The 72,089-nt window shown below is 30.9% G+C and overlaps 1 pseudogene across 1 annotated transcript; it reads right to left on the reverse strand.

Moving 5' to 3' along the window:
- Positions 1-2,454: 2,454 nt before the first annotated feature.
- On the reverse strand, positions 2,455-26,269 carry LOC148273502 (uncharacterized; annotated as a pseudogene). The gene is made up of 2 exons (XR_015824563.1): positions 26,172-26,269; positions 2,455-3,389 (listed from the first exon to the last, which is right to left on the reverse strand). The product of XR_015824563.1 is annotated as an uncharacterized LOC148273502 (transcript).
- Between the last annotated feature and the right edge of the window lie 45,820 nt (positions 26,270-72,089).

Consider the following 72,089-nt stretch of genomic DNA (forward strand, 5'->3'; position numbering starts at 1 on the left):
AAATTTAAACTTTATTTTTCAACCTATAAATATACAAACCTTCGCTGTTTTTTTTACTATTTAAATTGCATTTACCTGTTCTAACTTCTACTTAGCCTCGTTCACCCTACACTGAATATAAAAAGCTTTTTTGAATTTTCGTGATTATAATCGAAAATAGTTACATTGTGATACATTCACAATAAATAATGTCATTGGGCGCTTTTAAGCGTTTTATATAATTCTATATATTTTTTTATAAATACAAATTTTACTCAGCAAAGCTTATAGAGTAATTCAATTATTGAATTATCGACGATTATTCTTATTTCTTAAATTTTGCCAAATTTACTCAATGTTTTACGAAAAAAACATTTCAAAGAAATTTCTACTTGATTTCACCTAATACTATTTGAATAAACAAGGCGTAGAAGTCAGATAAACAACTGAGTCTCAGAGGTATTATTCATCTACAAAAATACTGATTTCGTACATTCAAATAAATTTAATGAGTATTGTTTTTAAGATTAAACTTATTTTGTATGATTTTATAATAACATTGACTTATAAAGTAGCAATACACAATTTACAACACAAAGACATACAAACCTATTAAAGACAATAAACAATTTTATTTGAAGAACTTTACAGTATATCCATTGTAGCGTTATCGATAATACCAGATTTACTAGGATATAATACTTTTTTCATTAAGCTACGTATAATTGAATAAAGTAATGCGGGTCGACGATGTCTTGCGGTAAAGAAAACAAAGTGGTTTTTATTGCTTTGAGGAAAATTTCAACATATTTTGATTGGTTTTTGTTTCTAAGCTTAATGAAGTAATAAGATTATTCCTCTTTGTACATAGATCATTTAGACTTTTTTGTTATGACTTTTTTATTGCAAACAAATACTATTTTCATTACAATGCCTAATACCGTTATTATAACTTAATTAACCGTATCATTCTTATATTCTTTAAGTCTAACATATTTCATTTTCAAATGGGCATGGTTTTTCTTAGTAAGCGTTTACTTTTTACCCGATTTATTTTTCAAATTAATTTAATTTTAATTTACGCGTATTCAAATATTTTCAATGACCTAAATTTTACCAACAATACAAACTTGCCAGTAACTCTGACAAAAAGTATTTTATTTCATTATTCATATCGCTACATTACGTTGTCCAACGTGTGGACACAAAGCAGATTGTATTTACAAACAATATTATATTTTAAATATTATATGGCACAAGAATTCTCTGTCGACTGTTATATGAAATTCTACAACCAATTTGAAATTCAGACCCCACTGTAATTTATTTTTTTGTGTTTTAATTAGATTAATATTTTGACTTCTACACACATTTAACATAATAATTCCGAGGCTTTTTTCAATTTTATTGTCAAATTCAAAATGACGCCTTACAAATAACGTAATACATATATTGGTACTGTACAGAAACAACTTTACGAAAATAAATAAAACACATTAGTACATGGGCTTGGAGAGTTCAATAATAAATAACAAAAACACAGATTGTAATCATGTGGTCAATTAACTAATACCTAGCGGAATTGATTGAGAGACGACGAACAATAATTTCGATTAAATTAACCTTACAATTAATATTTTTTAACGTTTTTACTTAAATTGATTGTGATTTTATATGTTTTTACAGGTTATGAAATATTGCGAAAAAATATTTGACAAAAACGTTATTTGATTTTGCTTTGCGCAAAATCATAGTGATTTTTTTGAAATTAGCAAATCACGAAATAATTCATTGACCGAATACGCAGAAAACATTGGAAACAATAATATTTGAACTTCATGTCATTTTCTCAGCACCATTCGCTGAGCGAAAGATTGGAAAATGGTTTAAGAGTTTCGGCGTTTTCTTTGTCACCTGCATTATTAAAACAATTCTTAATATTATGTGAAAGGTTATTCGATTGTATTGCGCAGTGTCATAATTCAAATTTAATAAAAACACTTTCATATATAAATATCTCGAAATGCAACTGAAAAAGAGACTGTTAGAATTATCAAAACACTGAGCAGCTTTTAACTACGTAATGACTACTAACTAATATTCGAATGTATCGTTTAGGATTTCTCTATTAAGAAGAGTAACGGACTACTTTTCAACAAAATACTAAATTAATAATTCATTACATTTATATTTCGCTATATACATATATTATTTACAAACCGCAAATATGCATCGAGGCATTTTTACATTCAAATCCCTTATGAGCACCTACTCATTCGTAAACACCAATTTCAATTTGTAATTAGACACTAAATATGACCGTAAATTCCTTAAATATTAAAATTTCACTAATAGGCAGCAACAGAAGTATTGCCAAGCAAATGTTTATGCTACTATAACGATAGTCAGTCATTTTCGGAAACCAAATATCTTCCGTTCGTTGTTAATCCAGGTCGTTCGTTAATTACAGTGCGTCGAACCTCCAAAGTTTATGGAAGCCTGGATTGGGGATCCTCTGACCCAGGGAACTGGCGATGGATATCACGGCTCAGTACGCTTGAATATGCTGCATCCCGAAAAAGGAGAATAATAAAAAGACATAGAGTACAGAATAGATTTACGCATCGTCGTTCTCGGCCGTCTCCTGCCGGCCGAAGCGGTCCGAAAAAACTCCCGTGAGAAACCTGAACTCGTCGTCAGCTCCCAGAAGGTGACGTCCTCCACTGGCGTACTGCTCACCGTGTCTTCCGGAGTGCTCGTCCATGTCTCGTCGTCGTTCTCCCACGAGGTGGTCGCCGGCGACGTGGTGTCGACGAGTGCCACATCCTCTAACGCTCGCCCGACTTTCCTTCTCTTCTTCACTGGTTTAACTTTCTTCTTCTTCGCGTTTGACTCCCCTTCAGATTGCTTGTTGTGGAATTTCTTAATTTTCGACGGCCGTTTATGCCTCGCGTGTCCCGGCGTTCCCGCGCTTATATTTCTAATGACGATTTGCTCTTTGACGCAACCTTCGCCTTCGCATTTCTTCTGCGGATGTTGCTGTCCTTTCTTTTGGACTTTCGGTGCATTTCGCAACCGTCGGAAGGTTTTTCTCCTTCCTTGCATCTTCGCTTCTTCTTTTTGTTGCGACACGCGTGTCGGGGGGGGTGATGTGTGCTCGTGGAAATGGTGGCCTTCTTGGAACACGCGCTCTGGAGGGTTCTGTGCACGGGCCTGGTGAGGGTCCTCACGTACCCGGAGAGCTTCCCCAGCGGTCTCTTGGCCGGGAGTTGCACCTTGCGCGGCCTGCCTCTCGCATCCAGGGCCAGGTACATTGTCCGCCGGGTTCCGGAATGCCGCGTCGAAGAATAGGTGTTGTAATGATGCTGTTCTAACATCTCGTTGAAAACGCATTCGTCCGTAAACTCCTTCTGTAACAAGAGAAATGAGGAATTAGTTCTAGTTGACATTTATTTATTACTTTTACATTACGACTGTCAAGATTTCCGCTACTAATATTCCTATGTGCAATATTTTATCACATATTTTTACTACGGAGATAGTCAGAAAGAAAGACAGTTCATAGATTTGTAGATTGACATTTAGTGCGAGCTTCTTGAACTGTTTTAATAAATTTCTTTGAGCATTCTGTCAGTTATCGTTATCAGATTCCTATACCATGACATATAGTCATTTCATATAGAAAACCATATTTTGCTTTTTTTATTTACCAAAAATACACTATTTATTTAGGTGAACAATAAATAGAATTAATTATATTTATGAGTTACATATTGATTAGATAAAGAAATCTAAACGATCCTAAAAAACAATTATCTAAATGTGTGAAGGCGGCATTTGATAAAAAGTTTTTATTGCATTTTAATAGCACTGTAATAATCGAAACGTTTATTTTATCTACGACAAAGTTCAGCTTTTTATCTCCTAACAGAAGAGGAAGGAGTGTCAGGAATGCAAGTAATTTCTTAACAGAACTGGTTCATTTAAAAACTTTCATTCATCTAATTCAATGCATTCTTTTTCCCTGGCATTGTTGGGTCTTTTCCGCTAGTCTGCTTGAAATATTTTTTTGTCAAATCTTTGGTATTTTGTCAGTCTAGACATTGAGACAGCAGAAATAATGGTTGAATCAACAGACTAAGCATTAAGAAAAAAATCAAACGAGTATAATATTTTAATTTAAATTAAGACGATAATACTTTTCATTATTTTATTTCCTTCTTGGTTTCAAAAATACACGTAAACTAAAGCTATACACAAAATATTTCAATTAAAAATATATATGCACATATTTTTTTAGTTTATCCATTAACAAACATTATTATATAATATTACAACTAAATACATTTTTTATATAAATTTTATACATATATTTATATTAAAATTTCATATGTACATAATGGCGTCTTACAATAATGTGTTTATTTTTTGTTTTACTAGAAAATATTTTCAGTATAAAATATAAATTACATAAAAATATACGGTGTTTTTAATCAGTGCTACACAAAAAAGAATTACGAATATCATTTTTGACTTCTCTCTTAAATATGTTGTATTCCTGACTGCATTTTTTATTCCCTTTGTTCATTTCATTAAAGAAAAATATTCCTCTGTAAGTATAATGATGTGTTGTAATTGTTTTAAGTTTTGGAATTAAGATGTTACCAATTATTGTTTTACGTTGCATACATACGATTTGTGACGTAGAAACACTTCTATGTTCGTCATCTGACTGGATATATATGATTAGTCTGTACTTACATTAGGTAATATATAAAAAATATTATCATTCAAAGTATATTAAAACAATTTATTTTCCACTCCTCACGTCGTATTTAGGAAAAACAAACTCCAAAAAACTTTTTCTCAATATAATTTTTTTTAAGTGTATTCTTTATTACATTAATTATTTACCTTTTATTTCAGAAAATATGTATGTAGGTATTAAAAAATAAATAGTTTTAAAGTGAAAATCCCTTGTAATTTATGACAGAAATAAAAGACGTAAATGCAAAAAGGATTTCAGTATCTCTTTTTATTATTTTTACGGGTAGGTATAGTCAGAAAAAAATGCATGAAAGAGCTTATTTTTAATCGTTATCTTTGCTTGTTTTCTTATTTTTATTTATATAGTTGTAATATTAGTTTAACAATTTATTTTATATGGAAATTATCATTAAATCAAACTTAAAACTTTTCAATTATTGTAACTGGTTGCGCGAGTGGTTGATGGAATTGAGTGGTTTGTGGCTGAATGGCCCGCCGATGGATGAAGGTCCACCTATCCTACCCATTCTGTGATCTCCCAATTTTCAATGTTTGTTATTCTCCTCGTTTCTATGGCCATGGGTAGCTACGGTTGCTATGGGAACAATTGTTCATATCCATAGCAACCAACATCAACAATAACATATTTTTTCTCTTTTTGATAAATTTCTGCCAACTTCCATATGCATCAAAGTTTATCTGCCCGCATCTGTTCGTCCCATAATCATCTGCCCGCATCTGAACATTTTTACATCATCTGACCGCCGCTCCGCCACATTCATCATTATATTTTGCAAATAACTTTAGTGAAAGTGCCGTGTTCATCAAAAAAGGGAAAAAAACTACCCCAGAAGCCAGGACTTATAGATATATCGGTATTCGGATTCGGATATCGATATTCGGATGATAGAGATATCATCCGAATTCCTGTCCCTGATTCCCTTTACTGTCTTCTTAAAGGTAGGATTTTTGTCTACTAAAGTTTGTTTAGCCGCATACAGTTCGATTCCGCATTTTTCATCTCCGCGCAACGCCGCTCTTTTTTCCCCGCAAATTTAACACAGATCAATCGATTCAGTCAAATAATATCCACACAAAATTATAATCGCCACCCCAGTAACAATATAATAAGAATCCAATTTTTTCGGGAATAACTCTCTTATCGCTTGCCAGCGAGTAGAAGACATAATATAATATGGCAAAAAGTTATAAAAAATACATTCCATTTGACTTTTTTTTTTTGCAATTAAAATTGTGTTTTTGTATTCAGGAAAAGCGCATTTAGCAACTAAGGGTTTATGAATGCGAAGAATTTGCGTTTGCCAAGACAAATATTCCACGAAGAAAATACATGTGTTCCCTTTGAGCTATTTGTCAAAGAACATGAAGAATCTTGAGTCTGCAAAGTGGGCGGGCCATAGGGCGGCGCCCAACGTCAGCACATAAATTAACCGCCCAAGTGAGACTTTAAACTTTTTTCACAAGGTTAAAAAGACAAAATTTGTATTTGGTGTGTAATTGACCTATGTAAGATGCTGCCGTGGTGAAGATGCAAGTATCCTTATAATTTATAGTTATACGTATCTATTGATGTAATTTCTTAAGAATAATTTTCGTGACATCGTTTTTGAACTTTGAAAATATTTATTTTAGTAGTTACACTCTAAGATAAAAAAAATACCGTTATCTTAGATATTAAAAATAAGAAATATAGTAGTCAAAACTTAGAGAAATACGCAACTGGCTAATAGAGTTACCCATACGGACGAAAACCATTCAATAAACCATGAAGTCTACCATTTAAAGCAATACAACGGGCCATGGGTATTCAGGTCGAGAATTGAAAGTGCAAACCGAAACCATCCGTCGCGTTTTTAAAGTTTAACTTAAACCCAAACCCAAACCAAAAATTTAGAACGCTTTTGTTCAATGCAATAGAGTTCAAGCAGGATAGCAATTTATTACTATGAGAGTTGAGTTATTTTCAAAACGAGGAAGGCCGAGAAAGACATGGCACGATCAAGTCCATCAAATACTTGAAGATGGACATGTCAAAAGTAGGAATAATCGGCCTGCGTGCAAAAGGAGATGTATGAATGTAGAGGAAGCGAGGTCTGTATGCCAATATAGAGTTTAGCAAATTACAACAGGGGTGGAGAATACCTTAAATAAGGGAATATGGAAGTCAAGGCATTTACAGGGCTTATGACCTGTCATTGGCTGGTTTAAGTGGCCACTTTACACACTGTGTAACATTCACCATTTTGCCTGTGTTTGAACATCCATATTTCTTCTATCCTTCCATTTGTTGATTTTAGTGAAGTTAAAGAGCTAAAACCTTTATTGTTGTGAAGAGATTCATCTGACTGAATTATTTCACATACTAGGCAACGCCTGAAAACAATTTTTCAATTTTTAAACTTCTTCTTGGACTAGTTGGTTTCATTACAATATTTGAGTTTGTCCAAATGTTCATCGACAAAAAGACTGGATTTCACCCCCTCGGGGGTCATTAAGATTAACAAATTACAACAGGGATGGAGAATACCTTAATTAAGGGAATATGGAAGTCAAGGCATTTACAGGGCTTATGACCTGTCATTGGCTGGTTTAAGTGGCCACTTTACACACTGTGTAACATTCAATATTTTGCCTATGTTTGAACATCCATATTTCTTCAATCCTTCCATTCGTTGATTTTATGTGAAATGTGTTATTTTGGGTGAAATCCAGACTTTTGTCTATGAACATTTGGACAAACTCCAATATAGAGTGATATGGCGTTCAATCCTTTCTGCCTACCCCTACGGGGAAACGGCGTGATGGTTGTAGTTATTTACTGAAGAGGGAATAGTATTGCCGAAACTAGTTGGTTGTCAAATTATAAAAATATAAGTAGTACATAAAAACAAACTGATTTTATTTTTATAAATGACTTTTTATTATTTTAAATATGTTTATTAAAATTACTTGTTGTTTTTAAAAAAAATTAGTATTATTTTATAGAATCAATCATTATCTCCATCATTTTAATAATATTAATGTACTTAGTAGTTCTAGATTACTTTTCATTTATTTTTTTTACCATTTTTACTATTCATATTTTTTATTCTAAATTGTTTAAACTTCGATATCAATATTAACATGTTTTTTTCTTAGTTTTATTTAGAGGTACAATTTTTTAAATGCTACATTTTACTTGTACCGCTGTCAATCAACTCTGTTTGAAAAGGCACAAACTGCAGTTTATTTGAATAAAATAAAATAAAATAATTTAAATAAACGAGTATTTGTATATATGGAATAATCCTTAAAACAATTTCCCGTAAAATAAAGAAGGAATAGTATAAATGAATGTAAATACTAATTTATTGGACCAGAAAACATTTTTGAAAAGGTAGTATGGAAGTCTAGGCATTTTTTATTTTTATTTTTTTTTATTTATTTATACTTTTACATTGTTTGTATTCTTTTTTTATACAGAATAATGTTCCCTCACTGGGGTGTCCCAAGCCGAGGGAAACATTTTACAAAATGTGAAACATGCCTAAGATTAGCTAATTAACAAAGTTAACATAATAAAAACAATAAAAAACGTAATTAATCCAATTAACCTAATTATCATTAACATAATAAACAATAAAAAACTAAAATAATCATAAAAAACATAACCAATTTATATAGACCAATAGAACAAGTTTCATTACCAGTACACACATTTTACCTATTTGGCTTGAACCACTCATCGATCCGTGCGAAACCCACCTCCACTATCCATTTCATAGTAGTAATTTTATATTGTGAGAACTTACCAAATGTCCTTATGGATAATGAAAGTAGATTGTACACTTTAACCGAGTAGTAGGCCAATTTACAGGGCTTATGACCTGTCATCGGCTGGTTTAAGTGGCCACTTAACACACTGTGTCAAATTACTAATTTTGCCCATGTTTAAGCATCCACAATTCCTCAACTTTTCCATATGTCCATCTGTTGACTTTTGTGAAGTAAAAAAGCTGGAACCTTTATCATATGGGTGAGATTCATGCGGCTGAACTAATTCACCCACTAGGCAACGCCTGAAAACATTCTTTCATTTTCACCACAAATGGCAAGAAGGCCTAAATAAAAATTTGATATTATACAGATCCACCAGGTTTGAGAAAAAACACATTTAATAATAGTTATCTTAACGGAAATCGAACCCGAAACGCTTCGTACGTGAAGCAAGCGTCTTAGCTTTGAGGTTGTCTGTATGTTTTATTTGTATACTATGCATGGATTTGAAAATCAATATTGCAAAAACACATTTACTGTGTAATACTTCGAGCCTTTATGCTGAAAATCCTCTGACTCTGTCAAACCAAATCATCGAAAAGGTTGAGAGTTTCAAATAGCTGGGAGAATATGTTACAGAAAATGGCAGCTTTGAAAAATAACTGGGAGTGCGGCTAGGATTAGCGGGTGCCACATTCAACAGTATAAAATTAGGAAAACCTAATGCCGCCTATATAACGCCTGCATAACACCTTTTCTCCTTTACGGATGCGAATCGTGGCGCCTTACTAGAGCCCAAAAACAGGGAATTTCGGAGTTTTAAGAATAGAAGTCTCATAAGAATCTCGGGTGTGCGGTGGTTTGATTTTGTGAGGAATAAAGTAATAAGAGAACAGACGCAGCAAACTCTAATGACAACTGTCATCAAGCGGAGGCTATACGGTTGGATAGGCCATATATTACGGATGCCTCTTGAGAACCTTAACCACGCTTGCTTACTTTACAAGGCATCAGGTTCTCGACGTCCTGGACGTCCACTGTTGACGGTTCGTCGGCAATTCATGTCGATGATTATAGGATGAGAACCTTGGGAGGACGAGGAGTTGGCAGCCGATAGAGATGCATGGAAGCTCTTTGTAGATACCTTATGCTCCAACTAGGGAGCGGACATGGAATGATGATGATGACTGTTTATTTACCAAAAAAATGTGCTTTATTTCTACCGACTGAAATTTATTTTCGATCAGTAACCATAGATAATATATTTTTTAATTATTTAACAGGTAAAACTTCTGGATTATTGCCTAGTTATATTTTACAATTAACACTTTTTTTTATAGTTAAGCATTTGAAATCGTAAGTTCAAGATTAGATTTCCTAAAAAGATTGTTGTTAAAAGATTGACTGTCGGGTACTTATAGTTTTCGAAGCCTTTAATTGAAGTTCATATATAATCAAAGGTAACGCTTTAATACCAACTGCATTTATCAAGAGTTATCCCGTTTGATGATAATCTCCCTTACAGTGATCAGAAATAAAACAATATTTTAAAATATCTGATCTTAACCCAACATTCTTGGATATTATCCAGACATGATTCCCAAAACACTGTCACCTCCAAAAACAATATTTTACAGGCGAACACCTCTTCCTCTCATTTCACGAGGAATATGTAATATATATATCCATTTTACATACATATGAGGGTAGACATATTGCCTTACGGCAATTTTTATTACAATATATATACCTACATAAAGAAAATAAGTAATAGGTATATGGACATATTCTAAGCATATAAATATAGAATCTTATAATTTTATTATAAAATTGAACAATATGCATGTTTGTACGTATTTACACTTTTTTTATAGAAATAAAAATTTACTGACAATCTAAACTTTACTATGATCAGAGGATTGGGAAGGGGAAGGAAAAAAGGCGGAGAAAGAAAAAACTCAAATATTCCGATGGACTTTGAGACGCTTTTAAAATCAACCTCTGTTTCGATTTTTGAATCGGGTTGTGGTCCCGTGACTATTGTCTCGGACTCACGGATCAAAGATTCGTGATTCGAATCCTACTCTACCCCAACTTGATTACCATTTCCTAATAGTGAGTTATTTACAACTCATTGAAAATGGCCCTCAAAATTGAATATTTGGGTAAATCGTAAGAACGTAAATATTTATTTTTTCTTAAAAAATTTAAATAAAATTTATTTATTTTATAGATACTATTAATCAAAAAAATGCTAACAGAGTTTGATTTTCAAAGCGTATTCCTTATACATTAAGAGGAAGAAGTGTTATCCTGTAAAATACTTTATTGTCGGTTACGATGTTTTGGCAATCATGGGTCATTATGTATTTTTCAGAAGCTCCCTAATTCTAGCACAGACATACTTCAAGTTTTTGGCCTAATTCAGACGTGTGTACAAATCCATACGACACGTTAAATTTTATTGTATTAAAAAAACTTTTTCCTATCTGCATTCCAGCGCATATCGTGATTACTCCATACGTAAAGGTAAGGCAATCAGTCTTACGCTTCAAGTCTAGTCCAAGGACTATGAAATAATAATTAATGATCGTCATTATCATACTTATCCGCATCCGCATCATTTAGCTTTTGTTCTTTACTTTTTAGCATAAACACTTTAAATTAATAAAATAAATAAAACAACTTTGTTTTTAACCACAAATAAAAAAATAAAAAAATGTGGTTAAAAACAAAGTTGTTTTATTTATTTTAACAATATTTTCAGTTTGTCCAAATTTTTGTAGATAAGGACTGGATTCAACTCCCTGGGGAGCTGTTTATATTAACATATTACAACAGAGATGAAGAACATTTAAGAGAAGGTAATATAGAAGTCTAGGCATATGGTGAATGTTACACAGTGTGTAAAGTGGCCACTATAACCATTCATTGACAGGGCATAAGCCCTGTAGATGCCTAGACTTCTTTATTACCTTCTCTTAAATGTTTTTCATCTCTGTTGTAATATGTTATTTATTTTATTATAATGAATAACCACAAAGTTAGTGCTTCAAATATAAAATTTATATTAAAATAAAATTATTTACTCTGTTCAACATTAATTTTTTGTAAAATTATTAAGTCGGTATAATTCCACTCTTTCGTGCACTTTGTATCTGCAAGACGATTAGTAATCTAGCTTCAATATGTAAATGTTATCAACTATCAAATACCCCTGTTTTAATCTAACTCTTATTTTAAAAAAATATTTTTTTATTTTTATTTTATTATCGTTCAAACACTAAACATAATTTTCCAATTAAATCTTAATGTAAATGGGGGCTAAATTTCTTACCATATATGCGCTTTGTAGCTGCTAGACGTGCTGTAAACTAGCTCCTATCTGTTATAATTGAAATAGATTGTTTTTAGAAAAGAAGAACAAGAATCCCAATCGTCCATGCGCTCTGTAGCTGCAAGACGTGCTAGGATATTTACTAACTGTACAGCGCCCTTGAAGTAATTTTCACAAAAATAGCGCTTTATAAATTATTCAATAATAACGATAAAATTAATAATACGTCGGTAAAAAGAGAACTGTATTTTAAAATAAAATGCTCCGTATTTCGATCATCTATTACAGGAAATTTTGTCGGCCTCGTAGTGTAATGGTCAGCGCATTTGCCTACCATGCAAGATATCTCGGATACGATTCCCGACATGGTTGAAATAAAATACTATTTGAAAGGGTGTTTTTACTCTAGAATATTTCATAGTCCGTAGACTGGTACCTGAGCGTAAGACTATTCATTTTACCTTCATGTAACAAAAAATGATCAAGATACGCTGCGATTGGTATACCAATGCAGTTCCCTATATACCATTAGGTGCGGGAAGGGAATGATGATGATGATTACAGGAAATCACGTTGATCAGTCTTACGCTTCAGGTACCAGTCAATGAAATATTATAGCGAAAAACCGCCTTTAACAAATAAAAAGAGCAATAAGTCCGCCTTGTAGTCAAACAGTCTGGACGTTTGCCTACCTTCAAGAGGTCTCAGGTTCGATTCCCGACATTGCTGACATTCCCTGGACTGAGACCTGACGTGTAAGACTGATCATATTACCTTTATGTAATAAAGATGATCCAGAGACACTGCGATTAGTGTATCAAAGCAGTGCCCTATGCACCATTAAGTGCGGAAAGAGTATAATGATAATGGCGAAAAACCTTTTCACCGTGAGTTATTTTGCCGTGTCGTGTCGTGTGGATCTGTAGCGATCGTCTGATGTAGGCCTTACGAGAGGTGAATCAAATATTATCATCGTATTAGATTTATTGCAGACGGGTGTAGTTCTAAGAGATTCTTATAATTTAGTGTTTGGATTATTAATGGGCCATATAAAGATCTCAACGACAAGACGAAGCACCAAAGCGACAGGAAAAAAATATATCCTTATGTACATTTAATATTATTATGTGTTTTTTAAGCTTCCTTCATAAAACTGTCACTTCCCGACCAATTAGTAAAAACAAGCTTTTTAAAATGGTGTCAAGACTACATAACGTACAAAATTAATTTTAAAAAATACGCATAAGTCAAAGATGACGGCATTTGAAAAGAGAGGGGAGTTACAATATCATATTACTCCTATCCACACTCGATGGTGCATAGGGAACTACATTCGAACTTCAAAAGTAGCGTACCTCGATCTTTTGCCGAAAAGAAAACACTCGACCAGTGTTGTGCTTCTATTTTACAATAAGAGGTGGCAAAGAAACGGTTATTTTTCTGAAACAGTTTCATTAAAAAAAAACTGTTACTCTACAAAAAAAGTAGTCAGAATTATATCTTTACCCTAGAGGATAAAACACGGGAGTCCATTTTTTGCTGTTTTTAAGTTAAAAATATAGGAAATTATCGCAATAAGCTATTTTATACGCGAATAAACCACCGAAGTCCACTTTCTTTATAAAAATGCGTTTTATAATTGAAAAAAATCTTTGTTTTATTTGTTTTAGTGCAAAAAACATGGATATTCTCAGATACGCAATTTTAATATGTTCTGTTACTATTAAAATAATCCTTATTTCACATTGAAAGTTCTTTTTGTATTGAAATTTTATCATATGGTTTATCAGTAATGATATTTTGGAAATCGCACAGTCATATAATCTTGTTTCGTTTAACGTGACTCCCGTGGTTTATCCTTTAAGATACATGTATTAATTATTAACAAATTAAACAGCCTTATTAAACTGTTCCTAAAAATAACAGTTAATGGATAAAACACGGACACAATACGAGAATATCAGAGAAATATCATACACAACCTTCTAAAACGAGAAAAGGACAGTTGAGACTAATAAACCAGGGACTGAAATTATACAATAAACTAACAGACAAAACTAAACAAAAGACTCAGACAAAAATTTCAAAAGATGTAAAAAATATTTTGATCAGTAACAGAGTATGAACAAAAAATGAATGTAATAATCCGTAAGGGTTAATAAATAAATTTTCAAATAAAAAAATAATAAAAATAAAAAGAATATTTGTCAATTGATTACATTTCCATTTACACCTTTTGTAAGTTTGTTGCACGAATTAAGTGGGATTTTTATTTGATTTTTATTTGACGAGCTTATCACCGACTATAGCTTTTATTCGTTAAATTGATTTATGGTGGTCATGAATCATGGGCCACCCAATACACTCCAGTTAGGGCCGAAGGGTCATAACAACAGATAACGACGAATCAATCTATTTTATTACTAGGACAATTATGGTACCCACTAATAGAAAAAACTTTAAAAACATCAACGATTGCTTATATCAGAAATTTAAGAAAGGACTCATTTAAAAGGAAGTGCATATTTTGTCCCAACCCAAGACAGGACTTTGCTCCCATGGAGTTGGGACTAATGTCTAATAATATCAAATATAATAATAACACATATAGTGATATAATATAATACAATATCCCGAAAGGAACACTCCCACAATACCAAATGTCAAACTAGAGGATGGGTCATGGGGTCTACCACAAATTCTGAATTTGAAGAAATTTCTGGTTTCTGGGCCCCAAAATATTCAATATGTTACCCAAACATTGCAAAACCATGACCCGGATTCAATTTAATAAATTTGTAAAAAAATGGTTACTGGGTTTAGGTCAAGGAAAATCGTTAATTTACTCAAAAACATTTTAAATAATAAATGGTATAAATTAATATTGTATAACTGTATAATTAAATAACTAGCATCATAGTTTATTTTGCATAAAAATGTCTGCCTTAAAACAGGTTGTACCTAGTTAGGCAGACTAGACATGATACAGAGAAATATATTACCTATCTTTGTATGCAGTAGATAAAGTAATTGTTATTTTGTTAATAAACTCTGATTATTATTATGATCTATTACATTAATATATATTTTTCTGGTGTTTTAACAAAAAATATTATTATTATTAATACTGCATAAAAATAGGTAGGTACAGATGAGTTTGAAAAATTATAAGAATTTTAGCCAAAAAAAATATGCTGAGAATAGGTATTACTTAAGTGTAGGTAGGCAAAATAGAAAAAATCTGAGTGATTTTTACAGCATTCAACATTTCCTCGAACATTCGAAAAAGCTATTTTGATTTTATAACCGTTAGAATGTTTCATCTAAAAACTGACCATGGAAAACGAAACATACCAATTTCTCCACACTCGTTACCGAGCCGGTGTAGTCTGACAATTGGAGAATTTAATCAATAATTATGTCCATATGAAATGTTTTACTTACTTAAAAAACCATCCAGGTGCGAGGTTCAATAACAATCTATACCATAATTTTATAAAAACATTGATAAATTATGCTTACTTATGCGAGTATATTATTTTATTGAGGCATCTGGCATGTTACATATTTTTAATAAACAGATAAGATAAAAAACGAATGATTCGATGATTTTGCAGTTTAATAAAATTAGGTTACCCGCACCCTCTCATAAATCCACAAATTAAATGTGATGCTTTTTTACTATGTTTGTGATTGCTTTTATACTTAGAAAAATGTTATTTTTAAACATTATTTCAAATTAAACATATTATGTAGGTACAGCTAAAATATTATATATCATTATTTTAATCTGCATCTAATGGTACGCAAGGCCATTATTACACCAAATGCAGCGTATCTCCGATCATTTGTTACAGGAAAGTAAGGTGATCAGTCTTACGCTTCAGGCTCCAGGTGCCATTTCCGAAACAATAGAATTAACCGAGATCGGTTTTAAGTCCGCCCTGCCAGAAGTCGAACCTTGTACCTCAAGCGTGGCAGGTAAATATGCCATCATTTTGAGGCAGACTTATCTCAACAAGAGGATTTTCCACAAAAAAGCGCATTTTTTATAATTAATTGTTATTTTTGGTAATGTTAAATATGTTCCTTTAAATATGTTTATTTTATTTAAATATATTTTTTTTTAATTGGTCAACTATATAATGAAAATCCCTCTTCTCAACTCTATTTCCTCATCCCTTAACCTTCTTACGAGGTCTTTTTTTTCTCATGTCTTATATAATATATTATTTTTCTCTTTACTGTGTAAGATGTTCTCTCACTATATTTGTGAAAAACTTTAACTGGATGTATGTACTATTTTTTATATTTTGTATTCTTATATAACAACTGTTGTTTTTCTTTAATAAATAAAAAAAAAAAAAAAAAACGTGTTCAGGATTAGAAACAAAAATCCTCTGAGAGTATTATCTTAATTTTTTAACCCTTTCATGAAACCTGGACGGATCCTACTTTGTTTATTTGATGGGCAGTTAACAACGTGTTATTATGAAAGTAAGTTATGTATCCAAGTATATATAATAATTTTCAGGCGTTGTTGAACGGTGCCGGTAGCCAACGAAGGTGCATTTTTTATATGAAGATGTAAGTCATTTCAAGCCTGGAACCTTGATCAGTAAGAGAATTATGTGGTATGTCAAGAAATGGAAAGTGTTCTTGATGGACCATGATCGGCTTGCGGTTCCGTGGCTAGTTTAATGGACTTACGGACCAAAGTTCCGAGGTTCACGGCCCGCTCTTCCACAATTTGATTATCATTCTCCAATAGTGAGTTGAAAATGGCAACTTATTTATAAATATTTAGGTTAATCATAAAAACTTAAATACTTCTTTTAAATTTGTTTTTTTATTTTTATTATTAGATAAACTAAATTCTCTGCAAGATATTTTGGTACGTAAGGGCTGTGAATAATGTTATAAAGAAGCGAGAGAGAATTAAGTTTATAAGTTTGCTTATTTAAACGTAGCCTCTGTAATTCGGTTGAATTTTTAGAGATTAAATAGAAAGCTATTGATTTGGTTGAGTTCGGTATTGGGGTCAGGATAACAAATAGCATAGCACAGAGAACACAAACTGATAGATTGAAACCGGATTTTTTTTAAAATTATTAATTTTAATTATTTTCCAATATCTCTTGCCTTAGGGATGGTTAAATTGACTTTCAAATCTATAAAATAAATACAATCACTGTTTTGGTATAATCTGAATAGGGTTGTGGTCCCGTGGCAAGTTTTGCGGACTCACTGACTAGAGATCCAAGGTTCGAACCCCACTCTACTCCAACTTTATTTCCAGTTTCTAATAATAAGTTATTTACAACTCGTTGAAAATGGCCACCAAAATTGAAATATTTGCATAAATTATATAAACGCTAATATTATTTACTTAATATTTTTCATTAATAGTTTTTTTTAAATAAATATGCAAACGCCCTGTAAGCGTAAGTAAATGATATAATTAATTTTTGTAATGTGTATTAGATTTTAAATTTTAATATTAAAACCGACAACTATATTTTATTATTTTTACAATGTGACAAAATTAACTTCAATATTTTGACCCTTATTTAAGTTTCGTTTTTTTAATCATTTTTTTATCTCTTACTTGACAAAGGAAGCGAAACGAGAATCCTGTTCGATCCAGAACGATATTTCAATAATAATCTGTAAATAAATAAAGATTTACGGCGCTGATAAATCTTTAATTGAAGGGTTTATGGTGACGTTGTTATTATAAAATTAAAAAGATGAAAATTCCCCCCGGTTAGTGGAGCCAGATTTTATAATGTCTTTATGTTCCTAAAGTTTCTGGGTGTCATTTTGATTTTTTCTCATTGCATAGACAAATGATGGGCCTAATAAATTGGGTAATATGTTGTTAGATAAGGCCTCATCGACTCTACATCAGCACCCTTTCTATTGAGAAGGGTTGTTCCCTCAGGTAGAATCAAACATTGTCAACGAATTTTATTTTAAAAATAAAAATAAATTAACTCATAGTCATAAAATAATCAAAAAGAGATGCCGTTTTTTTTACAACAGGCACAATGAACTGACAAAATATTTACCATATTTTTATTCCCGTAAAATTGCTGAATGGTGCAGAGCTAATTCCACCATATTTAAAAACAAGACATTTATTCATTAACAATAAAACGTGATTATAACAACAATAAAAATATTAAAAAATGCTTATTTTCATATCATATTTAAAGACACATTTATTTAAGAAAATTTAAAATTAAAGTAATTCAGAGAAAAGAACAAAAATTAAGTTTACGTACAACAAATTAAGACGAAAAAAAGAGCCCAGCCGTGGTTCCGTGGTCAGTGTCGCGGACTCAGGATCATAGGTCCGAGGCTTGAACCCCGTTTTACCACAATTTAGTTATCATTTTCTAATAGCGAGTTGTATCATAAGAACGCAAATATTTATTTATTTATAAAAAATAAGAAACAGAATAATACATAATACACAAAACGAACATATATAATAAATATTAAGTGCCAGCACTTTATGGAGGGTGGTCGAAAATTTAACAGCTTTGACCGATGGCTCAGGAGGGAGAACTGGGCCATCCTCGTACGGTTGCGAGGTTTACAAAATATTTTTTTAAAAAATTAACAGGTAAATTACACGACTTCAATGTAACGTAAATCCTTATAACGTAATACTATATTTACATTTTTGTAGAAATCGGTAGACATTTGAAAACAAATGAAGAACCTTTTAAAACGGAATTTACAAATCTAGGCATTAGCTAGTTTGAGTGAAATCTTTCTTCCATCTATTAGTTTTCGTGTAATAATATTGTAATTTATTATAGAAATAAAAGACGAGTGATACTTTGATCTACAAATTCGGAAAAAGCAGTGACCGGTAATAATAAATTACAATGAATTTGGATTAAAAAATTTTACTTCACTAAAAAGTCTCAAATTGACTAACCAAATTTTACAATTTATACAGTTGACCCACGTTGATTCACTTTAGATTATTTACGGTAACGCATGAATATATTCTTTTCGATAATTTATGTGATTAAATTTTTGACTATCTATTATATAGTTAAGGGTTGGGAATACACCAGAAATGTCTTAACAAATAGCTACAAGGGGCCAAAAGATAAGATTTGGACTTTTTATCGCTTCTTTTGGAAGCTAAAACGTAACAGGGGTGTTTTCATAATTAGATGAAAAGAAACATTTGATAACATCGATTCACACTTAAGTTTTTAGGAAAGGCAAAACCCTTGTTCTAAGAAAATAGAAAATATAACAATTTGGAATATATTAGGCAAGCAGTCAGAGTGACAGTTTATTATTTAAAAGTATACTTTTCGCATATTTTTTTATTAAAATATGTACTCACTTATGATACTGACGTTTCAAGCAAGAAGGCAGTAACAAATATTTAAAAAGTTTTGAGGAAATTATGGTTTAATGTATTTGGTATTTTTCTACCATATATTTATCATTACAGTTTTATTTTTATTTTAGATTTATGTATTTATTAGAGTAAGTAGTTGAGAAGCATTACAATTATTTATCATATTGCAATAAAAAAATACATTTTTTAATTTTTGCTAGATACTTCCTTTTTGCTTGAAACAGCAGTCAGTATACATGCGAGTACATCAGAATTCCATGGTTTTCTTATCGTGCAGGGATTTTTTTTTTTTTTTTTGAAAATTTATTTACTAACCCTTGCGGATTATTACATTCATTTAACAAAAATAACAAACAAATTTTTATTCATACTCTGTTATTGATAATAATATTTTTTACATTTTTAGAAACGTTTGTTTGAGTCTTTTATTTCAAATTTAACTTCTTCAAAATTACATCAGTGGTTAATTTAAGGATAAATTTTAATGAATATTAAACTTATATGATAATTTAAAGAGTTAAGTTATATTTAATTGCTTAGTTTGTTTAAAGAGTTCTCTTGTTGCTGTTAGATAGAGAAGGTAGTAATTTTAATATTTTATTTTAGTGTCTTTGTAGCCTGTTTATGTCATTTTGATTTCCTGTTCCCTATAGTAGTTGCATATAACATATTTTAGTTTTTACCTAGGCTTCATACATTAGAATTTTTTCCGTTTTAGGAACAAAATTTTTAAAAACAAAACGTTGATTATGTTTCTTTTTCGATCAAATTAAATGCACAGTGGTTATTTTTTTTACACATAAATTTTAGTAACAACCGTTACAAAAATATACAGAAAAATATTTGTAATGTCGAATAATCCAGATTATTTTTTTTTTAAAGTAATTTTACTTAGGTTAGGAATTCGTTAAAACTTAATTAATTTAAATGGTGAAAACTATTAAATTAAATCATAAAAGCTTTTCAGTATTTTAAAAACTCCGTTTGATAATTGTGATAGTTGGCACGCATATACAAAAAGGATATACAAATATAATCATATTTGCTCTGAAAACCTGCTAAACAAAAATGCTACAATTTATCAGAAAAACTTACAGCTATGACTAAAATAAAAAACACTAAATAATTGTATTTTTTTATTTGTTTAATACGAGTTTTGTTCCGTTTTATGTATTAAGCCTTAAATAAGTATCAAGCAAGAGCAGTTTTTTCCCAATAAATATAATTTCTACCTGGACCGTAATAAAAATTCCAAAACGTTTTAACTTCGGAATTATTTTACTAAGGAAAAACCATTTAATTTCATTTGAGATATTTATCAAGCCTTGTCATTTAAAATATTTCAACCATTATTTTAATAGGACCAATTTTCGAAATAGAATCGGCATTCACTTTTTAACACTTCATGATAAATAATCATACAGTAAAACTAAAACAATATTTACCAAAAATGTAAATGACTTTTTATTTCGGATATAATTTTGTTTCATTCAGAGCTTATTATATTCATTTTGATTATTTTATTTAAATTGTTGTAATAAATATTTTGTTAATATTTTATATCTACTTGTAAGTACATAACGGGTATATTGAAAGATTTGTTTGTTTGTTTTTGGCACCACAAAGGGCCAGGAGGCATTGGTGAATTACAGCACAGAACACCCAGGCATGAGAAAAATCACATTTAATTTTTATTTTCTCATCGGGAATCGACCCCGGAACCTTTCGAGCTCTATCCTATGGTAGTGTTGCAGTTTTATTAGTCCCAAAATATGGCGCCATGATCACGAAAACATCGTAAGCGACAAAATTTTTTTTACGGGAGAACACTTCTTCCTCTTGATTACTGAGGAATACTAAAACTCTGTTTGGACTATTTTTTAAGATGAATTTTTATTTATTTATATATCTTTATTTTTTAAACCACAGCAGACCAGGAAGCCCCATTACCGGCACCGGACCACCAGCCCATGCACCGGACACCCAAGCTTGAGAAAAATCACATTTAGTTTTTGTGTTCTCATCGGGAATCGAACCCGGAACCTTCTGTGTCTGAGTCACGTGTCTTAGCTAATGGCTAATGTATAATGGTATAATATACCACGGAGGCCGTTTGATTTTATTGATATCAATAAAATAAATATTCGGAACCAAAGTGTGTATATTTCTTAGTAATTAAGAGGAAACGAGGTCTCATATTTCTTCATACAAACTGTTTTCTCCCTGGATTATGGCACAAGAGGACTAAAGCAAAGTTTTTTTTACACACTATATATATTTACCATTAGCGTCTCTATTTTGGTTTGCTTTTTAGATAAATTGTTTCTTATTGGAGCTAGAATCACCCAAAAACTTATACAAGCGCCCAGTTTTATCTGCCGCTTTCCAAATACGATAAAATAATAAAATAAAACAAATGCGATAAAAAAAATTTTGAAAATCGAAAAAAAAATGACATAAAAAATTTCATTTTCAATCTTTTTCTAAAAAAAAAAGAATTGGTTCAGTTTTAAGGTGCGAAAAATGAAACAGCGAAACCGCGATTTCGTCGATTTTAGTCGGGTAAAATCAAGCCGACGCCGATGTGCAGTTGCCTTTTTTATACAAAGGAAGGGGAGGTATCTGCTTGAGAGTATAAAAAAAACTATGTACAAGTACCTATTCATAAAATTTTTCTATCATCGCTTTTCCTCTTAACACGCTTCGGGCGGGAAAGATATTGCGCCTGCGGACCGCTGGCGACGGGCGAAAATCAAGGTCCCGCGCAAATTTCTTTAATTTGTTTGAAATCACTATATCTTCGAAAATAATTAAAATATTTCCATAAAAAAATTTACATACTAACTCGGCACATCTAAGCTATAAAATTACAAACCAAAAGCAAATATTATTTGTAATTCAACGTCTTTATAGTTGATTTTTTTAAAGTAAAACTCGATTTCTATTTTATAACATTGCATATTTTGTATAAAAAAAAGAAAATTTGCATTGCTATTTGATAATTATGTACATATAGTTAAGACATTAACAAAGAAATTGGTGGATAATATTCATATAAAAACATTGGATAAATCCTTCTTTTTTGCCTTTGGAATAATATTTCTACCCTTCCCGCCGCTAAGCATCAATCGACTGAACGGGTAGAAATACCTTTCCCGCCCGAAGTGTGTTAAAAAAAAAAAAACTTTACCTTAAAATAATCCTATTAGTTACAATGTGTTGGCGATCGTGGATATATTATATCGTCGTGAACGTAGAATAACGATGGATGTGCGAAAAATGCGACATTGACTTTATTTTCAAATCCTAAAATATCTTTAAAAGGTTTTATAAAGGCTTTATAATATTTCAGGTTTGAAAAAAACTTTGTATATATACGTAACCCAAGTATCAAAGGATAAGCTTTTGTACTTATAGAATTGTGACTAGAGAATACAGTGCCAGGATCCCAGTGGTTTTCATGCCCAGAAAAACCCGGAATTGTATATGGCTAACCTCGGGATTTTCGGGATTGTCACAAACAGGTCTTGTTTGCATTTAGTTATGCCTTGTCAATTACCTTTATTACGACAAGAAAAACAATCAAATTAACCTCATGGTGATGAACCAAGGCAACATACCCCCCAACTCCAATTGTCACTTAAGGAAAAGTTACAACTAAAAATTGATAAAAGTAAGGAATCCCAAGATCCTCCTGAAGTACGAAATGAATCAGGTTTGGTGAATAGCATTAGACGTGAAATTGATTTATTTATTAATATACACAGCACGTAGTGCCTTTTACTTTACAAAAAATATATATTCTGTAGAAATAAACACTTCAATATAGTAGATAGAAGAGGAAAAAAAAAGCGTAAAAAATTTATATGTACATATTATATCACAATGGTTTCATTCAATGAACACGCTAACACATTGTGTGAAAAAATAAAGTCATTATAAAGAATAAAATAAATAAATTAAAAAACATTAATAGGAATATTAAAATTAAAAACTACGAAAAATGTTTTCCACAAATAAATATATTTTTTTAAAGTTAGTTTTAATAAAAAAGACAGGTAGATGAACCTATTTAAAAAAGAAAGAGTTTATGGATATCTCTTAGAATCAGTCTTGGGAGAATCAAAGAAATATGGATATTCAAACAAAGGCAAAATGAATGTTACACAGTGTGTAAAGTAGCCACTTAAACCACACAATGACAGGTCATAGGCCCTGTAAATGCCTAGACTTCCATATTCCCTTCTTGAAGGTATTCTCCATCCCTGTTGTAATTTGTTAATATTTAAATGTCGGTTGTCTATTTCTCCAACCAGTGTAAAACCTGAGCGGCTTTTCTAGGTGCTGCTTATGGTAGCAATAAACTATTTTTTTTAGTTCACTGTGCAGAAATTGCCAAATTATGTTATTTTTTTAGTGTTTTACTAGTAAGTTACTACTATACGAGTATTACCTATAAAAAATAATTTTCAAAAAATTACATGAGTTTATTTTATTTGAGTCCAATTTAAACTACATCGTCGTATCCCGGGATGATCCCAGGAGATATGCATATTTTTCTATAAAAAATGAAAAATGCTCGGAATTGTCTAATTGTGACATAGCGTCAAAAAAAAATTAACCTCTGCGCTGTCATGAAAAATTTAAAAAATCACATGCGTCGTTGTTCATGATCATGACGATATATACGTAAGTTTATAACTAAATGAGATCATCTATCGCCATATTGAAATAATTAAAGGAGGAATACTCAATCTATTAAATTTATAACTTTCAATAATTCGAACTGTATATTTTATTGACTGAAACCTGAGATTTAGCAGCGGAAATTTGAAACGTTTGATGTTTTATTATGCTAAACGAAAGCAAATACTTTTAGGAATCCTTTGTTGAAAATAATATCTATGGATATTTAATCAACAATGACTCATACGATTTTGTGTTATTCTTGTTAAAATACCCTTGAATAGTCCGCAATATGATGACAAGTTACATTTTCTTATTTAATTTTGTTTAAAGAGTATTTATATATCACGTTAACCTTGCGTCAATCGAACCCGGCACCTCAAATATGGTACGTAAATGCGCAAAGCAGCAGATCACGGAGCAGATTTTTCAACTGATCTGAGGTTCTGGTTTTATTATTATCTGCTCAGACCAGGAATTCGTTCAGTAAAATTAATGTAAAACAAACTTCCTTTCTAAGGTAGAAACATAATTAACTTTGTATAGTTAAACATATTCTACATAATTTTATTTTTATTTTGTAGAACAAATTTAATAAATAAATAAAAAGGCACGATGCTTAATTTTTCAATGTAATATTTCCAAGTCTCTAGACTACATCCGAAACTCAGGACTGATCGTCGATCATAGGGCAACTACGATTTTATGCCAATATACATTTTCAGCGCATGCACAAAACCATTCATACCTAACATTGCATTTGACCCATGTTATCAAACGTGTAACTAGTTATCTTCATCCAAACACTAGCAAAATGGTTTATCATGACTTTGTACAGTCTTCTCTGTCTTATGGAATAATTGGATGGGCAGGAGCCTATAATAATCATATTACGCATTTAGAAACCGTACAGAAACTATTTATTAAAATTAAACTTCATAAAAATTAAAAATTTTCCTCTAACCAATTATTTCAGGAAGCTGAACTTTTAAAGCTACGAAAAATCTACTGGCAGTAGTGTCTAAAACATGTTTTTACGCGCCAACATTTATTTCCTAAAAAAATTCATAGATTTAGTTTGCTTGAAATCCCTTATTGTGAATCCAGATTAAGGAATTTCCAGACGGGTACATTAAGCTCCAAAACGGTTCAATGCATTTTGTGAGGACAATCTGATTAATTAGGTATTTAAATTTGTTTCGATTTATTCATCTGTTAAAACTATAGATAAAAAAATCAGATTTAAAGGGCTCCTTTTTTTAATGAATAGCATATACTTTGTTATTATTCTCTCATTTCTATTGAAAAAAAAATTTTGTTCTCATATTTGCATTTATTTTTTATTTTTTAATATCTATGGTATTCTTCCAGTAGCCTTTATTGAAATTTAAAATAAAATGTGTACCCTCACACAGGCCATGGCTAAGTGGGATTTTTTTGTATTTATGTATTAGCGTATTTTGTATTTGTAACTTATGCATACGTATTGTAAAATGCAAATAAAAATTGTAGCAAATTAAAAAAAACTACTTTTGTTTTTAAAATCAAATTTAACCAATTTATTTGAATACATTTTTTTTACAACAGTAAAATGTTACTCGGTGTCTAGACTCGGGTAAAAACCCTGAAAAAGATAATCTTGCAGAGATAGATTCGCTTCCTTGTGTAGTTGTTGGCCCATTCACTTACCATAATTAAGGCCCCGGGTTTGATTCCTCGGAAAGTTGACATAAAACATTAATTGAAAATATGGTTTCACACTGCAATATTTCATTGTTCCTGGACTGACTCTTGAAGCGTGGGCCTGGGCTGATCACGTTTCCTCCGTGTAACATAATGATCAATAAACGCTGCATTTGGTATACCAAATCAGCGCCCTATGTACCACAGGTCGCTGATAAGGACATGATATAAGGTTACAGCAGGCTCTCACATAAGCATAAAATGAGTCCTGCTCTAGGGTTCCTGTATTCAAATCCCATAGAACACTGTAAATTTTCAACAAACTTTTCAAGAGCAAGTACGAGTACATACTATATCATAAAGATATACTATTTATGATTATAGTAGTTTCTCTTTCTTTCTCTTACTAATTTTATTTATTGTGTTGCCTTTGTGTAATAGATACTATACTGCATTTTGTGAACCAGTGTAGAGCCTTATGCACCATTGCGTGCGTGTAAGGGTATAATGATAACAATAATTATAATAAGGATTATTTATCGTACATACAGAGCTGTAAGGAAGTCCACAGGCGTCCATGCAGAGGTAGAGACAAGTTGCAACTCCTTGAAATTTTATCTGCCCCAGATTGACTGCGGTTCTTTGGAGGATTGCTGAAAATAAAAAACAAAATAGATTATTTAAATATTCTATAAGAAGATATTTAAAAAAAAACACGCAAATGTTTATAAATACACAAAGTTAGTTATAAAAAATTCCTGTAAACATTACGAATCATTTTCATGAAGCATAAAAATTGTTTTTTGCTAAATGGTTATTGTTAACAATGAATAAAATAAAACTGTAAAATAATGTTTTTCACATAAGAATTTTCAATCGAAACTATTTTTCAGTCGAAAAAAACAACCTCAAACCTCCCTTCTTTAGACTGAAGAAGTTTTTACTTCTGTGAACATGGTGGTCACTTTTGCGGCATCGTATTTTAGGAAAAAAAATTGTTTGTAATTAACTGATTATATCGCACCTGAGCGTTTACATTAAGTCCAAAATTGTCAGTTTTAAGGTAAGTTTGCAAAAATATTTCTAAAAAACAATTAACGGCATAATTCGTTAAAATATTTATGCAGCCATAAAAGCAAAAATATAAATGTTTAACTATAATTTACTCAAATTCAAGAAATGTTAGTGGCACAATGATCAGAATGTCATTGTAATTTCTAAAGATATTCAAAGCTATATTGAGAATTGACGAAATTTTAAGTTGTCCCTTCGTTTTAGCAAATCAATTTTAGTGTGTTACTCATCTCTTGTGTAAAAATAAGTTTTTTTTTATTGTGACATATTTCCATGATGCGATGTATTCTACATATTTTATGCTACAAAATACATTCTGAAACCTTTAGAATAAAATTTGATAGTGGATTCAATTAAATAAAATAATTTTCAAACAAAATATTTATTTATTTTACAGAAAAATTAAAGAATGTAACAAAAAAATGCTAAATAATAATAAGTTATAAAAATATATAAAAAAGCAAAAAACATTTTTTAACATGGAGCCAAGTCTATAATTATAATTTTGTTACCATTGTTTATAACAACTATGATAGTAAGTCCACAATTAATGGTTTGATCATCAACATTTATGTATATTTTTAAACTTTGGTTCGATTATTTGGAAGAAATTTCTTTATAATAGTTAAGTACTTAATACCTGCAAAATTTAAAAGACACAAATATATATATTTTTTCCTTTCTAAAGGAATTCAATTCAATTCAATTCAATTAATTTATTTTAAATATAACATATACATTGCAAAAATATTTTCAATACGTACATATTATAAAAAAGAAAAAAAAATACACGAAAGAGACTCATGTCAAAGTAGTAGAAGAATCCTGCTCCGGAAAACCCCTTCGGATACATGGAACAGATCAATATCCAGAGCGATGTTGTTCAGCATAGCGGTAGCCCTTCCAACAGGCATAACCATAGGCAGGTTGGTCCTGAATATCGGAATATGAAACAATCTATGCTGACGCTGTCTTAGGTAATTATCAGGAACATACAAACCAATGCTCATCATAATTTCAGAATTATCGATCATACCGCACAACAATCGATAAAAATGTGTAGTCAAATACACATTCCTTCTAGTCTCTAATCTGTTGTAGCCAACAAGCAAACCCTGGAGAAACTCGGTCGGGTAGAGCCAAGGATAATACCCGCACTCTCTCATGTAGAGATACCTCAGAAACTTCTTTTGAATTTTCTCTATCACAAGAGAGTACTTCAGTTCATGTGGCCCCCAAATCATCGAGCCACCCTCGAGTCTACTTCGCACCAAGGAGTCGTAAAGAGTTCTCAGTACGCGGGTATTTTCGAAAACCCTGGCAGTACGCAGAACAAATCCTAACATCTTCAATGCATTACCACTAATTGTCTCTATGTGTTCATGAAATGTCAGAGTGCTTACAAATCTAACGCCCAGATCCTTAACATTCGATGTTCGTATCAGATTCTGGTCATTCATATATTCTGGAATAATCCGCTAAGCCTCTATGTTGAGGCTTTTCAGCAGGTGGGATAAGGGGATATGGAAGGAGGTTATGAAAAATACACCAAAACACCCAGACCAATTCAGAAAAAAATATTTCTAGGATTTTTTCTTGTAACTGGCGGGAATCGAACCCGCGACGCCAGTTTCACAGACAGCCGTCTAACCAACTGCGCCACGACGCCTGTTTAAATATAAATACTACTTACATATGTACCTAATTTAAATTGAAAATTTATCGATGTTTCATGATAATTTGTTTTCGATTTGTGAGTACAAATAAAAATATAAACTTTACACCTCTGGTTTCAAATTTATGTTCAAGATTTCTATCGTGACATCGCGTTTGAAGATAAAAGCGGTATCTCAAAATCTATCGTTTAATCAATTAACATTTGAATCGAAATAGTCCTTGAGTTACATAATGACAAAATAAACTAAAAATAAACGTGTCTACAACAAAAAGAGTTATAATTTACGAAAACACGAATTAAAACATCATGATTGTAATCAATAAAGATAGATGTGCGTCCATTCGCAATGCAGTATCCTTGACTATAGAACTCGGGAATTTTCGCGTATTTTTATTTAATATTGACAGTAAAACTAATAAAACGATGACATGTTTTAGTTGTTTAAGTATAATGAACAGTAAAACATTTCAATTCACTCAATACATTCAAAATGTTGTTCGTTGCTATAAGTTATCTAGAATATAATTCTCCGTTTTGGTCTTCATTTTATAAGTCTCGCCAATATAAATGATAAAAAGTTCAGCATAAATTCTTAAGATTTATTAACTTCAAACTACCGATTCCGCTCGAATAAATCAATTATAAATTATCAGTGTGAAAATTGAATTTGAAAACAAAAAAAGAACAATCAGTAAAGATAACATTGAATAGATAAAATTAAATATTTATTTACCGTAATATTCAATACTATCTGGCTGTCGCTAGAATCGTAAGACTAATTGCCTTAGCCTTCATATAACAAATGATCGATACACGTTGCGATTGAAGTACCAATGCAGTTTCTTATGCACCGTTAGCTGAATAAAGGTCCATATCCGAAATTCTCTCCCTTTCCTAACACCACTTGGATAAAGATAGCCAGGAAAAATATGCACTTTTGAAATATAAAACTTGTATATTCTAAGCTTATTCAATGACACTGAAACTCCCATTTAAAAAGCTGCGTATGGGAATAATGGCGATGAATTTAAGATAACATATTTGTCAATCAAGGATATGTTTTCATAATAGATTTTATTGCAAGCTTGGAAGTTGATCTTACAAATCAAATTGAGACATTAATAGGTTTGATCGATAACAGATTGTGATTTATATGATAGATGTATTTAGTACGATGATTATAACATGGACGATATATTTATTGGTACAGGGGATTAAATCATTACATGAAAACATTTACTAACAACTCGTAGTGGAATGGCATGGCGGAGCGATTAAGGCTTCGGGCATGCACGCAACCATTTTGTTAACAGACTGCAGGCATTGTGCACGCCATTTTGATACTCTTGCTAAATACATTCTTATTGATATTTACGATTGACAAGACATAACTCAGTCACGGGAATATAATTTATGCATCTTTGAGGCTATATACTAAATGAGCCTGAATTGAAATTATTTGAATTACCTACTAGTAAATACGAGTATATGTACTTTTTTCTAAATAACGACTTAAATATGGAAAAAAGTTATGATCAATTAAAATTGACTCTCAAACCACTTCTTATTGTTTTTTGCTTAATGACATATTACGGACCGGTAAAATATAAAGTGAACATATGTTTTTAAAAAGAGTAGGTTTTTGATATGAAATAATGTAAATTTTACTTATAATTTTATTTGCTTGTTTTTTCGGAGATAATTTAGGTACAAGCGTATTTAATAAATGTAAGAATGTCAACATGCTTGTAAACCAGTAAATTTACGATGTTTTGGCGAAAAACTTTCTCAAAAATCATATTCCCAGAAGAAAACCGCAAATACCCACCACAAGTCCTTCAAAAATACTTCAGCGGTTGCGTTTTTAAGGCAAATTTCTTTCGTTCTGACTATTTATCTTCTAAATGCACCACAGATGTCAGAAAAATCTCAACAAATGGCATGAAAATATGACTCTCCTTTGGAGGTGTTAACGTGTCATGTCTTAAAAATCTTTTAAGACTTTTCGAGTTGAATTCATTCATTCATTCTGATAATATGAGATCTTACGATCACAAATAGAATGTTGAATTTCAGTTTTTCTTTAAAATATCTACGTTTGCAAATCAGTTTATAATACACGTTGAAAATAGATAGTTTGACACCCAAAATAGTCCAGATTTAAAAACAAAAACTTTTTTCATCAATTAACCTAAAAAAAAGCGATGGTACCTATAGTTCTATGCTGAAAACTGGCTGCAACTTAGAAAAAGCCTTTATTAATTATGATATCGTTATTCTATCGTAGTTTTTAAGTACGTAACAATACGCGGTAAGACAAAACTAACTCTTAGAAAATATGGACCATAGCAAAGGAGTACGAAATAGTAAACCCAAAAAATTTCAATTATAATAAGTTAATAAGGTTTAATAAACAATACATTCAATTATAAAATTTACGTTTATTCACTATACCTTGGCATTAGCTTGGTAAAAGCATTATCTCCATAACACGAATGTGCTAGGCTTAATATTATTCGTATGTAATAAGGTTCAGTTAAATATATTTTTATCTATTTTTTTCTGTAATTTAAACTAAAATTGAATAATCTGCACATATGATATAATTATTAGTGACACAGAGAGCCATGAAAAGGAGAATGCTCGGTATTTCGTTGAGAGACAGAAAAACCAATACATGGATTAGAGCGAGAACAAAGATCACCGATGTGGTCCATAGGGCTGCCAACCAGAAATGGAGCTGGGCTGGTATTATAGCCAGAATCACAGACTCTAGATGGTCCAAAAAAGTCCTGGAATGGCGACCCAGAACGGGTAGAAGAAGTGTCGGCAGGCCTCAGACAAGGTGGTCTGATGACATTAGACGAGTTGCAGGAAGTGGTTGGATGCGGTTGGCTCAGGATAGGAAAATATGGAGACTAAAGGGGGAGGCCTATGTTCAACATTGGACAAAAGACGGCTGATGATGATGATGATGATGATGATGATGATATAATAAAAAACGGTCAAGTTCTACGCAAAGACGTAATGAGCAGTTGGAGGTCCAATTTAATTTAAGTACTGTGTTTTAAGGGCGTCAAAGTTCCTGAACAGTGTACATTTTTCGCAAAATCCTGACTCGGGGCGGAAGCTGGTTTTACAAGATGATATTTTAACCATTAACAATAAAATTACCCACCTTTCAAAACAAAACATTAGTCAATTTAAGTGTTTTGGTATTGCGTGTAATTTGGCTTACAGAATTAAAAAGCAGCATTAAAAATCAATTTTACATGATCATTGAATAAAAAATCAAAGCACAACAAAATAATGAAACAAAATAAAAAAAAGCATTAGCTAGGGTCAGGTAGGGTAAAAATGAGACAGTGAAAAAAGTCGGGTAAATAAAAGACAGCATTATTGCTAATACAAAATTACTTCAAAACAATACTAGTTATATTTACATATTATATAGTAAGTACTACCATTGTGGAAATGTTCATTTTATTACCATAAATACATTTTTTTTAAATGTAAAAGTATACCCAACTATCCTCACAAAATCTTTTAAACTTAGCGAACAAACTTTTGTTATATTGCGAACGCCTAACGCCGCCTGTCGCTGCTTGCAGTGTCGATCCACGCTAACAGACTTTCTGTCTCCCCACACAAACATAAATCGGTGTTGCTTTAAGCTTAGACTTGAAAGAGCGTGTTTTTTTTTGTGTGGGGTAAAATTGAGACGCCGTGCGGAGTAATTACAAGACAGTGTGTGGGTAAAAACGAGACTACAAGGACCAATCTCAACTCCTAAATGCCACAAAAGTGCATTAAAAAACTTAAACAATATTCTGAAAATGACCTTTGTACAGCCATGCGACTCGTCAGAACTAGAGAAATGTCACTTCGTAAAGTAGCTGAACGATTTAAAATTGATAAAACACTCTTAGGTAGGCGATTTTCTGGTAAATATCTGTCTTAACAAGGAAGAAAAACTATATTGAACGGCAAACAAGAAGCAGACCTTTCATAAAAAAATAAGATAATGGCCAAATAGGGATTTGCATTGACAGCAAAAGAAATTAAATGTACAGTTCAAACATACAATTTTATACAAGAAAATAATTACACTTTTCGATTTTTTGTTACTCGTGTGTTACCTGTGATACTTTCTGCTGTCTTGTATTTTGTATTCAAAATAACCAATAAGTTGGTAAGGTGATTTAATTAATTTATTTTTTAAATATTTGCTTTTTGCATTTTAAAAAGAAATCAAATACTTAATATTGATAAAAGCTATAAGGTTTTCTCATATTCACCTCTATAACCTTGACCTCTTTAAGAGTGAATTGTTTCTTTTTAACTATGGTAGAATTTACAATCATAGTCATGTGGTTCTGAGAATTAAAAATTGTTAATTGTCTTTTTGAGCCTGAAGAAAATAATCAAACTACATAATTTAATCGATCATTTGAGAAACCCCATTAGTCAATCAGGCTTAATGTTTCAGAAAAAACTGTTTTAAATAATATTTTGAATGAAATGTTTATATATTACTTAAATAAAACAGTAGCCTCCGTCGTATTTTTTTATTATTTACCTGCATTTTTAAATCAAACATTGATTTCTTAACGGAAAGTTGTGCGGTTTAAGTCAAAGTCTTATTCGCCAAATATCTGACTTGTGATGTTTCTCAAATGACCGATTCAAAATTAAGGAAGTTCCAGGAAGGACTGTAATAATTAGTTAAGGGTTGTCAGCCGCCAGACTCGATAAATCTTAATAATATATACTATATTTAATTTTTTTATTAAAAAATAAATATTTGCGTTCTTATGATTTTCCTAAATATTTCATTATGAGGGCCATTTTCAATAAGTTATAAATTATTCACCAGAAGAAAATAGGAATCAAGTTGGGGTAGAGTGGTATTCGAACCACGGACCTTTGAGCTGAGTGTCCGAGACACTAGCCACGGAACCACAACCCGAATATAGGCACTGTATAAAACGGGCGGGCGCCTTGACCTAGTTGGTTGGAAGGCCAACTGTGAAACTGGCGTCGCGGGTTCGATTCTGCCAGCTGCCAGAAAAAAACACAAGAAAAGCTTTTCCTCAGTTCTTCTGGGTGTTGTGGCGTACTTCTTATAACTAGAATAGAAGCTTTGCGGATAATTCCGTTATGGCTTTAAAAAAATCGGTTAAGACGTTTAAAATTGTAATTTTTGTTAAATGAAAGTTTGATAAGTTTATCGTTTATCTTTAAAATCTGAGCAAATGAATCAGGATGTTCTACATAGTTGTTAGACAGTAAATAATATGCTTTTTTCCTTGAAACCGGAAATTCATTTTTATGTCGTGATAAACAATTATATCACATGCAAAGGTAAATTTATCGACAGATTACTTGTGAACTTTTGACCTGTTATAAAACTTCGTGAATGCTTTGAATTTGATAATCATCTCGATAAAAATATTTTAAAAGAGATTTAATTTATTATCTACTCAAAACGTCAGTAAAAAATAGTCTGAATGCAACGAAATGGCATCTATAAAAAAGGTGCGATAGCGTAGAAATGTTTTCTTTACTACACGACAAATGTATATATTTTTGTATTTAACCAATTCTTTTTTACTGTCTTGCAGAGATATTTTCAACTTCACATAACTTACGGAAAAATCGATAAAATAAAAAACACATAAAATTGGAAACGCATAAAAAAGAAATTAATAATATGGGAACTGATAAAACGCCTCTGTAGCTTTAAGTTCAATAATTTGAAATAACTACATACATATATAATGTACATATATACTCACTAAACACAAATTTATTGCTTTTCTTTGAAGTTAAAAATATTCAATGAGTTTTACCAACTGTATTGCGTAAGATTGCTTTAAATATACGCTTTTATATATATTTTTCTTTATTTATTTAAAGTAAAGTTTGGTGTAAAATCAAAAAGTATCTTCGTTACTTTCAATGAAAAAATACTACATCATTAAACTATTTGGAATAACTTGAAATGTGTTAGAATACACTTACTAATAAATATTGAGAAGACACTTTAAAATTCCAACATTTTATTATTATTTTATTAGGAATAACTCTTCCTTTGAAGAGTGTTAAAATGATTTCATTATATATATAATACATTTTTTATTGAATCAAATTGACGTAGAATTAAAAGCGTATACATGTATATGTATTTCGGGGAAAGATTCTTCGTGTATTTCAAATAAAGTTTTTTGTTTTGCTTTCAAATAGCCAAGTAGAATAATCTTGATGGCATTGGGTTTTACTAATTAATGCTTATTTTTAACATTATATGAATCATTGTTCGTTTTCAGTTGCCTGAGAGTAGCCATTGAATGGAAAGCACTCGTCGAGGGTTATGGTTCTTTTATACATACAAAATTGTATTCCTCATCTACCCGGACACGGACAAAAAAAAAACATTGTGGAATAAAAGTACACAAAACGTTTTAAAAAATTACCTATTTGTGTACCCGAAGGTCATTTTTAGATACGTAAATAAAAATGTTACATGCGGCCTCGTGGTGCAGAGCGTTTACCTACCAAACAAGAGGTCTCGGACTCGATTCCCGACATGGTTGATATTAAATAATTATTAAAAAGGGTGTTTTCACACCAGAATATTTAATAGTCCCTGGACTGGAACCTGAAGCGTAAGACTGATCATCTTATCTTCATGTAACAAATAAAAAGATCGAGATACGCTGCAATTGGTGTACTAATTCAGTGCCCTATGTACCATTAGGTGCGGAAAGGGCGTGATGATGATTTATTTGAAAAACGGTGTTTTAACGGTAAAATATTTCATAATCCCTGTACTGGCACCTGAAGCGTAAGACTGAGATCATCTTTCCTTAATGTAACAAAAAATATCAAGGTAAGCTGCGTTTGGTGTTGCGATGCAGTGCCCTATACACCATTAGGTGCGGAAATGGTATGAAGAAGAAGAAATAACATTTAAAAATATGTTTAATGTTTGATAAATTAACGTAATGTGCACAGGCATAGCATAAAAAATTACAAACAGAAAAATCAATTATTTGAAATAACAATAAAACAAGCCAGTGACTGGTCAAAAGTCCTACACATAAATATTCATTTTTGTAGAAACTATATATGTCCAATCCTGGAACATATTTCCAAATTAAACCAAAATATAGGTATACGAGTATTTTTGTAAAATCTACAGGAACCCTAAATAATTATCACTATATTCCATTTCCTTCCTATTTCTTGCCAAAAATATTTCACAAAACGACCTTTAGAGGAATTTTAATTATCGTATTTATAATATCCGTTAAGTTCTTCCTGGTACCGGAAATGGCTATTTAAAGCCCGGAAAATAGCGAGTATTAACCCTTCAAACAGCGAACGCTCAATCCCACCAAAAGCTTCCGTTTTCATTTAAATTTCGATTGAAGCTCATTCTAGAATGTTCCCACGCATTGGCTTGAAATGAATGCAGAAAAGTATCGTGTAATATAGTAGTGTATACGAAATAAAGAATTTAACAGTTAATAAACTTAGTATTAAGTTTATTTTGAGCTCGTGATATAATATTATTATAGGTACTTGTAAAGTAGGTAGAGCCAATACTACTAGATAACTACTCACCACTGTTAAGCTCCGTAAGATTTCATATTTTGGCCATGTGTTGAGAGGTGATAAATATGCCAAACTTCAGCTCGTCATGAAGGGGAAGATCGAGGAACGTAGAGGGGTCGGGAGAAAACAGCTTTCCTGGCTTTGAAACATCCGAGCATGGACCAGGATTAGAATTGTGGAGGAGCTGTTTCGTACTGCTCAGGATAGGGAAGCTTTCTCCCAAGTGATCGTCAACGTTGAATCGATCCGACATGACACGTGAAGAAGAAGATAGGTACTTACAAATGCTTGTATGCATCCAAATTTAATTGATCTAAACAGTTGATATAAAAATGTTCATATAAAGCATTTTAGCTGTTTTTAATAACATTTTATTTATTTAAATCTTCAAACACAAAAAATAAGTACTTTGGCGGACTTATCTATATTTTCAACTGAACCAAAAAACAGACAGGTCAAAAAAAGAGTCGGTCAAAAATGTGTACTAAAAAACAAAATATAAATCAAAAGATACACACACGAAAAAACTTGTTTAATTAAATGTCAGCTGTTTTTTAATACGGAAATAAGTCTTATACATATATACTTAAATGAAAGTACATTATGTTTTATACATATGAAAGCATACAAAATATGAAATCAGGCAATTAGTTTAAAAGGAGAGAGAAACAGGAACCAAGAAAGGAAAGGAAAATATATATATATTTTTTTAAACATTAAATTGAAGGGAGGTTACTGTTCTAAGGATATGTATTCAGTAACGTTTCGTTTTTGTTGATGTTAGCTTCTAGTAACATGTGTCTTAATTTTTTTTTGTGCATCTACTATGGTAAAGGTGTGAAGTAGGATTTGCATATTAGAGTCATTTGTGTCCTGACGACGAAACGGCCACGAGACGAAACCAGTAGACATTGAAAATCGGAAAGTGGTTGTATTTAAATTTAACTTACATTTATTGAAAATTTCGTCAGCAAAATAAATGCTTTTAATATTAATAAGATAATAAATATTTTACCAACAAATGCCTCAGTATATCATATGACAAATAAATCTTCAATTGATTGCCAGGTTGAAAGGCCAATTACTAAATCTAAAGAGATAAATCGGTTTAAATTATCGCGCACCCAAACTTCCTTTTCGAGTTAAATATCTGCATTGGAAGTCTAGACTGTATTTCAACCGAGATTGATATACTTATATTGAAACGGAGAGGGAGAACGTTTCTGAAATTGAAATACGGAATTCTAAGCATGTATTTATTTATGTATTTAAACATAATAATCATAATAATATTTGGCTGATTGATGTAGCACCATTTTTGTGAAAAATCAAACCAAGGCGCTTTACAATTGTACCTATACTTAAACTTACATTCTAACTAAACTAAAGTGACATATTATATTTTCTGATTTAAAATTGAGGGTATGATAATTTAAAGAAGTGGGATTTTAGTTTGGATCTGAACTGACTAGGACTGTCGATGATTCGTAAGTTTGAAGGCAATTGGTTCCAGGCAGAGGGGCCGGCAACGGCAAAATCGCGATCTCCAAATCTAGTGTTTGGGGAGCGTCGGATTTCGACAAGTTTTCATCTTTCTGAATCAAATGCTGATCTAAGAGAACATTTTCTTTGACACCTGTTTTCCTTAATACTAAGGTCCGATAGGTATTTTGGAGCTATTTCATGAAGGGATTTGAATACTGTCAAGCAAAGCTTGTATTTTATTATCTCTGGGCTTTTTAACCAGTGCAAATCTCGAAGATGTTGTGCGATGTGAGAAAAAAATTTTTACTCCCGTAATAAGCCTTGCTGCTGCATTGTTCATATTACATACATTTTTTGGACACTTTGCGCAGCTAACGAGGGTACATACTCCGTTCCAAGCTATGCAATTACAGACTTAGGGGATAGTTTTATAGGATAATGTGTTGCTGCGGTGGTTGGTGGGCGATTCAGTGATTGTGATGTAAATGATTTTTAATGAATCCTTATCAACAAATTTTCTGGTTCTCTCCGAATTTTTTTTGTAATTGTTTTTTCGTGTGTATAGTTTAGAAATATTAATGATATACAATTTAATGATAATCAGATTTAAGTTAAAAATCGGGTTGTGTCCCCGTGGCTAGTGTCTCGGACTCGCGGATCAAAGGTCCGTGGTTCAAATCCCACTCTACCCCAACTCGATTCCCATTTTCTAACAGTGAGTTATTTACAACTTGTTGAAAATGCCCCCCAAAATTTTTTTTTGGTAAATCATAAGAACGCAAATATTTATTTTTCAATTAAAAATAGTAAAAATTAATTAAGTTATAATTGTAACATTCATATATTATGATGTTTGCCCTATTTTAATTTAAACATTTTTTAATAGTTAATTTCATCATCATCGTTCCTTCTTTTTGCACTCAGTGGTGCATTGAGCACTGTATTTTTAATCCAAATGCAGTCTTTTCCGATCATCTGCTACATGAAGGCAAGGTGATCAGGCGCACGTTCAGGTGCCAGCCCAGAACAGTAAAATATTTAAGTTTAAGCAACTTTTTAAACGTCCTTTTTTTACGTCTATATTGCCAAGAATCAAACCGATGTCTTCAAAAATGTTAGACAAATGTGCCAACCACTACACAACGAGGCGGAATATCTTTTCTCTATTTCTTAATTCAGGATTTTTATCTGAGAGCAGCCATCGAGTAGAAAACACTCTTCTTGGGTTTTGGTTCTATTTCACATACAAAATGATATTCCTAATCCGCGAGGATGCAGAAAATTATTTGGTTACATTTAGGCAAAACGTTTATTCCTTAGACTTCGGTACCAGTCCTGAGATTTGAGTAAGCTTTTAGTTAAACCTTAAAAAAAAAAATGCCACTGATGAAGTTCAATGTTACAGGAAATTAATAAAAAAAGCTTTTCTTATACGCAGTAAAACATTGAGCATTTGATCGCTCGGCGAAGTTTCTCGAAAATAAAGGAAAAAATCAATAAAAACACATTTTAATAAAATTAAACTACCCCAAAGCCTTACATGTTCTAGTGACTTGTGTGTTTTCATGTTTTTGGCTTTATTTATTAACATTTTTACATTTTGGCACATTTTTTATAATATATATCATGTATATTTATTGGAACAAAAAATCCCACCTTGGCGTAACGTGTATGGGTATACTTAATCTAGAAAATATTATGAAATCAATTGTATGAACGTTAAATAGAGACCATTTTTTACGGATGATTTATTTCTTAAGCTAAAAAAAAATATTTCTCGCGAATCAATTAACATACGTATTTGATTAATATCAAAATTGAATTTGTAATTTTAACTCTCTCTTAATTGTTAATCAAAACACGTGCCATTATTATTATCATTATGTGTATCAATTCCATCAGTTAGTTTGAATTCATTTAAGAATATAATCGAATGCTTTTTCTGATATGTTTATTAATTCAAATGTTAATTAAGAGTTGTTAATTTAATTCTGAGAAGAACATTTTAATTCCTGCCTCCTGGAATCTCCATAATTACCTAATTTGAAGTTTTTAAAAATAAATCTTCGGTTAAATAAACATGTGTAATTTGTATGCTGAAATGAATAAATTGAAATAATTTATCACGTCTTAAATATGATATTGTAAATTTTTCGTTATCACGCAATACACTTCATCGGTAAGGTTAAGCTTTTGGCCAAATAACTGGTCATTTATTCTACTTTCTGAAGTATTTATTTATAATACCTATATTAATTAATATGTTTTAAAAAACGTATGCGATAAAGTCTTTATTATTATTTTTTAATTATTTAAATACTTAAATACTTGTTTGGACTAATTACTTATGATATAAATATTTCAGCCGAAATGTAAAAATTCGCAAGAAACACAAATAAAACTTTTTAAAGGGAATAGTTATGAAAGTCAAGGCATTTATTTTGTCAGGTAAATATTTGAAATATTTGTTTTTCCCCAAGGGATTATTTATCATCACCAAACTTGATGCTAAATGATGGTGAACTGCATTGGTAAAATTAAACGTGAACAAATGTTTGAGAAGTCAACAGAGTTGTCTTCAATGATCTATAAATTAAAATCGAATTTTCTATCTAATAATATATGTATTAGTTTGAAATTTTTAAGTATTTACATGAAAAGCCAGTTATATATAATAAATAAATTTTTTTTGTTGTTTTTTTTGTTCAGTTATATTTATTTTATAAACAATTGAGCAAAACCTAAATTAACTTCCTATTTTATTACTGGTCCTAGTCTAAACAATTGTTATCGGTGTATCGGCGACTTTCAGATAAATCAAATCCCTAAAACGTGAATTTCCATTATAACGCGTAATAATATAAAGTGAGCTGTTTAATTTGTTATAAATTATTCCCCAGTGTAGAGCCTCTTTTGAATAATAAATTCACCACCTTGAGGTGACATGTCAATATTAACATAGTATTTATATTAATTCGAAGATGCAAACGTGACACGTTAAAAATGCAATCAGGTGTGATCATCGCTTTCACCCGAATTTTGAATAGTAATATGGGTTTCTTGTTTTAATGTGTGTTATAAATAATAAAAATCTCATTAAAACAACATTACCATAGAACGAGGTACACATACAAGGTACATATAAAAATTAAAAATCAAGTCAAAAGTACCTACCCTTTTTTAAAAATTTATTTACCAGCTTTTATTTATTAGTAGATGATGCCGTGTTTCTTGCTAGCAGCAAAGAAGACCTTCAATTCTTGGTAACAAAAGTCTACAATGTATGCAAGAAAAGCGATTAGCTTATGAATGTTGATAAATCGAAAGTGATGGTTTTTGAAAGGTATGAAAATAGAACTAAATGTGAGATCAGCGTGAATGGAGATATTCTGAATGAGGTAAAAAAAATTGTGTACCTGGGAAGTATGTTTACTAGGGACGGAAAGGCCGAAAAAGATATTGAAAGGAGGGTGGGAACAGGGTAAACGGTGCACTAAAATCTACTTTGGCAAACAAATGTTTATTGCAGGAGGCTAAACTAGCAGCTCACAACGGAGTTCTTTTGCCAACTCTAACGTATGGGAGCGAAGTATGGAATTGTAAAAATGATGATGAAAGTAGGTTAAATGCTGTCGAAATGCGATCCCTCTGGCAAATGTGTGGTAAAACGATGTATGATAGGTGCACAAATGTCGAGATCCGTAAAGTGTGTAAGGCTGAGACATTCATTATTGACAGAATCAAGAAAGGGGTGCTGCGTTGGTTTGGACATGTAGAGCGAATGGACAGCGAAAGAACGGCTAAAAGGATCTTCGATGCAAACGTTGATGGATGCAGAAAACGAGGAAGACCGAGAAAGACATGGCACGATCAAGTCCATCAAATACTTGAAGATGGACATGTCAAAAGTAGGAATAATCGGCGTTCGTGCATGAGAAGATGTATGAATGTAGAGGAAGCGAGGTTTGTATGCCAAGATAGAGTGTTATGACGTTCTATCCTCTCTGCCTACCCCTACGGGGAAACAGCGTGATGGTTTGTTTGTTGGTGTATTGAGGTACTAAATTAAAGAGGTAAAAAAATAACATTTTTAAAAGGAATCACATTGTTCGAATTATCGTATTTTTCCCCGAAATGTACTTTTATCATCCCCTTATCTGCACCCAAAGTTACTTTATATTGTATTGCATCACCAAAGGCAGCGTATCTCTAATGTTTTTTGCATTCATTTATTTATTTATTAATAATGTATTTATTTACATTTTTGTGCATGTGCATAAAGGAAGAGTCGTGTATTGAGTTGGGGCGAATAATGTGCTATTACAGCAAAACATAATTAAAAAATAAATACAAGGAAATTAATAATGCTCTGACAATACCCTTCTCTAACATACTGCAGGGTGAATCTACTCATTTTATTGGTTACAAATGCTGAACAAGCCGCCACTTTTCTGTTAAAAATATAAAAAATATATTTTCTGCTAGTTTTTGTTTTTTATCGACATTAAAACAGTATAAACCTTTTCATAATTTCTCTACTGTTTTGCGAAAATAAAATATGTTTTACATTGTCTACATTTGTTGTAACACAGAGGAAAAACATTTTTGAGAATAGAATATGGAAGTCTAGATATTTACAGGACTTATTACCTGTTATTGGCTGGTTAAAGTAGCTGCTTTACACACTGTGTAACATGCACCATTCTTCCTATGTTTAATAATAATAATAATAATGTTTGGATAATTTATATAGTGCCATTTTTGTGAAAATCACAATTTCCTCAACTCTTCCGTCTGTTGACTTTTGTGAAGTAAAATAATTAAAACCGTTATTGACGTGGGTGACATACATCTGGCTAAATTACTTAATCTTAGGCAACGCTCATAAACACTTTTTAAATTTACTTAATATCCACTTCTTATACCATTTAGTTTAATCAACAAACATTTTCTTTATTTGTTTTTACTTGTGGTCAAATTGGCTCGGCAGTTGTTTCTAAAATAAAAACTTTAATTATAAATTTGCACGAGTTTATATTTTAATCAGAAGCGGAAATAAAAGTTTACCTGCTAAGATTAAAATCTTCGAAGACCCGAAGATTCCTGCAAATTCCAATACTTTCATTAAACGATTATTATTTTCTTTGAGATGGAGATATTATGCAGGTGTTGTCTACTAATTATGCAAAATAAACAAAAGTAAACATAATTCAATGCCGAAATTGCCCACCTTCCTCGATTTACTAATGATAGACGATAAACATATCAGATAAAACACAAGCGAAAAATAGTCTAATAAACCTGTAGACACGAAAAACAATATTTCATAATAACCTAGATATTTACTCTTATGCCTTATAATTAGGAAAATGTTTTCAATGCGTCCAGACTAAGATAGTATTAATCGAATTCAAATTCAAATTATTTATTCACAAAGTAACATAACAAATAACAAAGGATTTAAAACGTTAAATTGGAACTTTATTTCAAACCAAGAACCCTTGAACAATGGTTCGACATTATTGAGGTATAATACTTTCTAATAGCAAGAGTTTTTGCCTCTTAAACATAGTTTCACTAATGTGAAAGATGTCGATCTCCAAAGTGATAATATTCAGCTGTTTGACTGCTCTTCCAATCGGCATGACCAGAGGCAGGTTGGTTCTGGAAACCGGGAGGTAAAAAATTCTGTGCTGACGCTGTCGGAGATAGCCATCAGGAACATAAAAATTGATACTCTCTAAAATGGCCGAGTTATCGATGAAACCCCTTAACAGTCTGAAAAAATGGGTCAGTGTAGACCCATCAGTTCTAAGTTGCAAACTATTGGTCCCAAGCATACCCAAGAGGAACCAGTTAATGATGTATTTATATGCGTATCAGGTAAAATAATAATGTAGAATCATCCCCACATTCGGATCTGCAATTGTCGACAGAAAGTTATCATATTAAGGATATTTTTAGCACTTACTTTGTGGATCATTATTATGTTTTTGAGATTATGGGCACGCATTCACACGCTGCATTTTAACCGCTTGCAACACCAAGCGTAAGGCCAAACCAGAACTCCATGACATCGGCATAATCGAGTCTACAAGATATTAATAAAATAGCATTGAAAAACATTTTGAGTATGTCCCAATGTTTGCAGACAGGCTTGATTTCCTCCCTAGGGAGTTATTCAGATCTAAATCTGTTGCAACCGAGAGGGATAGCATTTTTTGAGAAGTGAATATGGCAGGTCACAAGCCAGGTCATAAGCCCTGTAAAATGCCAAGACTTATATATTCCCTTCTTAAAAATGTGTTTGACACAACCAACTAGTTTCGGCGACTACACCTTGCCCTCTTTAGGGTTATATAATAGCTAAACGTACATACTATGTAAAAGAAAGAGTGAGCAGATTAGTGGGTGTCGAAAAGTGTTGAGGACGAGGTAATTGTTTATGGTGGGGTAGTGATAAGGGAAGGGGTAATTGTGATTAAGGTAGGGTTAGACTTTATTGGGAAAATATTGAAAATAGAGCTTTGATTTAAGTTTAATTTATTTAAATTTTGTTTTCGGCTTTTTTTATTTCTAGAATTTCCCAATTTTTTAGTTGATAAGTTTTATTATTTATATACAATATTTCGATTCCATCTTTAAAATTAAAGGAGTGGTTATATGTCTAAGTACTGGTCTTCTTGTCGATCAAAGTATACAACCTAATTCCATTGTCCATAAGGACAATTAGTAACTACTTACTATAAAATTGCTATCAAGAAGAGAATAATGGAGTTAGGTTGCGCGTGTATTAATGAGTGAATCAGGTCAAATATGTAAAAATGTGTTTTTATTTGTAAGTTTTTAAAGGATAAATGTTAAAAGTAACATTTTGTTAAAAATTTATTTAGGACATGTTTAAAAATTACGTAAATTGTTTCGCTTGGCACGGGACACTCCAGTGAAGGCACATTATTTTTATCAATTAATAAATTTAAAAAAATGTGGACAAATACATAAATAAATATATTTAATAAATGACATAGAAATATTATTCATGATTTTTATTGATATTGATATGTTAATATTGTTGATGAAAACCTGGTTTATTTTTATCTCTTGTTTGGCTGTGATGTCACACTAGTCTACATACAATACACGACTTGATACATCTGGCTCTTTTTTTTTGATGATGAAGTTGTATTTTTTGTAATCTTCAAATAGACATTTTCACACCAAATTTAAAAAACAAAATTTGTATAACTATTATAGATTGTAATACATAAAATATTTATCATTGTTCCGCGAAGGATAAATGTCCGCCAATACTGCAATAAAACTGTATAAGAGAGAGCGCGAAGATAGAACTCATGACAAGGAAGACAGAGACGCTGTTTTGTAGCTGGTGTGTGTATGAAACAGATTCAGTCAGTTATTGACAGTAATGGGGGATGCACGCATGCAATGTGACCTGCGTATTTATAATATTTTATTTATTTTATAAATCATGAAAATGGAATTATTAAACAGTATGTCTCCATGTTTTTTTCAATGTATAACCTTTAGAATATTCCTTCTTTGGCTTGTGGTAACACGATGTAACATCACCGTACGCAAAAGAATTGTATACCCCAGTCTTTTAAGAGTTTATATTATTTTACTAGGGCATAATAATTAAAAATACTAATTACTCATAAACATAATGTAAATTTTGAAATGTGACCTACTAAAAAAATATATGTATACGGTTACTCACATGACTGAGATCTAAATAACATGTATGTAGGTAATCTATTGTAAATTTATATTTATGAGATTCAATAAAAAATTTGGATAAGTTTTTGCATAATAATTTACATTAATTTACATATTAATTGTTTTGTAGTATATGTATTCTTACACTCGTTTTCTTGTGTTTTTTTATAGAACGTTGTCTCCGCTGTTCCATCTATAAAATTCCAATATTTAAAATATGTAATCACCACATCTTGAAATCACTTTTGTTTTTTAACAATGTTCTTCTTAATGTTATTGAAATAAATTTATTGGAAAACAAGAAATTGGAATCTGTTTATTTTACATTTTGTGTAAACACACAAACCTATTAATGTTAGCAAATACTTGGATTAACCACTTGCCGACTTTTCTATGTCTGCCGGTTTTGATACCCCCCTGTCTAAAGCATACGGAACATCAAAATATTTAATACATAAAAAATAATTCTTGTTTTATTTGAAGCACATAAATGTTTTATAAAAATATATACTTATATTAACAATATAAACGTTATAAGTTTGCGATCAAACATCTCTATAAATATTAGCAAATTTTTCCGAACAACTACTTTTCGTACCGAAAAAAGATTTTTGATATAAAAAATAATTTCTGATTTTTATGTTTTGATATAATACAAACTTTTTTCATTTGAGCCATCCTGCAAATTTCCTCATTGTTAATTTCATTTTTTACTGGGTAGGTTGGGTGCTATAGTAATTGAATACTCTAAATCTTAAGGTAAAAAATAGGAAAACGTAAGAATTTATCTCCACCATAATTTTTTAATTTTTTATTTTTTATTTTATATTATAATTATACATTTTTTTATTAAAACAAAAATTCCACCAAGCCACTTTCTGTAGCTTGTTGGTAATTCGTGTGTTTGTATGTGTTTTTTATTAAAATTGATGGATTACATTTATTTATTTTTGACCATTAGATTTAGAATGTCCAATTACTGGAGCATGTTTAATTGCTAGAGCACCCTCCCCATATATTGTTTATTTATTGTGAAATAAGTTCTTCACTCACCGTGGAAAATGTGTAAAGATTTTTTTTACAATTCAAGTTACAATTATTTTTATATTCTAAATGCAATTTTATGTCAAATCTAATAAATAAGTACCATTAAAATAAGTAAGCAATTGCTGATAGCAAATAACTATCGAAAAATAATTTACAATGAAATAAGAGTATTCACATTGGATGAATTTCTTTCCAATGAAAAATAATTTATAATAATTACAAAACTCACAGTAAAAATCATAGAAGATGTCAATGTACCGAAAATAAAATGAAATCAATCAACGACACGATCTTGGAACATTTTTAAAACAGAATCTCCTGTCAATTAATCTTATTGAAATATGTCACATAAGTTATGATACCTAATGGTCGTTAATCGAATATTTCAACCAAATCTAGTTCCCTTCATGGTGATCCTTCAAGTTCTAAGTGCATTATATTCCATATCGGACAGTTACAGGTGATAAATTATAATCCTTTACAGTTTGGTTGGAAATTCTTTAATGATGCTGGATTCTGTAATGAGTTCGTGGTTAAACATATCATGAGGGCATTCAAATCATAAAATTTGATAGAGTACCGTTGTACACATTATTTTTATATTATGTAGTTTTACGAAAAACACATCGAATAACGTTTTTAGTGCCAAAAGCGATATATCTCGCACACCGTACGGTGTTACATCGACATTTGTATGTACATAGTAAATATCTAGAATATGATTTACCGTTTATTTAACATATTGCCTAAGAAAAATAGAATACCATTTCCATTTCCACTTTTCATCCCACATAATATATATATATTTTTTTTTAAATAAATATTTGCGTTCTTATTATTTACCCAAATATTTTATTTTGATGGCCATATTCAACGAGTTCTAAATAACTCACTATTAGAAAATGGGAATCAAGTTGGGGTAGAGTGGGATTCGAACCACAAACCTGTGAGCCGTGAGTCCGAGAGACTAACCACGGGACCACAACCCGATTCATAATATCAACAACACAAAACTTATCCTAATAATTTACAATACCGTTCTCTCCCATTTGTGTTCTGAAATCTGTTAAATTTGTCTGGCGTTTACTCGAAAACAGTAAAAAACTAGCTAACGTAGAAACGTTGGGGTATGAAACATTTATTACAACTTTAATTTGTCAATATTTTCAGTTCGCCTCGAGGTGTAGCGGTCAGCGTGTTTGCCTACCATGCTCGTTTCGAGTTCGATTCCCGACGTAATCGAAACGATATATTTATTTAAAAATGTGTTTGTTAATATAATATATCATAGTCCCTGGACGCACCTGAAGGGTAAGACTGATCATCTTACCTTCATGTAACAAAAGCGATCAAGTTACGCTGCGATTGGTGTACCAATGCAGTACCCTATATAGGTATGGAAAGGGAATGATGACGATGATGATAATTGCTTGAAAATTATATTTTGCTTTCGTGTTGGCCCACAATAGAGAATAAAAGTATGGAGAAAATCAGCCACAGCACGGCCACGCAGATGCCTCCCTAATATTGTGCGAAAAAGACAACTATACGTCGGACTGATTATGCGCAAATAAAATCAACTGAATCCAGGTTTCGTTGTTCTGTTTACCCCACCACAAAATTGAACTGATTTTGTTTTTTTTTTTTAAGAAAGTATCAGAATGAAGTTTCCTGTATCGGTACCTTTTCAATTTTTATTTTTTTTGGACATATTTGTATTCCGTTTGTCCGAAGACGGTGGATAAAGCTGGGCGCTTTTTTATTTTTTTTGGATGGTTCTAGCTTTTAATAAAACAATATATCAAAAAAATACTACCATAAACACACGTTAATTATAAATTTCCAAATTGTGTAAAGTCAGACCGTGCGTCAGTCCTCTTCGGTTGTGTCAGCTTTTGGATGGTCAACAACTGATTATTATTTAAAATTTAATTATCCATCGTACTGTGTCTTCCGGTAGAGTAAGACAAAGTGAATAGACCATATTTTTTATAATTTTTGATGGGCACAATTTAAAATTTTGTTTTTAATCAATTGTAGTATGTCTTTATTCCATTTCTTACAAATCTACAGGAATCTACAAAGTTACACAAGGTATATTGATTTTATTGTATAAAATATATATATATATATATATTTTTATCAAATGGAAGGCATATATACTTTCTAGTACACAATAGGGTTAACTAATAAATCACTAATCGATTTTTTTGCAGGATTTTTAACTAAAAGTGACCACTAAACAGACAAAAACTAATACAGTGTTTAATAAAAATCGATTCACACTAATTCTAATTTGTGGATTTGTGATCGTTGAAAATTCTTATTTATTTGGTCTTATTTGCGTTCAGCGTTTATTCAAAGCACTAAACTCAAATAATTTGGGTTTATTTATTATTTTTGATTATGTAATCTAAAAATTAAAACTAGAAAGAAAATACTTATACATGCATACTTTAGTTTAGGACTCCAAATTAGTTAAAGATAAGGTTCTAAAGTAAATAAAAAAGTATTTTTTATAATCTTTAGCAACAAATTATTTTGTTGCTGTTTTTTTAATATACTCATTTGATTTGTCAAATTTCTAATAGTTAGTCATTTCATTTAGCTGAATAATTCAATAAGCGGCCGCATATCAGTGACTTTGTAGTGGAACCTCTGTATTAAAGTCAATTTATTACTTTTAAAAGAGCCACTGAGATAAATCAAATCAAATCAATCACTGAAAATAATTCGTCAAGTCAACAAAATATCCCTTCAAAAGATTTATATACAGTTAATAAATCATTTTGATATGCCTTTATTTCAACGAAAATAATATAAAACTCTAAGAAATTTTACAACAAAGAAGTAAGGATTTTAAATAATCATAAAAACATCATGCATACAGCGAGTAACTTTATTTTTAAAATATTATCTTACCTTTTATGTGCTTATGGACTTACGTCTCAAATAACGTACAATAAACTCATGTATGTAAATAAATAAATAAATAAAAATAAATAAATTTTTAAAATGTATTAAATTTACCTACCTAAAATTGAAAACTGTTGTTATTTATTTGCATTTCGTAAACAATTTTACAAAAACAATATTTTAAGTTTGTCCAAATTTTTGAAGACAAGGACTGGATTCAACTCCCTAGGGAGCTGTTTATACTAACATATTACAACAGAGATGAAGAACATTTAAGAGAAGGTAATATAGAAGTCCAGGTCTAGGTCACTAAATAAAGGTTTCAGCTCTTTTACTTCACAAACATCAACAGATGAAAGAATTGAAGAAATATAGATGTTCAAATATAGGCAGAATGGTGAATGTTACACAGTGTGTAAAGTGGTCACTTAAACCAGCCATTGACAGGTTATAAGCCCTGTAGATGCCTGGATTTCTATATTACCTTCTCTTAAATGTTCTTCATCTGTGTTGTAATATGTTAATTTTACATAAGTTGAAAATTTGTATATCGCATCCTATTTTTATTCAGACATGAGATTATTCTCGGCAAAAGCGGTTTTTATTTCGTCATTTTCTATCATACTGGTAGAAATATAAATTATGTGTTTAATTAATGAGCAATTTTTACAAAAAAAAACGTATTCCGGTGTTACTCGATTTTTCTCTAAACGTGTTTTACAGCAACGGTTTGAGCTTAAGGTTGTTATTAGAAAAGTCAAATAATGAAAGACTTATTTAATAAAAATGCATTCATTTGTTCTTTATGTGAAAATAATATTAAAGGGGTTAGTTTCCACGCCTAACCATTCGTCGATGTTTTCATGAAGCTGAAAATCGTATTTCAATATAAATTATCTCATACGAATAGCATCGTTCTTTTTTTATTAAGTTTTAAAGAATGCTACTCATACAGAAAATATTTACTTGAATTTAATACCCGCAATGGTATTTTCAACTGAGCCTGACCAAAACCACGAACAAGAAATGTAATATATTTATTATCTATACATTCCATTGCATTATTGCATTGCCAAAAACTCAAAGAAGTATTTGAAAGTCATATAGGCCTTCATTTACGATAAAACAGTAAGAAAAATACCGATGTTTGTCAACATACAGTTGACTGGAATTAACTATATAAATGATCGATGAAAGATAAAGAGCGGAAGGGGTATAAAGAAGTGGAATAAAAAATTGTTAAAGCAACTTTGTAACCATTCATGTATTGAATTATAATATGTGTAGACCCTTTGTTACATTGTTCTGAGCTTGTGCAAAAGCCTTTGGGAATTTGTGTTAAAAGCTCCCGGAGGTCCGGACAACAAAGCTCACCTCATGTCGTCACGGAAAGCTCTTGAAAACGTTTTGCAAAACTCAAAAAGAAACCAAAACAAGTAATTTCATGAATACGCGTGGCCCGAAATTGCACATTGTCAAACTTGGAAACATGATTGACAAGCTGTCATTTTGATACAATCTTTTATGATTTATTTCTCATTCGATTATTAGCGTTGTATTTTTCATCTTTCAAAAAACGTAATGCATCAACATTTAAAAGTTTCGTATTTTTTTTTAAATGCAACTGCATTTAACTATTTCATTTAATTTTTTTTTCTGTGTCCGGGCAGATGAAGAACCTGAGTGTGAAATGGAGCCAGAACTCTAGACAATTTGAACAAAAATTGAGTAGAGTTAAGTCCGCCTTGTATTTTACTAGTTGACGCATTTGCCTACCATTCTTTGGGTCCTAGGTTCGATTTCTGGCAGAATGCGCGTGAAGATAAGGTGCATAGGTTTTCATGGTAATTTTTATCAATATGAATCATTTTTGGATGATCCTGTGTAAGTTGGATTCACTCAGTTTATCCTGAAGATGGCTCCTGCAATGGTAGCCAAAACGTCGGAATATACCAAAACAGATAAATATTGTATTTACTTGTATCAAAAGAGCCTATTTTTATTATGGTAATTTTATAAATTTACCTTATATATTTTTATTATTTGTATATCATATTTATTCATTTACTTCAAAAAATTTACTCCATTTTAGTATTTGAAATAATCAGACAGTAAGTACATAACAAAATTTTGATAGCTACATTTAAAAATAGTGCATTTTAAAATCAAATTTTGCTAATACCCATTCAGATGTGTTTAGAAAATACTACTATGTTTTAGCTTTTATATCAAATGTTATCTTTATCTGGCATTAAGCTTATACTTGCTTGAGAATGAACTTTTTTATGTGTTACGTAAAGTGCAGAACGCAATAAATTATATTCCAATAATGATTTCACTGATCCTTAAGCAAAACCGGTTTATTTAAGTTTACTTAAGTAATTTACGATTTCATATTAATTTACGTATTGTACACAGGAATGAAATAAATTATGACTATCCTTCAATAAATTTATAATCTCTTGAAAGGGAACGTCATTTAAAATTTAATGTGACCCATATCATGTTTCTTGTATCGAAAAATCTCGCTCTTTTGATTTAATCGCATTTGAAGCAAAACAATTTACATATAGAATATTTCACGGAAGAAGCAATATCATAACGATAAGCATTTACTAATTAAATGTAAAAATAAAATCATTCTGTTTTTAACCACTTGTTATTTATTTAATTACTCACCGGCTTTGGAGCATCAATGTGCTCCTTTATCAAGATATTATTTAGGAATGAATTTAATCTGATTCATACTGAGGGGAATAAATCAAATCTTTTTGTTAAGTAGTATTTTGTATCTGTTGAGGTGTGGAGTGCGAGATGAGGGACGAGGCAACCGGTCGGTAAATAGATAAAAACAAAACGTGATTTTTTATTTATTAACATAATAAATAACCATAAAATTAGTGCTTTTAATTACATTTTATAAAACTACGATTTCGTTAAAAAATGTAAACCTTCTAACTTTTTGATATTGTTATTACTAGTTATTGAATAATTTATTTTATTTATTATGTACACAGCCTAAGATAATAACAACAGTTATGTAACATATATACAAGAAACTAAACAAAAAGAATATAAAACTATGTACAAAAGTCAAACAAGGGCAATAAAATAATTGTCTACCAAATATTTATAATTTATTGATACGTTTTGTATTTATTTATCAAAAGTTATATAAGAGAGTGTTACTTGTTTATTGAAATATTTATTGTATCGTTTTAAAACTGTATTTCAATGCAATTTCGAGCATTAGAAATATTTGCTTTATTATTTAACTGGGTACGGCAAAATTTACGCTTACTTTTAACTGTAAACGTGTTATATTTTTGTAGCTATAATATTAATCCTCTAAACTTGATTGACTGCGTTTGTCTTATATACTCCGCACAGGAATTTGAGCCTCATTATCGTGGTATCAACGCTAAATCAGGGTCATTTTCGTTTGTTGTATGTAACAGTCAGCCACAGTTAACTGATATATTTTAACTACTTATTCTTGTATTTTAACTTTTTTATTTTTTTATAGCTTACTAACCAATATTTTAACGTGGTTTTGGTTGCATTATTTTAAGTGAGAGGTTATCTTTAAAATTAAAATTACTTCGAAAAACAAAAAAAAAAGTGAGGCCCTAAGGGATGATACAACAACCAAGATCCAGATCAACCGGGGCACGAAGAGCTACAAACTGAGGCCCGGAGAGCCGAATTCTCTAGTATGTAACTAGCGGCCATAGCCAACTTAGTTGTATTTATTTTTGTATTTATTTTTCAACTTAGTTAAACTTAGTTGTTGCCTGTTAGTTGTATTTATTTTTATAAAATTAACAGTAATTTTGGTCTATTTTTAAATTTGATATGAAAGAAAATCGTCGATGACTTAAGATTTTGATATGATGTTTTCTTTTAATATTTATTTGTAACTATCATAAACTTGATTTAAAATGCAATACTTAAATAGCAAAGTATGTACAGTTGTTGATTAATACATAAGCATGTTAAGCAATTGTGTCACATACAATAGTAGATAAGGCGTACAGACTTCTAGGGTTTATCTTACGAATCTCCAAGCCATTCTCATCACCAAATACATTAAAACTTCTTTACTATACTTATGTGCGAAGTCAACTCGAATTCGCTTCATTAGTATGGTCCCCTCAATATAATGTATATATTAATCAAATTGAAAACATTCAAAAGAAATTTATAAGGAGCCTGGAATATCGTTTTGGTAACATTGAAAATGATTACGGCGCATCTTTGATCAATTTTAATATAGAGAATCACTACAAAAAAGGCGCCTTAGATATGATTTAATTTTTCTTTTCAAAATTCTCAATAACATAGTTGATTCGCCGTATCTTTTACAAAATATTGGTTTCCGTTGTCCTCTTCGCTATACTAGATTAAATTCCCTTTTTTATGTACCAACTTGTAAAAACAATTATACCTCGAATTCATTCATTAGACGTACCTGTAGAAATTATAACGGACTCAGTATTGATGTAGACATTTTTAACTGCACGTTGCATTTGTACAGAAAATTTCTTCATGGGGTCGATTATTTGGGATAGTTGCTGAATGTACATCTTGAGTGGTTTATGCTATGTATATGTGCCGCATGTAATGTATATGTTTGTGTATGTTTTATATGTGCGTTCATGTGTGTGCGTGGATGGCTCGGAGTGTACATTCGGTATTTTTATTTATTTTAATTTATTACTTCCATGGAAAACGCAAATGTCAACAATTATCCTTTTTTCACTTAAAATTCTTATTTATTTTTTATTTTTTGTCACATTTAATGTTTATATCTTTTTAATTTATGAAAACTTAATTGGTCTTTTTATGTTAAAAAATTGTTGTTTTTAATACTGATTTTGTATGACTGTATGTTTTCTAAATAAAATAAAATAAAATAAAATAAAATACTGAGATGAAGCTTCTAGAAGGCTCTACATATCCGGAGACGACGAAGGGACAAGTTTAGTGCTGTCACGTGATAGATAAACAAGAGCACCTTTTCAGCTTATACGAAACATCCGTTATGGATTACGTAATGACATTGTCAGACATGTATTGAGTATCTACATAATACGTGTAAGCCCAAACCTCCGTACTGTGAACATAATAATTGAAATTATAAATTATTAACTTCTAGTCAGCCGGGCCGAAAATCCATACGGTCGGAAAGGCCGTGTTTTTTTTAGTTTTACTGATAAATTTTTCAACGCTTATGGGATCACATACATATTTCAAATGCGTATAATATAATCAAATAAAAATCATTAGGTTAAGCATAGCATAGTGAAAAAATTAACCCTTCAGCAAAAAATATTTTATAATTAGCCACCTCTTTACTACTTGATATTGTTATTGGACAATGTACATTTTTGGGTTTGTTTATATATTATAAATGTATGCACATATGTGTGTGCATAAATGTGTATAGAAATACACATTTTGTATGTCTTAGTATAATGTGTTAACATAAGTTGTGTTAGTTTTTTTCCAAATGAAGAGAACAAGAGGACACAACAAAAAAATTACAACAAATTAGTTAATAATGCATTCTGCTTCATTATATTACAACAATATATTTGATAATGTATTCATTTTTATTATTTTACAACAAATAAGTCAGTAATGTGTTCTCCTTATTTGCTTTTTCCATTATTTCCTCGATTGAACGCGAATAATATATTGTTCGCGTATCGAAAATTTTCACTTTTGTCTACTTGACTTTCCATTTTAAAAGCTTTTCTTCTTTTACTTGACGTGTCATGTTTGGAAAAAGCTTCCCTATCCTGAGCAGTGCAAAATAGCTTTTCCACAGTTCTAATCTTGGTCCATGCACGGATGTTTCGAAGCCAAGAAAGCTGTATTCTTCCGACCCCTCTACGTCCCTCGATCTTCCCCTTCATGACAAATTAAAGTATAGCATATTTATCACTTATCAACACAGCCAAAATATGATTTCTTACGGAGCTTAACAGCGGTGAATAGTTCTCTATTATTATTGGCTCTACGTAATACTTCATTGTTGGTTATCATATCGGTCCAAGATATTCTTGACATTCTACGGTGGATCCACATTTCAAATGCTTCAAGGTGGTTGCAATATAAACTTTAAAAGTCCACGCCTCTACACTGTACAGTCAGAGAGACCGTATACTCGTATAACATTTTACCATTCGTTGTCTCAGCTTAAGGTTTATATTATCGTGGCAAAGAATTTTTTATTTTGCGAAATGCTGTTTGGGCAGTTGAAAGTTTTTAATCGAAGAAAATAATGTACGCAACGAAAAAACAAACCCAACATCTTGTGAAGTAAAAAAATTCTTTCGAATGACGTATAATCTTGGCTGGACATGAAAATAAAAATCAATTATATGACACATATTTTCCTAATAATAAAATACTTACATAAATACTAGCTTTCATCCGCGGTTTCGCTCGCATGGTATAGGGGAGAAATTAGTTAGATAATTGATTGGACTTGTCGTTTATCAATAAAAAAAATTCTTATGGAACAATATGTTTTGATTACCGGTCCTCTCAAATATTCCTATAAAAAAATGATGATCCGTTCGTCAATAGCAACGTAGCATCGTTATACTGTTTACAATCTAACTACAAAATCAAAACGAAAACCAAACCAAACTAACCATCGCTAAAACAACTCAACTATAGAAATTTAAAGAAATAATTACAAATTGATTTTTTTTGACATCCGACCTTACCGCTTTCTCATTTTTAAATAATATTGCTTATTGTTGATAGGTATATAATATATTCTTTTTATTGTACTTTTTAAAATTTAGATTGAAAATAAGAATCTTATTTCTCACCTCTCCGGCTATTCTTATTCAAAAGGTTATGTCAATCAGTCGCTCCGTTGAGACGTAAAGGAAACACAAGCAAACAAACAAATACACGTTTGCATTTATATTAGTAAGGATGCGTTTATATACATCAATTTACAACTATTATTACCTATTACATTATTCTCATTCAAAACGCGCCAAACACTATACTACGAAGCGAGCTGATATCCCTTCGATTTCCTTTCTCAGGATTTTTCCTGAGAGTTACTATCGAGTTGAAAACACTCGTCTATTTCACAAAAAGAACTGTAAGTACTCTTTATCCACCCGGACATTTAATTTAATACATGTAGCTATAGTATTTCTTCTTATTTCTCATTAGAAATAGTAATTATTAATGTGATTGTAAAATTTAATAATGTTATCAAAGTTTTTTTACAATATAATCAATTTACAGACTTAATAAAATAATTTATTTAGGTTTATAAATATACGAGCTAGACTCGCCAATGCTTTGCTATTGTTAAATTTGAGTACCTACTCGTATTTTTATATTTAATTAACACAATCGAAAGTTTGATATCAATTATTGTATTTAGTTGAAATCAGATATATATCCATAAACATTATTATTTTTTGTGTTTCGGATTACATAAATTGTGAGGATATGCAATGACGGAAAATTTCAATAAATAAGTATTTGAACAGTTTTTCCTGTCACTGTCTTGAAGATGCCTCCCGGATGCTATGCAAAAAGAATAACTGCATTTTGGACCTTCTATGCCTAATTTAAATAGACCAAATTGACGTTTCGCTGTCATGAAAAATGATGGTGTAACTTTTCATTGATAAGTAAGAATCTTAGTACTTGTTAATGATAAAATTCCAAATCTAAAAATAATTAATATTCAAATATTTAATTTAAATAGGTACAAAAGTACTTGTTTATGTTTAAATTCCAAAACATGAAATAATCTATTTTCAAATATAGAACTCTTTTTGCAAATGTCAAACTCTGCTCTTCTCATCAGCGATTTTCAAAAATGTATCGAATGTCAGTTAATATTATATTAGTATTACTAAAAATCCAGTAAAATAATATCAACAGGTAGAAATAATAAGGAATTTAAGGAAATAATCTGATCGGGATCCATAAAAAAATAATGTTGTTTGTAAACATTCAAAAATTTTTTTTTATGCACTTAAAAATAACATCTTCACAATTTTTTTTAAATGCATTTTCGTCGAACGCAACCCTGGTGATGGATGAAAAGAACATTGACGCTCTAAACTTTTTTCTACTTAATAAATTGAAGATTTAATTAGCTTTAACACGCTCGTGGCAAAAATCCGTATTTCGCTGAAAACTGCACGTAAATCTGTCCAGTACCTAGTTATCCAGTTCATCGAGGACACACAAACGAACATTTCCTTATTTATATATACATGCATTTACGGAAATTTCATTGATTATTTTTAATTTATTATGTTTGTCATTTTTTTGGCACCTATCTTGTTTTTTCTATGTAAATAAGTTCAAACAAACGCATAAATTAATAGAATCGTGTTATTTGGGTGTATTTAAATATAAATACTATAAATTATTTTCAAAATGCATGGGCAGTATACCGTTTCTATACCGAAAGTACCTGCAGGCAAGATTGTATCTTAAGAAAAATGTTCTAAAGCCAAGAATTCCAAGATTTATCTCTTAATAAGGCATCTAATTACATATCTTTACATAATAAAGATACAACGTTGCTACGTCTTCTGATGTAATTAGGAGATACTGTCTAACGTCATTATTGCTCTACGCTTAATCGGATATAAAGTGAAATATAACTACACCATAATGTATAAGTAGAGTATGTATATAGGAAATTTTAACACATCAGGAAAACTTTTTAAAAAAAAGTCCTTTTGCTAAAAAATCCAGTATACCCCATTATACCATGTTTCATTGTAACGGTCACCCTGTAGCAAATTCAGACTCCTCGTTTCCTCCATCCCCTAATTTTCAAATCTTGTTCCCACAAGATTAAACTTTTTTTTTATTCGGTGTTAGCTATTAATATAATGTATCTTATCAGCACTTTTATTTTGTATTTCTGAGCAACTACTATTGTAAAGATGTACAGTGAATTTGGATTGTAGAGTAATTATTGCCTAGGTAATAGGGAAATATCACTTTTTTAAAGTAATAAAGGTCCATGAAAAACTGTCCCGTACAAACATTTTTTTTTGCTAATTATTGGTAGCATAAAAAATATTTGTAAATTTTGAATTCCCGCAAAAACGGTCATTCCATTGGCCACCCCCCTAATTCGTCACGATTCATGTTTTTTTGTTCCTGGCCATTAAAATTTGTTTAGAACATTATTACAAATCTTGACGTCACAACAACTAAGGTCAAACACGTCGCGTTTTTCTTGCAACGTATTTTTATTGATTTTCGTTTTATATTTATTAACGTATTTTTATTTATATTTGGAAACGTTTTTCCACAATATCCATATTTATTTTGATAATATATTTCATTATTCTTAATTCATTTCATATATTTTTTACTGGTATTCGTAGTATGTAATATTTTCCTATTAGACGGATACGTCTGAAAACAAAAGTCGAAAGAAAAGTCGGTAACTGGTTATAAACAAACATTCCCGGAAATGCTTTGCTATTGCTAGATTTGCGTACATACTCTTATATATTAAATGAACACGATCGAAAGTTTGATATCAATTGTTGTATTTAGTTCAAATTAAATATGTACATACACATTATTATTTTTGTGTTTTGGATTACATAAATTATTAGGATATGCGGTGACCGGAATTTAAAAAAATATGTATTAAAATATGCCCTCCAACATTCTCGTCAGAACAGTTGTTTCAATACATGAAGATGCTGGTTATGAGACAACTGTACCTAAAATAAGCACTTACACACTTCTGGTCGAACAATAAGGAGAGGTCTCAGCAAAATGTCCATATGAGGTTTTCCCAGAGAATGAATTATGAAATACCCAAAACCCATACGACTTTTGCTCAGAGGCATCTCTCATTTATCGCACCGAGAGTGTTCAATATTTTGGAAGAGCGTATTAAGCTCTCAAGGACAAAAACTATTTTCAAGAAAGTAGTTAACGACTGGATTTTCGTTTGTGGGAGGGATTTGAGTAAGAAACACCTTGATAATTTTCCGAATGTTTGAGTTTACTGTTTACCATATTGATGTGCTATATAAATATATATTTGTATTTTTTTTTTTAAATTTATGTTTTTGATCCTATATTTGCGGTGATATACTCATGTGTCTGTGTCAACTAATTGCTAGTCCCATCTCAACACAGGACTTTTAGTCCCATGGAGTTGGGACTTATGTCTCAAATAATGTACAATAAACTTATGTATGTAAATAAATATGTGAAAATCGGTTTGATCAGAGTTTTGTAATGTATTATCTTAGGATTTCATCTTATTAGTTTGGACCCTGACTGTAATTATACAAGATAATTCTATATTGCTTTCTCTTAAATAAAAAAATATTGGAACACCTAATTTAATTCTCAACACAGGACTTTTAGTCCCATGGAGTTGGGAATTATGTCTCAAATAATGTACAATAAACATGTATGTAAATAAATAAACAATAATAATAATTGTTTTCCTGTGACTGTCTTGATGCGTCTCCGATGCTATGCAAAAAAAACAACCGCATTTCGGACCTTTTGTGCCTAACTGAAATAGACAAAATTAACGTTTCGCTCTCCTATTTTCCGCACCTAAAAACTAAATTGATTTTGCTTTTATTTAAACATAACTGAGTTGCTTAGTAGAAATTACACAGAAAAGTATAATTGAGATAATGTACAAAAAACATAGACTATTTATTAGTAATGAACTATACGTAGAGAGTGGACTCCTTAGTTTTAGAAAATTATATTCATTTCAGTGCCTGAAATATGTTCACATAAATATGGAATTATTTGGCAATTATTTAAATTGGATTAGTAATAGATCCGATGCAGAACTAATACCTGTATGCAGAGACAAAACTTAAGGTGAGGAAAGTACATTCTAATTTCAAATGCAGAGAATAGCCCGAAGGTGAAGACAATAGAATGTACTCTCCTCACCTTAAGGTTTGTCTCTGCATACGGGTACAAGTTTTCACAGAGGCACTCCTTACATGTTGGTCCAAGATCCTTCAATCTTCTACCCAAGGAATTACAAAACATTAAATCACCGATACAGTTTAAAATTGGTTTTAGATCTTGGATTAGAACGGAAGGAATAGATAGACAACTTTTTTTTTTATATAAAAAAAATATTAATTAAAATTAAAATTAAAATATTTACGGCAAACAAATCCGGTTTTTATAATATCAGCATACGTTAATCTCATTTTTCTTTTCATGGTTATGTCATACCATATTTATATTTTTTTATTTATTTATTTATTCATATTTTTCGCTTACAAACTATAATTAATAATAAAAATAATGTGACCTCACTGGGGTTTCCCGTGCCGAGGACACTTAACAATTTAGTTTTTTTTTAATTACATTTGAGAATAAACAAAGAAGACTCACTTAAAAAACAAACATAATTAACAAATATTCAGACAGTTTTAAAAACAAGGTATTTATATACATATATATTATTTATATTACAAAACACACAATGAAAACAACAAAAACCTAACATAAGCCATACAGTTGTGGAACCATGTTATAAACTTATAAATCATTAAAAAAGGAATGGCCCACGCTCAGACTCTAAAGTCTTTGTGGGCTTTTTTTTCCAAATTATGTTTTAGCTTAATTTTAAGATGTAATTTTTAAAGTGTATTTTTGTAATTAAAGTTCTTTAAAGTTAAAATTAAAAAAAAAAAAGAAAAAAAATCTGACATACACAAATATAATACCAGACGACAACAACAATACGTTCACATTAAAAAAGGAAATACAAACTTAGGGCAATCAAAAATACCAAACAATGGGCTTAAACACTACAGTGAAAACCGCCACCTTACCACTTAAAAAATTACCCTGGAGACAAAATCAAATCATCTTCAAAATTGCATGATGACTACACTAATCAGAGGAGACATAACATAATGTTTTTTATATATAACCCTAACTGTTGCCTTAAATAATAAATAAATAAAAGGAATGCAGAAGAAAGCCTATTAAATCCAAATGCGACCGTTACTTTTCTAATGACGCTACGATGTATGTTTAACTTACGAAATAACCTTGATCGATATAGATCATAAAAAGGGTACATGAAAATTGTGTCTAAGAAACATTAAATAATAATACTATTATACTCGAGCATTTCGTAAACTACGCCTTCATGATATACATAAAATGATGTAATTGTAATTGATACGGGTTGAATAAACAAGTATTTCATAGATTTATGTAATATGTATTAAACGTTGTACATACATAGATGGATAAACACACCTTTGATTTTAAGTCCGCCTCGTCGTGTAGTGGTTGACGTGTTCGCCTACCATTTTGAGGTCCTAGGTTCGACTCCTGGCAGAGTGAATGTGAAATATTGATTTGAAAAAAAATGCAATTCACTGTTACTGGATTGGCGCCAGAAGCGTAAGACTGATCATCTTACCATCATGTAACAGATATTCAAACTTTAACTTATTAAGCTTATCAATGCAGTGCCCTATGCACCACTGAGTGTGAAAGGAGGATGATTAAGACGATGACGATATTCAAAATTTTTTTTTTAATAAAATAAATAAAACAACTTTGTTTTTAACCACTAATTTTTATTTTTTAACGACCGGTTTCAGAGCAAACAAGCTTCTTTGTCAAGGTTTACGTCAAAAAAATTTTACAAAATGAAACTATTATACATATTTAGTAAGAGTAAAATCACAGAAATTTCAGAATTTGATTGTTCGTTTGTCAAGGCTTAAAAGTGAAGCCTTTTATATCATAAAGTCCATCATCATTCCCATTTCAACACCGTTGAAGGTAAATTAAATGCAGCGTATTTCGATCACACGTTACATGACAGTAAAGTGATCGGTCTTACGCTTCAGGTGCCAGTCCAGGAACAATGAAATATTGCAGTTCACAACCACTTCACAATGAGGCGGACTTATCTCCACTCGATTTCCTTATTCAGGGTTTTTACTTAAGAGTCGAAAACACTCGTCCAGGGTTATGGTTCTTTTTCACACATTAAACTATATTCTTTATCTATCACAAACTTAATGTTTAAACTACGAATTTGATTATTTTATGTGTTTTGTTAGTCACTACTTACGTAATATTTTTTTAGGTTGCAGATTTCATCATTAATTGCATGTAGTAAATAATATGTGAAAAAAAATCAAAGTAGAATTACTTTATGTGACTACATTACTCTCCGATCTTTTAAACAATGTATAAAAGAAAATTAGGTTTGCTATAAAAAATAACATCCTTAGTTTAATAATATAATTATTACAATGTCCTACTTCGCTTCAAATTGCAGTCATCCGATTGGACCATAAAATATGTACTTATTTAAAATAAGAACAAAAAATATTGCGGATCTAATGATTGGTACGGCCGTGATGGGGTATGTCTTGCTGGAAGTTATACTTCTATAAAGTGTTACGAAAAGTCAAACTACCTAAAATCAACAGCAATTCCAACAAGTCCTTCACACTAGCGTCCACGAGTGGTCTTTAGGCCCCGCAAACCCCGGGCAATGTGACCACTGACATTACTATCAGTGTCATTGCTGGCAGATAGTGAAAAGGCGAATAGCAAATGTCCGGCGCCAAATAACGGACCTACCCAGCTAAGGAAAAGAAACCCCTTCAGAAAACCCATCGAAAAAGCAACGAAAAACAACTATGATTATTATTTCTCGGGACATCACTATACGGTCGTGCAGAGCTTAAACCGACGCAACGTATTTTTGATTTAATTAATTCGTAATCAACTTTTAATTGGCTATTAGTGTATACAATATTTTTTTTTACTACTACAACTGGAACGTTATAAATTAAATACCTACCCATGAAGTAACACCTTGTTTTAAGCCCATTTATGAATAAAATACTAACTAAAGGGATGTTTTTAACTAATATTTTTTGCTGAATTATGTTGAATATTTTTATTTTTAAAAATAGACGCCACGTGTTATTATATTTTTTTGGCTATATAATTTTATAAACTGTGTTTTTTTTTTAAATATGGGTGTTTTAATTTAAACTGATAGTACTCAAAAGAAGTATCTGGTATCTGTTTTCTCCAAAAACCAACTAAAACGCAGTAAACCTAATGAAATACTGCATTTTAGGCTGTAATATCGACTAAAAATACCTTTTTTATCCAGTATCAAGTTTTTTTTTTGCACTACAACAGGCCAGGAGGCCCAATTACAGTGGTGAATTACATCACGAAATACCCAGGCTTGAGAAAAATCACATTTTTTAATTTTTGTGTTCTCACCGGGAATTGAATCCGGAACCTTTCGTGTGTGAGTCAAGCGTCTAGACCACTACACCACGGATGCCGCCTAATATAGACTTTTGACTAGCTTTTAGCAAATTGATGTTTTCGTCAAAGCACTGCGATTAAATTGATTGAAAAGTTTTTTCCGTTTTTCTCGAAAGTGGATTTTCCGACGAACAGCGGTTAGGGGTTGCACGGCAGTATAAAAAAGTGGTTGCTAATGTCGATAACACGAGATGATTAATAACAAAGAGTAAAGAAGCATATTGTGTTTCAATTATCGTAAATTTATCAACATTTTTTTTTATACTAATCTATCGTCATAATTTTCTCTCTTCGTCAAGTTCAAAGAACCTTAAAATTATGTGTTTTGGGCGTATTAACATGATTAAGTAAAGGTGTAGTGTTAATACTTAACTACTTGTAATCCTGCTTTGTATAGACATTTAAGCTTGGACTTAGTTAAAGTTATCAGGCTCCATCTCTGAACCGTATTTGTGGTTCATTCACAGAACTTAAAACGAATATATTAGGGATTTTGTCCACTGCACAAAGAGACTAACTAACACATTACTTTATCGAAGGAGTGAAAATGTTTCTCTGTAAAAAGGATATTCGTTTATGTACTCTCACATTCCCCAAGTTCCAAGGGTACTACTTATCAATATTTAGACCATTTTAAAATACTGAAAATACCACTTTTGGACAAAGAGATTTAGAGTATTATTCAATTAAAATCTTTAACCTACTTTCACTATTTATTCAAACAATAAGTAACGAGAAAATGTTCAAAAAGGCTATAAAAAATGGATAGTGGAGCTAGGTAGAAGTAAAATGGATTGTCTCATTCGCCCAAAGCAATTTTGAATCAACTGCTCCACAAATTTATAGCTTATGTTATTTTTTGTTCTTTCATTGTGGGTTTTGTAATATAAATAATATAGATGTATATAAATTAATTATAAACATAAACACGTAGTGTTTAAAACTGTATGAACATCTTGTTAATTATCTTGGTTTATTAAGTATTCTTTGTTTATTCTCAAATGTAAAAATATTATTAAGTGTCCTCGGCACGGGTAACCCCAGTGAGGTCACAATATTTTTATTATTAACCATAGTTTATAATGGAAAAATATGAATAAATAAATACCTGCCTAAACTCTTTAATTAACAAATAATTCGGATTCTTTAAACTTTTTGCAAAACCAATAATCATTAGTTCTATTATAATTATTATTTTATAGTATCTTCTCACTAAAACAGAAAATTAAAAAAAATGAAGTTTATATATAAAAATGGTCACATGTTCATTTATATATTTTTTTAACTGTTTTTGAAATATGGAAAAATAAACATTAACCTGTGGAAATAATATTTGTTTGTTGTTTGTAAAAAACAACAAGCAAAAGGGGGAACAACATTTCAATAAACTCAAAGAAAATGAGATAAAAAAATACTTAAACATTGACGGTACTTATTCAAAATGTAAGAAGTTAAATTCGGGTTCAATACTTTACACGAAATATTAATTTGAAAGTTGTTTAAGTTTATTAATCTGGAGCGGTAGACTGTTTAAGTCGCTTCCAACATGTTATGTGTTTTTTTTTATTTAACTTTTTGTACTTAATATCATTTGTACATGGGCGGGCTTATTAGCAAACGGCAATTTCTCCCAACCAACCAAAAAACTAAAAGTTTCAATTTTATAATTCAAGTTATAGAATATATTCAATTGAAAATAAAGATTCAAAAGCCAAATATATAAAAACAGAAATAAACGTATTTGTTTATAAATTACCTTAAATCAAAACTATTACTCAATGGGGAAAAATAAGAGGAAAAAGGAAAGGTGGAGAGATCTTGATGGTGGATGGGATATGATTCCACAATCGAGCCGCATGGACACTATATGAGTTAGAGAAGAAAGAGGAATTGTGAATGGGTATTAAGAGAGTGCCATGAGAATTAGAACGAAGAGGTAAACTATGAACTGATATGCTTTGAAATTTACAGTTTAAATTTATTTAATACGTTGCAACAAGGAAGTTCAGTGTTACCATTAAACTAGGCCAATTATTTTTATGTATCGTATTATCATCGCTATGATTTTTTTAAATTGTTATAATTTAAACTTACTTCGCGCATAACGTCGCTAGTTCTCGTCGTCGAATTGGTGAGTTGGCTTCCCAGAAACCGGAAATCTATCGTTTCATTGGTTGATTTGGAAGAAATTGTGACGCCATATTTTTTTATTTAAAAAAAAATATTTACATAAAACTTCACTATGCAATGAAATGCTCTAATTGTCACCGCGCGCAAAAATACATTTATCCAATTTCCCGTAGCACTAAACGTCCTCATTGTTGGAATTCTCAATAGCCGTTCTGAAAATCAATAGTAACAAATCTTGTTTTCTAATTTGTGTATCTTCCTGATGTCTTTAAAATTCCGACCAATTAATTATTCTCGATCTGTTCCCGCAGAGTTTTTATCAACACCTACCTATCTTCCATTCTGTATGGTTAATGATAATACACAATAATGTAACTTAATCTTATTTTACGGGTGATCTTCAATAGAAATTCTCACCTCCGCTTTTCATTTTTTATTAAACACGTATTTTTCAATACTTAGTATCTTTTCGCCACGGAGATGACGTTTCATGTTTCCTTTCAAAGTAACGATTTATAAATAATTCGAGAAGTCCAATAATAAAATAATTTATTTGATTTATCATCAGCGTCCCTCTTTCTACACCCAGTGGTGCATAGAGCACTCCATTTACAAACCAAATGCAGCGATCAATTTTTCACAGGAATTGATCCCAGGAACTCAAGAATAGTATGAAAACGCGTCAACCACTACATAACGAAGCGGACTTATCTCCGCTCGATTTCTTATTTAGCACTTTTACCTAATAGAAGCCGTCAAATCGAAAACACTCATCCAAGGTTCGGGTTCTATTCATACACAGAACTGTATTCTTCATTTGCCGGAGAATGTAGTGATTATTAATATTATTTTTAATTATCATATTTAAATTTACTATATCTGATTAATAAAATACATTTAAATAACTTTGAATTTAACTTCGTTTATTAATACGCTAATTTAAACAAACATACATTCACATATTACAACAGAGATGAAGAACATTTTATAAAAGGTAATATAGAAGTCTAGGCATCTACAGGGCTTACAACCTGCTATTAGCTGGTTTAAGTAGCCACTTTACACATTGTGTAACATTCACCATTCTGCCCATATTTGAACATCTTTATTCCTTCAGAAACATCAACAGATGAAAGAATTGAAGGAATATAGATTTTAAAATATGGGCAGAATGGTGAATGTTACACAGTGTGTAAAGTGGCCACTTAAACCAGCCAATGACAGGTCATAAGCCCTGTAGATGCCTAGACTTCCATATTAAGTTCTCTAAAATGTTCTTAATCTCTGTTGTAATATGTTAATGTTACCAGCTCCCCGGGGAGTTGAATCCAGTCCTTGTCTACAAAAATTTGGACAAACTCAAAATATTGTTGATACATACATTAATTCAATTTAGTCAAAACGTGTCAATAAATTTATTTGTTTGTTTGCTATAAGCAGAAATCCTTTTTTAATAACTAAGCTTATTCAGATTAATTTAATACGATCAATAAAATAAAAAAATGATCCATATTTTAAAGTGATCACAAATTTCAACCGTGGCGACACAATGAAAATATACCTATACAAAATCCAGTTGAGGTATATTCTTACAAATTTATATTCTTACAAATCTATATTTATTTGTTTTTTTCTGGCCGATCAAAACATGTGTAAACAAAAAAACAAGAATAAAAATTCCACAACCGCATCAAATAAATTCAATCATTTGGTGGGGCTATTCAAATACAACGAGTCAGGTATTTATTACCCCATAGGAGGATATTTACGAACCCTTACGAGATGGGTGAATTTACGACTTTCGGTGTTCCTTTACTAAACTTCTCATAGTCCAAGTAACGCCGAGGGTGAAAACCTCTGTTAGATTCGTTGATTGTGAGTCAGGCGGTGCGAGCGTTGAAATCACCATTATTTCATATTATTTATTTAAGAACTTAAAATACTGAATGTTTGACTCAAAGCTTATTTCGTTAGAATCTTTAATCATGGCTTCTAGTTTGCCTCGCTCAAGTATACAAAAACTGTTTTGCAGTTAATAATAGTTGGATACGTTGAAGATATATTAACATTCATATTTTTCAATGTTTGGATATGCCTATGTATTATATGTATTGTATGTCAGCCTCGCGGTGTAATTGTCAGCGCGTTAGCTTGCCATGCAAGAGGTCTCGGGTTCGATTCCCGACATGGTTGATGTTAAATATTTATTTGAATGGGTGTTTTCACAATATAATATTTCATAGTCCCTAGACTGGTACCTGAAGCGTAAGACTGATCATCTTACCTTCATGTAACAAAAATGATCAAGATACGCTGCAATTGGTGTATCAATACAGTGCCCTATGCACTATTAGGTGTGGAAAGAGAACGATCATGATGATGATCATGTATTAAAAGGGGCTTTTATTGCAGAATTACCTCAGTTTTTCCTTTCTGAAATGGATTCAACTCTACCCAGATCTTGTCATCTATAGAGATCTATTATGAAAATAATATTTAATTTCCTATCAAGTTTTTCATTGATATCAAGTGGGAATGCGATACTCAATTCTACCAAATTCCAAACATTTCGCAACCTTGGAGTAACAGTGGCACAACTCAAAAAAGTTTTTTTTACAGGAGAGCAGTTACAAATACACATTAATTCGCAAAAACAAAGACACAACTTAATGTTTACTTACTTGTTCCAACCAGTTTTAATTAAAATAATTGTTTAGTAGCCCAGGAATAATGAAATATTGCAGTTAAAAAAATCTTCAATGTAAATATTTTGCATTCACCCCGCCAGGAATCGAACCTAGGACCTTAAGAATGGAAGGCGATTGCGTCAACTGTTACTCTAACACTATCGATCCTAGATTTTTTTTATTCAGGATTTTTACTTGAGAGCAGCCATCGAGTCTAAAACACTTGTTCACGGTTCTGGCTCTATTTCACACGCAGAACAGTATGTTTTATTCGCCTGGATACAGAGAAAATGTTAAGATTAATTTGAGTTTGTCCAAATGTAGACAAAATACTGGATTTCACCCCTTAGGGAGTCATTAAGATTAACAAATTACAACATGTATGGATAACATTTTAAAGAAGGTAATATAGAAGCCTGGGCATTTACAGGGCTTATGACCTGTCATTGGCTAGTTTAAGTAGCCACTTCACTCAATATTAAATGCCTAGACTTCTACATTCCCTTCTCTGAAATGTTCTCCATCATTTGTTAGATTAATGATGATGAAAGAAATAACCAGCATATGATATATTTTTCGAAAACCATTTGATAAAAACTACACACAACAGACAAAATTGTTTGTGCCAAGTTTATTCGAAGTCAATAAATTATTAATTGATATAACATTTTTGATAAGGAAGGATAAAATCCTAGAGGGCTTATGATTCCTCGTTAGCTGATTTAGTAAACACATCACACACTGAGTGTCACATAATCCATTTTATTTATTAATTATTTTGTTCATTAACGCCGAAAAGGCATTTACAAAAAATAAAAATGAAATACATGCTAACATACTAAATAATTTGTGAAATTAGTTAAAAAGGATATGATAAAAAGTTTTACAAAGTAAAAAAAAAAACAATAATAACAAAGGTACGAGTATGCAAGAAAAAACAGTAAGCATATAAACAAAAAATGCAAAGATGTAAGCTTATGAAATAAATTATGTAAAGCAAACAATAAATAAACTGTTACGGTAAGCAAGAAATACATGTTTAAGTTAAATTAATAAACAAGCAAGCATATATTATCACGAAAAAATAAGAAAACAAAAATATGCATCTATGAAATGCGTATTTGCCAATACTACAATGCAATTTGATATAATAGTTTAAAAAAAAACAAGTATAAGGTAATAAAAATAAACAAGTATTTGTTTTTTTTTTTAATTTATGAAATTGAATTGTCAATAATAGTTTAACGAGCAGCTACAAATAAACTTGATATTGTGGACTTATAAGATGGTAAAGAATTGGACAGAATGTCTGCAGCCGTTCCATAAGTATTACCTAACCTATGCAGTCTCGGTATCAATGAATTGTTTTGTTGGTTGGAAGAAGTACTGGAGCAATGAAACAATAAAGTTCTCCTAGTTTTGACAGCAGGTACTCTAAAATTAATCAATTCAAGTATTTTTGGTGCGTCAAAAAGAGAGTTTACAATTTTATACAGTACAATGAGATCATTAATAGTACTTCTTTCAGAAAGTGTTGTTAGGTTAAGCAGTGTTAATAAATAGTCATAATTCACATTTTGCCTATATTTGAATACCAATTTCTGGGGTTACTCCGTTTGGATCCGCTGACGAAATGATTTTTGTTTTGACAGAGTATGACAGAAAAAAAGAAGAAAATATATATTCCCATGTTCTTCTTTATTATTATGATGACTTTTCACGATACGTTTTTTCTATTTTTTGCATTGTATTTACTAATATATAGAAAACTACATTTGGCCTATAATTTTGGTTTATTTGTTAATATTGTATTTTTTTGTTACAATGGCTGTTGTTTTCTTATAATAGATTAAATAAAAAATAAGATAAAATTTAAATAAAAATAACCCTTATTATTTTATAATAGTTTTCTTTAAATGTCTAACGTTAAAGTTATTTAAAGAGGCGTAAGGTATTTATAAAGCTGTCGGTATTTTAATCATTCATACAAGAAAACCATGGTAAGTAAATATGTATTATGGATTAAATATACCAACTGTTAAAAAAGTCCTCATTAAATACATTCATATTATTAATGATATCATTAATTACCAATAATGTCGGCTTTATTTTATCCTAAAATGGAACTCCTGATCCCCCAAGTTGGAAAGATTATTAACCCTTTCATCTTAAAAAATAAAATAAAAGCAACAAATGTGTTTACAAGAAATTAATATCTTAATTCATATTGTTAAAGTCCCTCATTTTCTCTTCCGTTTTATTTCCTTATATTCAATTTTCTTGCCCTATTTTTTTTTAGTGGCTGACCTAAACAAGTATGAAACAATCGAAGCAATAAATAAGAACCTGCTGACGAGCTGTAACCGTACAATTAAGTAGGACTTTAATTTTAAAATTATTGTGTAAATATATAAAAAAAAAAAAAAAAAACAAGATTTTCAGCTGAAACTGAAAACGAATTTACAAGCTTTGTTATAGTTTCATACAAAATCGAAAATTATTTAAATAAATTAAAATTCACTTCAAAACATCCAAAATAAGCGTGTTTTTATTGTTAATCCTTACGATTTCTATAAAATAAGTGTTTAAGGTAATTCTAAACGAAAATATGAATCCAAATATTAATAGATGGCGCTTTTATATTTTTTTATTAGAAAAGGCTATTTTTACATTTATTTTCAATGGAAATTTTACAAAACTTAGTTTGCGGAAACTTCCCACTGTATTGGTTGTAACAAATACCATAACAAAATAATTTTGGTCCTTTTCACAAAATGGTGTAAAAACCAAAAATTATTTTATCTTCTTAAGATCTTATAACTACTAACTATAGTCAACAAATCACGAAATCAGTCTAGTTTTTTTTTTAGACAATAGCATCAAAATAACTGATTATTTTACCGTTGTTTAATGCACGAAAACTGACAACTGGCTGAGAACGTGACAACCACAATTGACAACTAACAACACTCACTGGCCGAAAGTCGAAACAAATTAAACGTCACTGGTCACAGGTCACGCGGCCGAGTTTCAAGCCATAAGATGCACCCGAGTACAGTCGAACGTAATTTTTTTATATGTTTTTTTAATTTTTATTTATTTAGGAAAAACAACAGTTGTTTTAAAAGAATACAAAGTATAAAAAATAGTACATACATCTTGTTCAAGTTTTTCACAAATATTATGAGAGAACATGTTACACAATAAAGAGAAAAAATAATCCGACGCATTCCGACTGCAGATTTCGGCTGAGCCGAAGTTTCCGCTAATTTTTTACTGAAGCCGAAACCACCGCCGAAACTCGTTTTACTGGCCGAAACCGAAATTTCGATGGTCGCTTGTTTTTTTTTTCTGTTCTTGAATAATATTTTATATTTTCTTTATAGTATGTAACATGTTAATATTTGTAAACTACTTTTATGCTTATTTATCAATGTTATTTATGTTGTTTCTGATAAAAATAAAGTTATATTTATAATTATGGAAATTGGATGAATTAATGCCCTGATAAACATATATCAACAATATTTTGAGTTTCATAAAATCTATGTAGACAAAGAAAGTTAAGCCTGTTTAAAAATGTGGCATAGGACACTGTATTGGTATACTAACCGCAGCGTATCTCAATTATTTTTTTTACATAAACGTAAAGTGATCAGTCTTACACCTCAGGTGTCAGTCTAGGGACTACGATATATTAGAGTGTAAAAAACTCTTTTTAAAATAAATATTGAATGTCAA

Source organism: Micrasema longulum, unplaced genomic scaffold (assembly GCF_059751315.1).
Source record: "Micrasema longulum isolate JH-2025_06_02 unplaced genomic scaffold, ASM5975131v1 h1tg001931l, whole genome shotgun sequence".
NCBI classification, from domain to species: domain Eukaryota; kingdom Metazoa; phylum Arthropoda; class Insecta; order Trichoptera; family Brachycentridae; genus Micrasema; species Micrasema longulum.